A 72,089-nucleotide genomic window follows, 5' to 3' on the forward strand; every position below is an offset into this window, starting at 1 on the left:
GCAGGCCAAGCAGCATCTCAGGAGCACAAAAGATGACACTTCGGGCCTAGGCCCTTCATCAGAAAAAAAATCCCTTTTGATGAAGGGTCTAGGCCTGAAACGTCAGCTTTTGTGCTCCTAACATGTTTTGATCTGCCTGTTCTGTGTACTTGCAGTTTTTGGGCATTACATGTACACAAATGTTCACATCAATGGTGTCCAGCATGACAAAAATGAGCCAGAAAGCTGCTTACTGCATTTTGAACACCAAAGGGCACTAGCAGTGATCAATAGGGCCAGCCAATCGTTATATTTGCACTGGCACTGTCTACCAGTCCAATATTGAGAACTGGCTGCTTCATCAATAATTATAAGTTGGCCCATTAAGTTGATAAGTGACAGAAAAGGTATAACCTGTCCTCTTATATAATAAAATGTGAGGCTGGATGAACACAGCAGGCCAAGCAGCATCTCAGGAGCACAAAAGCTGACGTTTCGGGCCTAGACCCTTCATCAGAGAGGGGGATGGGGAGAGGGAACTGGAATAAATAGGGAGAGAGGGGGAGGCGGACCGAAGATGGAGAGTAAAGAAGATAGGTGGAGAGAGTGTAGGTGGGGAGGTAGGGAGGGGATAGGTCAGTCCAGGGAAGACGGACAGGTCAAGGAGGTGGGATGAGGTTAGTAGGTAGCTGGGGGTGCGGCTTGGGGTGGGAGGAAGGGATGGGTGAGAGGAAGAACCGGTTAGGGAGGCAGAGACAGGTTGGACTGGTTTTGGGATGCAGTGGGTGGGGGGGAAGAGCTGGGCTGGTTGTGTGGTGCAGTGGGGGGAGGGGACGAACTGGGCTGGTTTAGGGATGCAGTAGGGGAAGGGGAGATTTTGAAACTGGTGAAGTCCACATTAATACCATATGGCTGCAGGGTTCCCAGGCGGAATATGAGTTGCTGTTCCTGCAACCTTCGGGTGGCATCATTGTGGCAGTGCAGGAGGCCCATGATGGACATGTCATCTAGAGAATGGGAGGGGGGAGTGGAAATGGTTTGCGACTGGGAGGTGCAGTTGTTTGTTGCGAACTGAGCGGAGGTGTTCTGCAAAGCAGTCCCCAAGCCTCCGCTTGTTTTCCCCAATGTAGAGGAAGCCGCACCGGGTACAGTGGATGCAGTATACCACATTGGCAGATGTGCAGGTGAACCTCTGCTTAATGTGGAATGTCATCTTGGGACCTGGGATGGGGGTGAGGGAGGAGGTGTGGGGACAAGTGTAGCATTTTTTTTGCGGTTGCAGGGGAAGGTGCCGGGTGTGGTGGGGTTGGAGGGCAGTGTGGAGCGAACGAGGGAGTCATGGAGAGAGTGGCCTCTCCGGAAAGCTGGCAGGGGAGGGGATGGAAAAATGTCTTGGGTGGTGGGGTCGGATTGTAAATGGCGGAAGTGTCGGAGGATAATGCGTTGTATCCGGAGGTTGGTAGGGTGGTGTGTGAGAACGAGGGGGATCCTCTTCGGGCGGTTGTGGTGGGGGCGGGGTGTGAGGGATGTGTTGCGTGAAATACGGGTGACGCGGTCAAGGGCGTTCTCGATCACTGTGGGGGGAAAGTTGCGGTCCTTAAACCTCCGGATACAACGCATTATCCTCCGACACTTCCGCCATTTACAATCCGACCCCACCACCCAAGACATTTTTCCATCCCCTCCCCTGTCTGCTTTCCGGAGAGACCACTCTCTCCGTGACTCCCTTGTTCGCTCCACACTGCCCTCCAACCCCACCACACCCGGCATCTTCCCCTGCAACCGCAGGAAATGCTACACTTGTCCCCACACCTCCTCCCTCACCCCCATCCCAGGCCCCAAGATGACATTCCACATTAAGCAGAGGTTCACCTGCACATCTGCCAATGTGGTATACTGCATCCAATGTACCCGGTGTGGCTTCCTCTACATTGGGGAAACCAAGCGGAGGCTTGGGGACCGCTTTGCAGAACACCTCCGCTCAGTTCGCAACAAACAACTGCACCTCCCAGTCGCAAACCATTTCCACTCCCCCTCCCATTCTCTAGATGACATGTCCATCATGGGCCTCCTGCACTGCCACAATGATGCCACCCGAAGGTTGCAGGAACAGCAACTCATATTCCGCCTGGGAATGGCCTGCAGCCATATGGTATCAATGTGGACTTCACCAGTTTCATAATCTCCCCTTCCCCTACTGCATCCCTAAACCAGCCCAGTTCGTCCCCTCCCCCCACTGCACCACACAACCAGCCCAGCTCTTCCCCCCCACCCACTGCATCCCAAAACCAGTCCAACCTGTCTCTGCCTCCCTAACCGCTTCTTTCTCTCACCCATCCCTTCCTCCCACCCCAAGCCGCACCCCCAGCTACCTACTAACCTCATCCCACCTCCTTGACCTGTCCGTCTTCCCTGGACTGACCTATCCCCTCCCTACCTCCCCACCTACACTCTCTCCACCTATCTTCTTTACTCTCCATCTTCGGTCCACCTCCCCCTCTCTCCCTATTTATTCCAGTTCCCTCTCCCCATCCCCATCTCTGATGAAGGGTCTAGGCCCGAAACGTCAGCTTTTGTGCTCCTGAGATGCTGCTTGGCCTGCTGTGTTCATCCAGCCTCATATTTTACTATCTTGGAATTCTCCAGCATCTGCAGTTCCCATTATCTCTGATACTATTATAACCTGTCCTCTTCATCACTGTATTTCAACAAACATATGCAATGATTCTGTGTCTAATATTTGTTTCCTTTTAATAAAGATGTGGTAATGCAACTCAGTTAGATGGTATCATCACATTATTACCTTCAATTTTGTATCATATATAAATGGACTGCAGGGTTCAAAATGTTAAAACTGGGGTCTTTAATGGTTCAATACTTATCATCCTTAAGTAATTGAGCCATATTGGCCAAGACCAGCTCAGATTTAAACTCTAGCCTGTGCTGAGATAGCTGAACTATGAGACTAGATCTGCTTTTGGCGTCAGCAACTTTGGATTAACAATAACAAAATTACACAGGGGCTGCGCTGCTGATCACTATTTAGCAATTCATGTTGCAGATATATGTCTGAACTTTTGACTAGGACGGAAAAACTTTCAATCATGATAGCCCTCCATGCCCATGAGGGATGGTGAATCAGCACTTACCCTCAAAGCTTAAATAAGAAATATGACCTCATAGGTAAGACAGAATAGAAATTCAAATATTCATGGAATTTAAATGGTCCTTGTCACTGTGCATCTTGTTCTTTATCACCCAAGTTCTGCGATGGTGATAATTTTGTTGACATAAGAGAAAATCTAGATAGAGAAAAGTTAGAAGTAAAGTTTGTATTTGACCTTTAAATTTGACATGAGTCAGAAGTGTGATTTACATCACTTGTGGTTTTCTTTCTCATTCATATCAAGGAAACTGGAGATAACTAGGCGTGGAGCTGGATGAACACAGCAAGCCAAGCAACATCTTAGGAGCACAAAAGCTGATGTTTTGGGCCTAGGTCCTTCACACTTTGTTATCTCGGACTCTCCAGCATCTGCAGTTCCCATTACCTTTCTCAAGGAAACTGGAGATTGCTTTTATCAACATTGGGCAAAACTTTACACTAGGCAGGCTCATTTATAGCCAATACTGAATTGACGACCCATAAACATCCTACCCACTTTCTTGTCATGGGGCTACATATGAACATAATGTGTAGATAGATTAAGACCAACCTTCAACTAGTTCATGTTCAACCCACCTGATAGCTCCATGATAACAACAATGGATTAATTAACTAATAATCAAATGAAAAATCCTGGAGAGTAATAAATAGAGCTGGGGTAGTTGTGGGGTATAAGAGGAAAGAGTCAATTGTAGAATGGGGAGAAATTTATGATAATAACTGCTTGCATTATTTTTATGGAGGAGGCAAGGCACTGCTGATCCTGTTGAGCTCACAGGGACTATTATTGAGATGTATTTTTGGGGCTTCCTCTTTAATGTCCAGCTGAACTTCAGAGTATGAACAGTATATTCTTCACCCAACATGTTCCTTTAAATTGCATTCCATTCTTTTTGTGTGATAATATATTCTGATTCGGACTCCACCTGGATCCTGGTAAATATGGTGGCAGAACAGAAGTGGGGCAATAAATTATTTGTGATGTTTTTCTCTGCTTCCACCCTGTTTCTACCTATTGGGCTGAGTTAGGACCATCCTTCAAGGCAGAGATTGACAAATTCTTGATCTCACAAGGAATCAAGGGCTATGGGGAGAGTGCAGGGAAGTGGAGTTGAAATGCCCATCAGCCATGATTTAAATGGCGGAGTGGACTTGATGGGCTGAATGGCCTTACTTCCACACCTATGTCTTATGGTCTTATGGTCTTATGGTCTTTTCAGTCTTTTACCTATTATTCACATTGCTACAAATATGTTGATGATCAAGACAAATCTTTTGTGGTGTCTTCATCTGACTCACTGGGCCAACAAATATGTCCATATGGTACCAATTCAATTGCAGGCATGTATCAATTTGTAAGGACAGGTAGCGGCATTAGCCCGCATTATTCACAAGTGTTTGCTTATTAATATAGTCAAAGCAACCAGCATAGGCCACTCAGATAATACCCTGCCTGGCTGTCTAACATTAGAAATTAATGCACTTTCCTCAAACTGTCATTATGTGAACAAATCTTACCCCAGTTTATTCAGAATCTCCAGATCTACTCAGTTCTTTTCATTTCACAGACAAGATAATCATTCAGCACATCAGACAGTCACTTTGAGTTCCTCTGCAAATTTTTAGCAAGGTTCACATCTTCAGAAGTGATGACGTATAGAAGGAAGTATCAAGAGGCTTTGGAAATATCTGTCACTGAAAACAGTCAGAGCTAGCCCATTGAAATCAAATCTTAAAACTACAAAGCAGGCAGTAACCACCAGTCAGTGATGAATCAATGAGGAATGAATCAAAATAACAGCTAATGACCTTGTGTGACAAGACAATATCTCCTCTAAAAGGAAGAAATGTAGGAAAACATTTCTGAATACAGCTAATCTATCAAAACCATAACAAAAGAAGCCTGTACACAGTGAGTGCTGGAGGTTGGAAGGGAATGACTGCTAGCACTGATCATCAGATTTAAGTGCAATTAGAAATGGGAAATAAATTCTGGCGTTACAACTGACACACATATTCCAAAAACAAGTGAAAAAGGAATTGCAGTAAAACAGATTTTTTTTTACCTTCTCAAGAAGCTAAAATTACTATCCAGGCCAGTCTGCTGTCATCTCCTTCTCTCACTTCTCTGAATATCTGTGGGCCATTTCCAAGATGGCAGCTAGTTTATATTGGAGCTAAGGGGAATAGGCAAGATTTTACTGGAAACCTGACAGGCTCAGCAGATTGTCCAAACGTTTGTGAGGCATGAGCCCAATTCTTTGCCTGAACGCAGGTTAAAAGTAATATCTAGGTCAATGTCCTGAAGCTGCCTGAGAAGAATGGAACTGGATTTTCCCCACATGGTCAGGAAACAAGAGCCAAGGCTCTTCTATTTCCTGAAAGCCTTGCTTCCATGTTCTCCTTGTCTAATTAGGTGCCCCCTTCATTGCTATTGGAGATAGATTCCCTACGTAATTCAGGGTGTAGATGATGGCCAAGTGATATTACCACTGAACTCTTAATCAAGACAATCAGGTGATGTTCTGCAGACACAGGGTCAAAGCCAACCATGACAGATTATGGAATTTGAATTCAATAAAAATCTAGAATTAAGAGTACAATGATGACCGTAAATCCCATATTGATTGTCAGCAAAAACCCATCTGGCTCCCCTATATATTCCAGGAAGGGAGGCTGCCATCTTCACTTGGTGTAGACTACATATGACTCCAGAACCACAGCAATGTAGTTGACTCTTAATTGTCACCGGGGCAGTAAGGGATGGGTAATAAATGCTAGCCTAGCTGTGATGCCCTCATGCTGTGAATGAATGAAAAATACAAGCAAGAGTAATTGGACGCAGGAAGCAGGAGCTGCATGCTTTTAAAGCTATGGCCTTCCAGTTTGAGAAGGCAGAAGGCTACTGTGGCAGGTAAGGAAAAAAGAACATGAATCAATATAGAACCATCCACTTGTTAACCTTTTAGGTATTTATTTTAATCAGCTAGGTCACTATTTTGGGGGAGGGGATTCTCTTGATATGGTGGCATTTGACTGCTTTTATACATGGGCAGAGAAAGAGGCCTCAGGCCTGTCACTAGGAGGTTAATTCAAGGCAACTAAACTGGCCGGGCAGTAAATTCCAACTGACCCCTTTTAATTGCAGTTCACAAGTCAGTGAGTCTAATCAGCCATGTGATCACTAGAAAACTGTCACATTATCTATGCCAGCGGTTTGGGATCCTGGCAATTTGGGTTCCCATTAACAGTTTAAAACAGTTTCCAGTATCTTAATTTGAATTTTGGAGATATATCAGTCTGCAATGAAAATTGACAATCTCAATAATTGATGGCAGTCATACGCATGGGTGAGGAAATTGTTATTGACCTATTTTCTTTCACAGCATACTCTGGAAGCCTTATGAATTAAATACGTTCAAACTGTAAAAGAAAAGTCAGGTCATGCATTCACTCTTCAGTTACTCTGATCTACACATGAAAGAACAAATGACAGGCAAAAGCAGAAATTACTTCTCAATAGCTGTTAACAATGTGGATTTTGATGTAATCTACAGACTCCGTAACATGTCCCCGGAAATATATTAATTTAAACAGGATGGCTTTTAAATCCATGTTACTACTTATAGCAGCCATACCACACTGAACCTACTAACTTTTAAACTGTCAAATTAATAGGAACTTGATTGAAGTGTTACATCACTATGATGAAACCATTTGCAAAAAGACATGCTGGCTGTACAATGGAGGAGTCCTGATTCACTCTTTACACTGGATATTCATATCAAATTTCATGGGAATTTGAAAAATAAAACTGAAAGCAGTCTCCCAACACTTTTAAAATGTCAAGAAAACTTCATAAATAATTACTAAGGTTTTGACCTGTCCACTTCAGGCATATCAAAAACAGGTCACATATATGCTGCCATTTGACATTATAAATATACATGACTATGTTTCACAGGATGTGCACTGTGTCACAAACCTTAACATATGTCTTCACCACCAATGCCTCTTTCAGAGAGTCAAATGTCCTTTGGTTCTGTGTGACAATAGAGTGTGGGAATGTGGCTGACAAAAATGAAACCAAAAAGCAAGAAAGCAGCTCTGAACTATGAAAAGATTTGGGGCTGCCATGTGCTGTTAATGAAAGGCATACCATAATGGGCCCTATCATTAATATCATGGACCTGAGCCCTTTTCTCCACATTCATCAGAATAGTCATGCTAGATATAAACCCCAAGTTAGAACTGGAATGTTTACAAGCTTATTGTCAGACTGTAAATCTTCCAAACACTTCATAATTTATATTAACCATTGGTAGTATGAGTCCTCAGAATAGGTATTAATTTCTCTGCAGCAAGATAATGGTCCAAGATAATGTATTCCAGATAGTTATCCATTCTATCCTGTCCTAATACCTAGATGTTTGTGGCTGCTGATCATACACATGAAGGCTAAGGTCCAGGTTACGCCAATCTCTAAACTGGGTTTACTGGAATCAGATTGGAAGCCTTCTTGTGGTACAGTAGTAGTGTCCCTAACCCTGGACTAGGAGCCCCATTCAAGTCCCACCTGCTCCTGAAGTATCTAATTATATCTCTGAACAGGTTGATTAGAAAAATGGGCAAATAAAAATAAATTATTAATAGACTGTATGGTTTCCTTGAACGAAGAAGACTGGGTTAAAGTCCTACCTACTCCAGAACTGCATATGAACATCGCTGAACTGGTTCATTGTTGATTAGAAAAAGAGATTAAATTAAGGGAAAAAAGGAATCAGATTGGAAGCCCTATTGTGGTACAGTAGTAATGTCTCTACCCTAGACCAGGAGGCCTGGGTTCAAGTCCCACCTACTCCAGAAACGTGTATTAATATCTCTGAATAGGTTGATTAGGAAAACTAGGTTTAATAAAACATTTACTAGAAATAGAGACCTCAGTGAGGTTAGGCTCCTCCTCCCGAAGAGAAGCGATTGATGCTGGATGTGCAACAAGGAAGGTAATTAGAATGCAGAGCTAAAAAAAAGGTTGCTGAAAGCTAATTTTTCATGCACAGTGTTCAGGGTGCAATAGAAGCAAGGAGCAAGAACAGGATAGGAATGTGAAGAAATGCAGCCGGGTGCACCACGCTCTGCATTATTACTTACTCGCTTACTTATTGTCACTCAGGATAGGCAGAACTTGCCCCTGCCATGATGCCAAGACATTTTCTTCAACTGAGAAGGAAGTATAGAAGAGATTGATCCCATCCAGTGGTAGCCTGCTGCCTCAAGTTATATGTGATCCTCCCCTTTGTTGTAGCATTAATTTGGTTAACTTATTGACTGTGAGTTGCTAGAATACACCACCAACTCCTTAAGAATTGATAGTTGTCTTTAAACATCACCAGACACTCAAATTTCCCATTCTTTCAAGTAAGTGTGCTGTCAATGAAGAGTGCTGATAATGTTGGTGGAATTATTACAATGATTATAACAATATCACAAAAACTGCAGTTGCCTATCTCCCAAGATGTTAATATGGATCTGATAGCTACCTGTCATAGCTGCGTTAATATCATCAAGAAAGATGATTTCAATTTGACATGTTGCCATCAAATAAATTGCCAAATTCATCTTATCATGACGTATCAGGTTTAAAACGAAATACTGTGGATGTTGGAAATCAGAAACAAACACAGAAAATGCTGGAGAAACTCAGCAGATCTGGCAGCATCTGCAGAGAGAGAAACACAGTTAATTGTTTTAAGTCCAGTATGACTCTTCTTCAGAACTGTTCAATTGATAGAAATGATGCCTTTACAACCAAAGCAAAAAACAAAACTGATTGTGGCTTTAGCAGACTTGGGTTAGAGGAATCTAATTGAACACTGCAGATCTATATCTAAAGGTAATGAGTAAAGCCACACTTTATAATGTCGCGCATCTGACGTCAGACCATGCATTTCTGACAACCCTTTGTAAACACAGGTTTCACAATGGCTTAGGAAATCTTTGATATCTTTGGAGGTCCCAGGCCACCACTCCATCCATCGATCAAGCTTTGGCCATGTGGCAGGCAATTCCTAAGCATCCCTTTTGTGTCATTTCCAGTAATATCTTCCCACAATGAAAATGAAGTAATCAGTCTTAAATTATACACCAATAAGTTGTCTAAGATTGTGAATAATGTCAGTGCTCAAACCATATGTTTTTTGCAAACCCAATGGACCTTTGTTCTGGCCATTCTTCTGATAAATACTGATGAGTAATGATAAGTTCTTAGTCATTATTTGAATTCTGCGCCTTTGATCATGCTGATTGTGATTTGTTGACCACTGTCTGCTGACACCATGAAACAAGACTTCATATTTCAATATAGCTGCTCTCAATGGATGCTGTGTTCTGTTTGAGTTCTGATGTAAGTCTAAGGAGCTTTATGAAATCTATTGATTATCCCTTCATCAAAATTTCTTTGATCTGATCTTCCACAACTGGTCCCACCTTGATCAATTGTTTCTTGAATTTACCTTAATCCCTTATGCTATCTGAAGAATGTTGAGGTCAAGACATGCATTCATGCTCAAGAGTGAGACTTCTTCATTATGAAGTAGGCATATGTTCTCTACTGTTTGTACTCCTTGTGTTGTGGAATTGATTGTAACTTTAATTTGCTAATTTGCTCCTCTGATTTGGCGAGCTATTCCAGCTAGATCATGTAATTGTGTTGCCGTAGATCGTAAACAGCGTTATTTCAATAATGGTATACTATCTGACAATGTAACGACACTTACAAATGTATCAAGATTAAAATTAGTGCAATATCCATTGACATCAAGACATTTGGCCTAGATCACCTGCTTCCCTTAGGAATATCTTTTTTGGCTTTTCTTGTATTAAAGTCTGTTTTACCTCATGAACTTCTTTGTGCAAGTAGTTATTTAACTTTTTGCTGCCCTTGTGCCCATCTACACACATCTTCTGGAGATGACCTATTGCTTTACAGATTTAATAGATGGCCTAATAGATAGTTTCCATTCTCTTTAATAACAACTTTAAACCTAGTTGCCTTCCATTTTCAAAGATAACATCATTTAGTTAACATTTTTCCAGATGTGTCTTGTTGTCTTAGCTGAACAAAACTTTCTGTCTTTAATGTGGTTTAAACGCTATATCTCCAAATTTCTTCTGCTATTATACTTTGGTTTCCAAATTGACCCTTTATTGCTTTAATTCTGTCTTCACAATGTTCTTAGGTCTGCAGTCTGATTTTAAATTGCTTCTGTGACCTTTGATTTCACTTGCTGTGGAGGTTACATTTGATCTGATGTGTAAATACTTCACACATTTCTAACTTTTACAACCAGTAACTTTTTAAAAGTTTTTAAAAAAGTTTTTCTCTTCTCCACCAAGGTTTTTAAATTTTAACCGGAGAGCCCACCACATCTACTGTAACCTGTGACTGTCCAAGAGACACTAACCCTGTAACACCTTCATGGAATTTCTACCTTATACTTACTGCTACATAATTCTTACCTGGCCCAAATGATTTTACCAATAATTATACAATTTGTACAATCTTGCCATGAGTTTTCTCTCTGTAGGATTCTTAAATGCTCTGCCTTTTCATCTGCTGACTGCTCAAACAACCTTGTTAAAACTATCTTGGAATATTTATCCCACGCTACTTTTCACCATGCTGCATTATGGATCCTCACCAAAGTAAGAGATTGCATGGTGACTCAATGGATAATACTGCACCCTCAAGCACCAGGGACCTGTGTTTTATTCTAGCCTTGGGTAACTGTCTGTGTGGAGTCTGCATGTTTTCCCTGTATCAGTGTAGATTTCCCCCAGGCACTTAGATTTCTTTCCATAGCCCAAAGATGTATAAGTGGGGTGGATTGGCCATACTAAGTTTCCCATAGTGTCCAGGGATGTGTAGGCTAGATAGATTAGCCATGGGAAATGCAGTATTATAGAGTAGGAGGGTGGGTATGTGTGTGATGCTGTCTTTGGAGGGTTGATGTGGACTCGATGGACTGAATGACCTGCTTCCACACTGTAGGGATTCTAAGTACCAGGAAAATTAGCATTTAGTTTAGAGTCTGAACTGTCCTGTATGGTAGAGGAAAACCTAAATAAGAAGAGGGTTTTATCTTAAGTAACATGGACATTATAGCAATCAGGTACAAGTTACATTGGTACAATAGATATGGTAGCTAAAAAGATCTTGATGTTAGGTCACAATCCTTTGTGGATCTAGAGCTGTTCGTTGGTACTTAATGTACTTATCAGCAATAACCCTTCAAACCTTTACATCCTATGTAAGATATGAATTTAAAAATAAATTTCATACTTGTACTTTTGATAGTTCTGAGTTGAAAGGTCTTTATTAGAAATACATGCTAAAAGTTTGAATGACTTCATTTCTTTTTCTCTCTTGACCTTTCCTTAGTAGTTATCTTTGAAGAAAATCTCCGCACTTAAAGATGGAAAAAAAAATTGAAAATGCTGGGGCAAAAGAGAGCTAACATTTTCAGATGGCATGGTGGCTCAGTGGTTAGTGCTGCTGCCTCACAGTCACCAGGGACCCCTAGATTCAATTCCAGCCTTGGCTGACTGTCTTTGTGGAGTTTGTACATTTGGCTTGGTTTTGGTCTGGGTTTCTGCTGGGTGTTCTGGTTTCCTCCCACAATCCAAAGATGTGCAGATTAGGTGGATTGCGCATTCTAAATTTCCCATCGTGTGCAGGTTAGGTAGAATGGTCATGCTAAATTGTCTTGTTAGTGTCCAAGGATGTGCAGGCTCGGTGGAATAGCCATGGTAAATATGGGAATAGGGTGGGATTCTCTTAGGAAGGTCAGCGTATACTTGATATGCTGAATGGCCTCTTTCTGCTCTGTAGAATTTCTATGATTTTTCAAGAAAATTTCAGGAGAGGTTATTTAATCTGAAAAGTTAACTGTTTCTTTTTCTAAGTATTCCTTGCATTTTCTGTTTTTTTTTGATATTCTGCATCTATGGTATTTTGGCTTTGAGTTCATATTAGAAAAACTGAGATCTGATATAGGATTTAAATTCAAGAGTAGTGGTTTCAGTTATGAATCCCAAAAATCTGGAAGCCCCCTCTGAAATATATGCAAGCATCAATAGATTGTAAACATCAAGTTATTTTCTCCATTGTTTTTGATTTAATTAATACTGACAATGTTTGAAAACTACCCAATCTTGTTAGACTTTTAAGGTAATGCAGTAAGAGATTGGAAATATTCTTGCCTAGGGAAATTGTGCGAGATTCATCTGATGCATGTATCATTGAAGACTCATAAAAGCAGTCACAGTGCTTATTGTCTTCCACAAGTGAAACAGGTAAAATTTCCTAGCATGTTCAAAATATTTCATTAACTGTCCAAACAGGATAGTTTAATTTTTCTAAGATCAAGAGCAACAACATATCATTAATATTCATCTCTTCTCCATTGCCTACTCTGTATCTTCAGTCTGTATGCTTTTGAAGTTGGATGAATATTCTGTATAAAATTCCTTTATTAAAATATAAAACTTATGCTTCCTAAATGTTGCTCACTGATGTGTTTATTGCAGTCTTTCTTTAAGTGAAAAACAGTTCTGACTAATTAATAAAGGTCAAGTACTTGAATTGTTGTTAAGATATTAATTTCTACAGCTCTAAATAGCTTACTGTTAGCAGCAAATCTTCACATTTGTAAAACAGATGAAATGATACCTTGTTGTCTTCAGTGCTAAGAAGCAACTTCTTAAAAAGAAGATTCTTAAAATCAACGAAGTAAAACTATGAGTACACTTTATATGGAGACAGTTATCAGTGACAGTAGTTATTTCCCTTAAGTTGCCTTTTCTCTTAAAAGTGCAATAACAAAATAATATACATTCAAACTTGTCAAACCTGTGATCTTTTAGAGAGACTTACAGCAGCAATTTATAGCTGTTTCTCATCTCGGAAAAAAGTAGGCATTGAATTGTAAAGAAGCCTTATTTTCTTCTTCATCCTTGCTTGGAAGATGACTCAACATATTAATAAATATCATTGAAAAGGATGTTCACTGCAAGTTCTTCATTCAGTGTAGTGGACGTAGACAATCTATATTATCGCCCTTAATATGATTACTGAAAACTGCAGCATAAGGAGAGCTGGTTGGTTTATTCAGTGACTATTCAGAGCCTGAAGAAGGAATGCTCCTTTGCTACTCGAGTAAAAAAAATCTAATATCCAAACCTTCCTGTAAAATTATATTTCCTCCCCCAGGATTCCTCAACCTCAGTGAACTGGCTTAGCATCTGATTACTTTCATTAGATGGGAATTAAACCTTCTTCACCCACTTCTCACCCACTAAAAAGTGGAACAGTAAAATTGCCAACCAGAATGTCACTGTTAGAGGGATGGCATGGGGGCTCAGTGGTTAGCACTGCAGCCTCACAATGCCAGGGACCTGGGTTCGATGCCGGCCTCAGGCAACTATCTGTGCAGAGTGTGCACATTCCCCCTATGTCTACATGGGTTTCCTCCCACAGTCCAAAGATGTGCAGACTAGGTGGATCAGCCATGCTAAATTGCCTGTAGTGTTCAGGGGTGTGTGGGTTATAGGGGGATGGGTCTGGATGGGATGCCCCAAGGGGCAGCATGGACTTGTTGGGCCAAAGGGCCTGTCTCCACACTGTAGGGAATCTAATCATTGCAACATAGGGAAAAGACCATTTGACCATGTCTATGCTGACCTTTCTGAGGAGTAATTTACATGTTGTCACCTCCCACCTTTTCTCCACATTCCTCTTCTTCAGATATGTCAGGGGAGAAGATAATTCGGGTGAGAATATTGTAGCCTTTTTTCTACTGTTGACTTCTTTTCCCACTTCATGATTTCACATCCTCAACACCATGTTTAACTATTGAACTAGCTCAATAGTTTACTTAACACTTAATGTAAATTGTACTTTAATAGCACGTTTCACATACAAAAGTCATCTCAAGGTACTTATGGTGGTGACCTTAAACAACAGCAACTGTGAAAGTCTTGAGATGATTAGATTGTTTCGTGCAAACAGTAAGCAAATATTATTATAAATTACTGTTCATAATTACCTAGTAGGCTTCCAGGATCACATTAAGTGGAATAAAATGTCATTAATATGGCAGATTTTTTTGGAAGGAAAGTTTAGTTTTGGATAGTCCCATATGCCAGAAAATAATTAAATTTTAACGAAAATTGGAAATTGTTATGCAAGAATGATTTGAAATTCATTTATAAAATTATCATATAGGTATTGCATGCAATGAAATCTTAATAGTTTTGCAGAGAACTAGCACTACTAGATCTGGTGCATCACAGGCATTGATCTAATGGTAAGTTTAAGTTGCCATTTGATTAAAATTAATGTTCTGCATCTCCTCATTTATCTGAAAACTCTGAAATTACAAGCTGCCAGTGAAGATATAAAATTAGTATTACAGACTGAGTTAGCACATAAATGTACAAGGGCATGTAAAATAAACAACATTGAAGATTGGCAGCACCTTCGAACCTCCCTTTGGTAAGGTTTTATTACTTTCACTTGAATTAAATATAAATCATTGAAGACATAAAGATGAATTCAAGGTCTAATGACCACAAAAGATCTACAGGGAACTGATCAACATTATGTGAGGGTCGATCACTCATACAAATCAAGCCAACCAGATGAAAAGAGGGGCAAGGGCCTAAATCTGTACTCAGTGATTTTATTTTATTAAATTTTCCCTGCATGACATCATGTAACGATTTGAATGTGATCTACAGAATAGTCCTAAGATTTAAGCATAGAATTAGTCAGCTTTACCTAGCAGCAATCAAACCCACAGTCTTTGTGAGTGGCTGCCTGAATGTCACTTCAATACCAAAGTTACTTTTGCTTAATATAGCCTTTGGGTTAACAACCGCTTAAAAAAAAACTTTCATCTCTTTCTCTATTTCCCTGAATGCCAAGTCAATTTCACATCTCATCCTTCAATCAAAGAGTAGATCTTCTTCCAACTGCCACAGATGCTGTTTCTTGTTTGGCTGATGACATGTAGGGACAACAGGTCAGCTGAGTTACATTAAAAGGGCCATTTTTGACTTGGTTGAGTATATTTTTATCAAATGATTTGTAGGCTATTTTGACATTGACATAGCTGTCCTTTAATCCTTAGATAACACCAGAGGCTAGCACTCTAATCCTAAACAAAATTACAATACCTGTATTAAAGTATTGGAATGCCATTACTTATATTACACCAGTGTAAAACTCATGCATTGATAAAAAAAAATTTAGATGCTACCTAGCTTTCCTGCCTGCCATTCCATTTTTGTCTTTATAGAGACTCAGTTACTTGTGTATTAATTTTGTTCACATTTTCACTTTTTCTCTTTAAAGCAAGATCCCAAAGCTGACATTCATTTGCAGTTAAGTCAAATTGTCTGCTGTTTTAACAAAAAGGCACAATGCTTTGGATGCTGGAAGTCTGGATACAGTGAGAAAATTCTAGAAATATTCAGATTAGGCCACAAATTGCAGGGGAAGAGTTTTAACATGGAAGGCATGTCAGTTTGGAAGTAGTAGGATGAGGGGGCAGTTTTAAACCCAGTATGGGAAACCACTTTGGGAAACCAATTTCCTCATTTAACTGGACTGCTTTAAGCATGCGATTGGAAGAATTAAGTTGTGATTCCATTTGCAACTTGGTCAATATTTACACAGAATATGGATTTTGCTTGAAAGGTAGGGCAGAAAGCTAATCAGATAACATGTTTATGAGCAATTGGACCCAGTGTAACATTTTACAAGCATCGGCCAATTAGCAATCAATCACTGTCCAATTGGTCCAATTGAGGGTGGTACCCCTTTTTCCAGAGCTACCAGCCAATCAAAGGGCTGGCAGTGCAGCAACCTCTATTTTAAGGCATCTTGGAAGAGAATGGAAGTGTTTTTTAAGCATTATGAACGACTGGGTAGACAGGCCCATGTGATTGGGAGGAATACACCTTATGTTGCACTTTACACATGGATAGCCACTATTGCTGGCATATCCCCTTGCTGTGGCCCAGAGGAACCGCAAAGGAGGCTTCCAACCTTGATAGCTCCTAGGAACCACTTGGAAAGCTCTAGGTTGTACCTAATGGTCTCACCACATGGCATTAGGCCCTCCTGAAGGTGGAAAAATGGACGGGGACGGGGACTGGGGCGGGGGAGGTTGGACAATTAATTGTTATTCAATGAACAGCCATAACACCGAGATGCCTGCTACAGAAAATATATTGTGACAGAGGAAAGACATTAGGCTTCCCTCCATGTACCTTTCACAGCCAGTTAACCAGACCTTCTGCTTCTCAGGCCCTTTCCTGAGGGCTGGTGAAATCCAGCCCACTATTTCCAGTTTATTTATCAGGTCCATGGATACCCAAGGATTCCTCAAGCACAGTGACATTTGAGGAGATGAACTTCAGGTAAATTTGTCAGTAAAGAATCAGCGCGCGCAGCTGCTTTCTTTGCTGTGAGAGGGAAAGGGTTTATTCATTGGACATTTGCTAAGACATTTCTGATTACAATTTAGAGGTTACCTCCTATGATTTGGAGCTTTGGTCTATCAAATCAGGTGGGTTTCCTTTATGCTTCTTGAGATGGGGTCTCAGATGAGGCTTTATTGTGTATGAAGAGCTGCTCATAGCCTATAGTTTTACAGAGACGGGATTAGCAGGTGTAGCTCTCAGAGCACGTTACCTTTTTTTTGAATGCAAGAGTAATCTAGATTGCATCAGTGCACCAATGTCATCAGAAAATGAAATAGCCACAATGCTCTTGAACAGTTGTAATCCACATAGTGGAGGTACACGCACAGTTCTGTTAATAGGGAATTGCCAGGATTTTGATCCAATGAATGTAGATGAAAATAGAAAATTAAAGAGATTGTGACTGTGTTCACCATTCTTGCAATGTTTATGTCACTAAAGTGTATCTTGCAGTGGATTCATGAAAATTGAGCTTGTCACTAACTTCTGTTTCTTCTATCATGTTATGAGATGAAGAAGACTGAAGAGGATGGTGTCTGAGGGGCATTTACAGTGGCAAAGGCAGCTGAGGGTTAACTTTGCCTTTCAGGATGATTGCATATTGTTCCCTACCATTTGTCATTACTTGGCCACTGAAGAATTCTTTGCCTGCATGCAGCCGGTTACTTGGTTTTTCTGGTGCAATGTTTATTCTTCTGTGTTTGTGTGACAAGTACCATTTGTGCCACATAAATTTCAAACAATGGCCATACCCAAAAAGAGAAAGTCTAATCATCTTCCCTTGATATTCAGTAGTGTTGTCCACAAAAAGCCTGAAGGTTACCATAGGCCAGAGCTGAACTAGACCAGCTCAGATCAAGCTGTGATGACATGAGCATGATTCGACATTAGAACTTTACCTCCTGAATGCCATTCCAACATATGTGTGCCACAAGTCAGGAACAATTAAATTCTCCCACTTACTTGGATGTACAGTTCCAACAACACTGAGGAAGCTGACAAAGCAACTCGCTTGATCAACATCCCATCTACCATCTTAAATGTTCATTTCCTCCACCACTAACAACAACACCTTTCACACACAGTATTTCCACCACAGAAATAAAGAAAGATAATAGTAACAGAGGGACACCACAACCTGCAAATTTGAAATTGCACACCACCCCAACTTGGAAATACATTCCCTTGTCATTTTTGGATTAAAATCCTAGAACTCCTCCTCTAACAGCAGTGGAGAAGCTACTCCACAGAGAGTGCAGCACTTCAAGAAGGCAGTTTATGATCACCTTCTCAAGGGCATTTAGGGATGAGCACTAAATTCTGACTTTGAAATTGATGCCCACATCCCATGAATGAATTTTTAAAAATGTTAAATTTTATTATTTCCCCAGGAGACCACTCTGCATAAAGCTGCTTTACATGCACAGCCCTGCTTCAAGGACAAGCAAGTTCAAAAGTTACTTTTATACCAGTGCTTTGCTTTTGAATTCGTTCAGTAATGATAATCACGCAGATTAGTGCAGGCTGCTGATTACCATATATGTCAATTTTCTGGTAGCAGTAAATTGTGTTTGGGAGGCAGTAATCATCTTATATTATAGTATGATTTGTTTAGACAGTAGATACAATTCGAAATCTCCATTAATCAGATCTGAGTAATGTGCGACTATGTGTCCATCACATATGTAAATCTGTAAATGTTATTAAAGCATTTCTGAACTGATTATCTCCCTTCTGGAAATAACTCTTCACATATTTTCTCTTTTTTTTCTCTTGGAGGTTTAAATTATGATAACATACAGTTGTTGATCATCAGCAGCCCTTTAGTATAATTTGAAACTAAGTGTCTACAAACTATTTGACAAAGAAGACATTAAATTCGGACACAATTATTCCTTTATGTGGGTGATAAAAGGGAAGGTGTGCGTGATCTGGAGTTTAAGGATTTTTTGAAAAAAATCAGAAAATTGGGACCCCAACAGGAATCCTCCAAAGTCCTCAATTAACTTGTGATCTTTAGGCTGATTTTGAAATCCACATCCATGGAATATTCAGAACAACAATTTAATATGTAAAATGGCAACACAAGTAAAATAGCAAAAGTTAGTCCATCCTTCTTGCAATGACTGCCAGAACATTGGTTTGTTGAGCAATGTGAAGTTTGCCAGGCCCAGTTAACAAGGCTATTGCACTGTGGGGAATGAGAGGGTCGTGAATTTCTCAGACTGGAAAGCTGCTTCTTTGCCTGAATGAAAAGTTTCTGCTTTCACTTCTTTTCAGGCTCACAGAATCATTAGTGCCACCTTTATCCATTACACAGATTTGCATTTCCCATTTGTCTACTTTTCAGTTACTTGAGAAATGCAGCAGCTCTGTCTTAGACCTCTGATGAATATTAACAGCTGCTTATTTGGTCTAAAGGTTCTGTCCTAGATATCAATGGCACACAGCAACTTGGACACTGTTCCACTTTATGAAACTACTAAGCAATATTACGTACTCACAACTACCCTACTTGCTTGGAAGTCCCGTGAATTGGGTTCTGTCCAAGATGATCAACCTGTCAGCAAGGCTTCAAGTGCATCTCTGAATTTACTGAATAAACTGCTCAGTCACACACTACATCAACAAAATATTCTTTGTAGTTCCTCCTGCCTATGACTGTATACTACATAAGGTAATTCTTTTAATGGTCCCACATTTAAGCAAACGTGGGCAGTTGTCTGAACTTGCAAAATATGATCTGATTCCCTGTAAGTGAAATAGCATTGTTCCATTTAGCTCCATCATCACAACATTACGTTGCAAGCATACACTTGAGTCAAAAATTTATGCATCTAAACATGGAAGATCAATTTCTTTTCCTCCTGTAGTTGTTGACTTGAATTGTGCATAATCAACTGACTGGGATTATCTAAAACTGTAGTATCAGTTACACTTAACACTATATTGTGACTATTTTCCCTTTGATATCATTGGGCTACATTGTACATTTTCAATATTTACTTTTGGAATTCTTTTTAATTTGATGAAAGCATGGGAACAAGAGTAAGCCATTCAGCCCATTGAATCTGTTCCATCATTTAATTACACCATAGCCAATCCGTTCAAACACAAAAAAATGTTTGAAGCACTTCCAGGGAATGAGATCTTATTTTGCAAGATCTGGCAATTTTTTTTTGTATGCATTGTTACCCTAGCCATATATAAGAAGCAGAGATAGTCCTGAAAGTAGATTTTGGGGAGTTAAGGAAGAAATTAAAAAGCAAGATCGTTAATTGCAGGATTATACTGAGCTCCACATGCTCTTGAGCATTAGGAATTGGAGGATTAATCAATTCAACACGTGTCTGAAGAATTGGAGTAGGAGAGAGGGCACCAGATTTCAGAAACATTGGGATCAGTTCTGATGCATTTGTACAAGTTGGATGCCTTGAACCTTAACAGGACTCTGTTAAATATCCTCACAGGAAAATTTGGTTGTGCCACTGGGAATGTGTTTAAAATAACTTGTCAGGACAAAGACAACTTGAGGGGTAGCTCCAATTGGAAGGAACTACAGCTGAGAACAGGAAGAAGAAATGTGGCAAGACTAGAACAGAATTACAATGAAACAAGGTGGTGAACTCAAATGGCAAGAAATCAGAAGTTCAGGGTTATACTTTCAGATTGGTTCTGCAAAGTCGTCCCACAGTCTTCATTTTATTTCCGAGGAGACTGTATCAATAGCAGTAAAATTCATACTAACTACTGCAGCCTCTGCGTCCAAACAGGAGTGGGGAGGGGTGGGGTGTTGGAGAGAAAAGCATTCTGTGTCAGGCTATATTCCTAATATGATTACAAACCAATGAAAATAATTACTATAGCTAGCAGATCTGAGAAATCCTTCCAAGTGGCAGATTTATTGGAGCATTCTGCTATAACCACAATCAACAAAACCAGGGGTCATTTAGCTCATTTCAATTTCCACACATGAGGGAATTAGGTATCCTGAAATTATTAATGCAGTTTAACTGTACAGAACATGTCAAGCTGTCATATCAATAGATTAATAAACTCCAAGTTGTCGGATTGGTTTGTCCTTAGTTCTAGCCAATTTCAAAAAAATAATTTGAATTTACATAGTGTTTTGAATGTAATAAAATATCCCAATACATTTTGCAGGAGCAAAATAAATTCAAACATGACACCAGTTCATGTAAGAATCGGCTCAAAGAGATTGGTTTTAAGGGCCATTTAAAAAGAGGAAAGTGATGGTGAGGTCGAGATGTTGTGACAAATTTCCAAAAAGGAATCCATACAATTGATGATATGGCCAGCAATGGTGAAGCAATCAAAATCAGGGATTCACAAGAGGCTGAAATTAGTGGAACATAATTATCTCAGAAGATCATGTGGCGGGAGGGAATACACAAAAAAAATCAGAGGTCTGATATTGTTGATACTTTCCTTAATCCCAATAACGGTTACATACAGCACCCACTAATAACCTCACCCTAGTTTAAAAATGGCTGAGCAATGAGTTGGTTTAGTTTCTCTTTTCCGTCAACATAAACAGAACATTATAACAGAAGTGTTAGTGCAAATTGCTACCACCACTTCAGAATTAGAACAAGGAGTGACTATTCTAGTGATTTTCTGACTAAAGAGTACCATTTTTGTCTTCGGATTTCTCAAAGTACATGATACATTTTAATTTTCTCAGAATTGCTGGGAATATGACCAAGTACCCCTTTAAGTTCAAACTTGCTTAAATTGCTTACATTCACAAGATGCGTTCGCATTTTTCAAATTTATTAAACTATGTACAGCTACATGCCTCTACAGATATATTTGATAGTTTTAATTTTATAAGCTGTACGCACATTGCTTTTTCCAATACAATATTCAACAATAAAAAGGCCAGGTTACATAATCCATAATCAGCCTTGTTTCATTGCCGTGGTAAATTTGTTCACTTTTCAATAGTTCATTTTTCTTCCGGATCAATCTATTACTTTTGAAATAGTTTTGCAAGCTTTTAGTGTAAATTTTCACAAGCAAGCCTTCATTCTAGTCCCACGAATTAGACAGATTTCATAAAGAAGAGGCTATTTAAATGCCTATATGCCTGCGAACTAGATTGTAGTGGTATCTTCCAGGTGCACCTGATACTGCCTGTGTTAGAGTTTACATGATCAGTGACAGGCTCCTTTATTTATATGGGACAGAAATGAAGAAGCCTAAAAATTGGGTCAAACTGTTTGTAAAGAGACACCATTAAAAAAAAATTCCAAAAAGGTTACCATCCTTCTTCAGGGGTTCAATAAACTTTGCATGATTCTTGTATATTTTGACTCTTGTTGCTTAAAGTGTTATTTCTTGAATCTTCTAGTCCCTCTTAAATTTAATACTTGGGCTTGATATTTTATTCAAAGTTGTGGCTTTAGATTTAAAAGTGAATTTTAACCAATTTCCCTAGATATTACTTTAGCCACTACACTGACGAAACAGCTTATTTTGGCCATTATAAGTTTTTACACAAAATTTGTAAAGGAGAAAATATTCATTAGCATAAAGCTTATGTTGAGTGTTTTATTGAAATGAAAACTGTGCGTGTGAGAGCTGAAAATTTTTTGTAAACACGTCATTGCAATAGATCTTTTTAGAATTTTAGATTCAAATTTGTTGTTGTCAATAGTTTATGTAATAGTCCTTGATAAACCTCTGCCGGAAGACATTATTTATTGTGCTTGTTTTATGTTTATGGAACCAAAGTAGGAAAACTGTTGTTTGATTGTTTATGCCTCTTTAGGAGTGTGCTAGCATAGTTATGTGTTGTTTGGCTAGGGAAGCATTGAAACTGATTGGCATACATGTACAAAAACAGACTCAAGCTATTCATGTAATGAGTGATTGAAGTATAAAATGTAGTTTAAAACATAGGGCTGAATATTATCATTTCTTGCCTAGAGGCTAAGCAAATTTTTACACTATATTTTACCAGATTCATTTTCATTTCAGCTTCACCGCGAGAATCACATTTTTTTCTTTGCCCCATCTTATCTTGTGACCCTTGACTTGGTGCCTCCATCCTCAAAAGGAGACAGGGCAGTGTCATGAGGCACCCAGCCAGAGGAGGACTCACTTGCAGGCCCAGCCTCCTCTACAATAACTACTTGCCTCTTTCCGATTTTTGGAAATTGCAGCCTGGGATGATCAACTTGCCCCTGGCAGTAAAGACATTGGGCATGACAGTCCCACTCAATGAAATCTCCAGGAGTCAGCAGGCTTCACTAAAATGCAAGCTCCTTCCATTCCATCTGTAGATCGGGGTAGCTTAGTGCAATGCAATGGAGGGACAGAGTAAAATAATGTATTAGAGTCATGTATGGGCAATGGTTCGAAAAGTTGTACATAGTTTATTGATCATCATACCTGATACAACTGGACTCTGGTATGTCCACAGTTTATAATACTTTCATGTTTAGGGTTTCCTTCACAACCAATGGTATGTAAATAGTTGTAACATTTCATAAATTCTTGTGTTTCACCTTTCATGTGGTTCTCCCTCCCTCTCTCTCTCTCTCTCTACCTGTCTTTCTCTCTCTCTCTCTCTGTTGTGACTGTACAGGGTTCATGGAGCTCTGTGGCATCATTCATTCTCCAGTAATGAGACAGTGGTTGGGAAGTAGGAGCGATGTGTTGGCATGGCATTGGCTCATTGTGGCACCTTGGCTACCCTCCCCCATTATTACTAATTGTTCATCTGGCTGTATGTGCAGTAAAATATATCACAGGGAGTTCCCCAGCAGTGACAGTCACACAACGAAGGCAGCCAATGCTACAAGATGACTGGAGGAGAAGCACACAGCAAGCCTGTGAGATCAATATATCAGAAGTAGTGACCATAACGTGGTGGAATTTACCGTTCAGTTTGGGAGAGAGAAGCTTGAGTTGGAAACAACTGTGTTAAGCTTAATAAGAGTAATGGCAAAATAACGAGGGCAGAACTGGCTGGAGTGAATTACAAAAGGAAATTAGCAGCAAAGATGTTTGAGGAACAATGGCAAGACATTTAAGATCTATAAGACATTTAAGACCTATAAGCCCTGAGGACCTGATTGGATGCATCCTCGGGTATGAAAGAAAACAGGTACAAAGGTAATGGATGTTTGCTAGTCATCTTCCAAGGACAATGGCAAGACATATTCTGGTGAGTAAGAAGGATTCTAGGAAGGGAATAAGCCAACTATGGTTATCGAGGAGAGTTAAGAACAGCATCAAATTTGAAGAAAAAAAAACTTAAAATTTGGCAAAGATTGGTGGTAAGGGGAAGCGTTGGGATAATTTTAAGAGAAAAACAACAAAAGATGGCCAAAAAAATGATAAGGATGAACCAGATAAGCTATGAGGGTAAACTTACAAGTAATATCAAGAGACTGGGGAAGTAATAATGAGGAACAAGGAAATTGCAGGGGAGTTGAATAGGTAGATTAGATTTGATTCCCTACAGTGTGGAAACAGGCCCTTCAGCCCAACAAGTCCACGCTGCCCCTTGAAGCATCCCACCCAGACCCATCCCCCAAAACCCACACACCCCTGAACACTATGGGCAACTTAGCATGTCCAATCCACCTAGCCTGCACATCTTTGGACTGTGGGAGGAAACTGGAGCACCCGGAGGAAACCCACGCAGACATGGGGAGAATGTGCAAACTCCACACTGACAGTCGCCTGAGACTGGAAACAAACCTGGTCCCTGGTGCTGTGAAGCTGTAGTGCTAACCACTGAGCCACCGTGCTGCCCCTTATATCAGCCTTGACAGTTGAAGGCAGCAATAGCATTCCAAACTTACTAAATGACCAATGGTCTAGTGGTAATATCTCTTGATTATTAATCCAGAGACCCAGGTTCAAATAAAGCTATGGTGGAATTTGAATTAAATAGGAATCTGAAATTAAGAGCCTAATGATGACATGAAACCATTGCCAGAAAAAAAAGACAATCAACTCTTTTACGAAAGAAAATCTTTACCTGGTTTGGTTTACATGTGATTCCAGACCCACAGCAATGTGGTTGACTTTTAACTGCTCTCTGGGGAATAAGTGCTGGCTTAGCCAGCAATTCCAGCATTTTATGAATGGACTTAAAAAAAGGACACAAAGTAAGTACAATAACAATAACTAGAAAACTAGTCAAAGTAAAGGAGAAAAAGACCTATAGGTCCTGAGGACCTGATTGGATGCATCCTAGGGTATGAAAGAAAACAGGTACAAAGGTAATGGATAATAAAATGTGAGGCTGGACGAACACAGCAGGCCAAGCAGCATCTCAGGAGCACAAAAGCTGACGTTTTGGGCCTAGACCCTTCATCAGAAATGGGGGAGAGGGTTCTGAAATAAGTAGGGACAGAGGGGGAAGCGGATTGAAGATGGATAGAGGAGAGGATAGGTGGAGAGGAGACAGACAAGTTAAAGAGGCAGGGATTGACCCAGTAGAGGTGAGTGTAGGTAGGGAGTTCGGGAGGGGATAGGTCATTCCGGAGAGGACGGACAGATCAAGGGGGCGGGGTGAGGTTCGTAGGTAGGAAATGGGGGTGCGGCTTGACGTGGGAGGAGGGGATAGGTGAAAGGAAGAACAGGTTAGGGAGGCGGGGACGAGTTGGGCTGGTTTTGGGATGCCGTAGGAGGAGGGGAGATTTTGAAGCTTGTGAAATTCACATTGATACCATTGGGCTGCAGGGTTCCCAAGCGGAATATGAGTTGCTGTTCCTGCAACCTTCATGTGGCATCGTTGAGGCACTGCAGGAGGCCCAGGATGGACACGTCATCTAAGGAGTGGGAGGAGGAGTTGAAATAGTTCATAACTGGGAGGTGCAGTTGTTTATTGCGAACCGAGCATAAGTGATCCACAAAGCAGCCCTCAAGCCTCCGCTTGGTTTCCCCGACTTAGAGGAGGCCACAACAGGTACGGTGGATGCAGTATACCACATCGGTAAATGTGCAGGTGAACATCTGCTTGATGTGGAAAATCTTCTTGGGGTCTGGGATGGTGGTGAGGGAGGAGGTGTGGTTGCAGGTGTAGCAGTTCCTGCAGTTGCAGGGGAAAATGCCCAGTGTGGTGGAGCTGGAGAGGAGTGTGGAATGGACAAGGGAGTCACGGACAGAGTGGTCTGTCCGGAAAGCAGACAAGGGTTGGGAGATGGGGGGAGATGTCTTTCCACCAAAGGCATTTTCCACTCCCCACCCTTGTCTGCTTTCCGGAGGGCTCACTCTGTTCGTGACTCCCTTGTCTGCTCCACACTCGCCTCCAACCCCACCGCACCTGGCACTTTCCCCTACAACCACAGGAAGTGCTGCACCTGCACCCACACCTCCTCCCTCACCAACATCCCAGGCCCCAAGAAGACATTCCACATCAAGCAGATGTTCACTAACACATCTGCTGATATGGTATACTGCATCTGCTGTACCTGTTGTGGCTTCCTCTACATCGGGGAAACCAAGTGGAGGCTTGGGGATCACTTTGCAGAACACCTATGCTCAGTTCGCAATAAACAACTGCACCTCCCAGTTGCAAACCATTTCAACTCCCCCTCACATTCCTTCGACGATGTGTCCATCCTGGACCTCCTGCAGTGCCTCAAAGATGCCACCTGAAAGTTGCAGGAACAGCAACTCATATTCGGCTTTGGAACCCTGCAGCCCAATGGTATCAATGTGGATTTCACAAGCTTCAAAATCTTCCCTCCTCCTACTGCATCCCAAAACTAGCCCAGCTCGTCCCCGCCTCCCCAACCTTTCTTCCTCTCACCTATCCCCTCCTCCCACCTCAAGCCGCACACCCATTTCCTACCTACTAACCTCATCCCGCGCCCTTAACCTGTCCGTCCTCCCCGGACTGTCATATCCCCTCCCTACCTCCCCACCTACACTCACCTTTACTGGCTTTATCCCCGCCTCTTTAACTTGTCTGTCTCCTCTCCACCTTTCTTCTCCTCTATCCATCTTTGATTTGCCTCCTTCTTTCTTCCTATTTATTTCGGAACCCTCTCACCCTTCCCTATTTCTGATGAAAGGCCTAGACCTGAAACGTCAGCTAGTTAGCTTAATGTCTGTTACTGGGAAATATTCGATTGTATGAGAAAGGATGTAGAGCAGAACATTTGGAAATGATCAAGTAGAGTCATCTTGCCTTAATGAAGTGGAAATCATGCCCAGAAAATTTATTACAATTCTTTGAGGAGGCAATAATTAGAATAAATAAGTAGATGTCAGTTTCAGATGTAAGATTGTGAATTTGGAGTTCTGAGGAAGGGTCACTGGTCCTGAAATATTAACTTTGCTTTCTCTCCACAGATGCTGCCAGACCTGCTCAGTTTCTCCAGCAACTTCTGCTTTTGTTTCAGACTTCCAGCACTCACATTTCTTTGTTTTATGCGTGCATGGCTGCTGCTGGTGAATTGTGCCACAATTTCCAGTTTGTTCATGCCCAACATGGATCTCCTGGAGCAAGAAGCAAATTGAATCCACCAAGAACTATCTTTGGCTTCATGTTAAGGCTTCCTGACAGCTAGTTTGTACAGTGGGTTTGGTAAGATGCAACCCATGGTGAATTGAACTATTAACAAGTGACAATCAAACAATGAAGAGCATCAATTGGGAACTCAGCATTAACTTGTGGAAATCTCACCATGTTGCTTAAGAAAAAAAATGCCACAAGGTGACCCCAACATCAAAAGCATTTTGAACATCTTGTTAAATTCTATAATTCTACGAGATTGATAAGACCCCTGGGCCAGACCAGGTTTATCCTAGGTTGCTCTGGAAGCGAGAAAGGAGGTTGCTAAGCCACTGGCGAAGATCTTTGCTTCCTCACTCTCCATGGGAGTCGTACCAGAAGATTGGAGGGAGGTAAATGTTGTTCCTCTTTTCAAGAAAGGGAATAGGGAAATCCCTGGAAATTACAGACCAGTCAGTCTTACGTGTGTGTCAGCAAGGTTTTGGAAAGAACTCTGAGGGATAGGATTTATGACTATTTGGAAAAGCATACCATGATTAAAGGGAGTCAGCATGGCTTTGTGAGGGACAGGTCATGCCTCACAAATCTTATTGAGTTCTTTGAGGAGGTCACGAGACAGGTTGACGAGGGTCGAGCAGTGGATGTGATGTACATGGACTTCAGCAAGGCATTTGATAAGGTTCCCCGCGGCAGACTCATTCATAAAGTCAGGAGGTATGGGATACAGGGTGATTTGGCTGTCTGGATTCAGAATTGGTTGGCTGACAGGGTGCAGAGAGTGGTTGTAGATGGTAAGTATTCTGCCTGGAGATCAGTGCTGAGTGGTGTCCCGCAGGGCTCTGTTCTTGGGCCTCTGCTCTTTGTAGTTTTTATAAATGACTTGGATGAGGAGGTTGAGAGGTGGGTTAGTATGTTTGTTGATGACACAAAGGTTGGATGTGCCTTTGATAGTATCAAGGGCTATTGCAGGCTTCAGCGAGACATTGACAGTATGTAGAGCTGGGCTGAGAAATAGGTGTACAAGGTAATGAGAGGCATGGATAGAGTCGATAGCCAGAGACTTTTCCCCAGAGCAGGATTAACTGCCATGAGAGGTGATAGCTTTAAGGTGTTAGGAGGAAGGTATAGCGGAGACATCAGAGGGAGGTTCTTCACCGAGAGAGTTGTGAGCACATGGAATACTTTGCCAGTGGTGGTTGTGGAAGCAGAGTCATTAGTGACATTTAAGCGACTGCTGACAATGCACATGGACAGCAGTGAATTGAGGGGAATGTAGGTTAGGTTATTTTATTTTTGGATTAGGATTAATTCACGGCACAACATTGTGGGCCGAAGGGCCTGTACTGAGCTGAACTTTTCTATGGTCTATGTTCTAACGCATCTTTCCACAGCCCACTCCGTGCAGAGCCTGGTACAATTCTGCCAATATAGCATTGGAATGTTTCTAAAAGCAGGTTTTCACAGTGACTGCAAGGAAAGCTCAAGTGTATTACTTAGCACCAGTCTAACAAGTTATATCGCAATATTTTACATAGAATGTTTCAACCTTAATATTTGTATTTCAACATTTTACCTTCTTACATTATATATTTTTTTAAAATTAGTAAGCATATGTACTTTGAAATAATACTTAAGTTTATGAATATCCAAAGCCAGATTGAAGATACTCACATGGAAAATGGGAGGTGGAAAGGGAGGGAAGAAACAAAAAGTGATCAAGGAAATTAATGAGCCCTCAGGCTGAGAAAAATCAGGAAACATTCAAACTTGCACATTTATCATGCATTTTGAAAGCAAACAACGTATTCTTAAGGAAAGCAGACATAAATGGAGGAAAAGGCAAGAGGAAATTTAGGACAAAGGGACAACTAATATTTCAACTTGCCCCTCCTCTCTTGTGGAGAGTGAATGGGAGTGGGTGAAAGCATATGGAGTGTTAATTGTGATTTGAGCAAGAGTGACACAGGAGGAAAAGGGTGACAATGGGAATGTATAATTAGTTAGAAGACACAGAGGTAGTAGCAAGGAAAGAGATTGGGATGGAAAACCTAGCAAGAGCAAGGAAATAGGGAGAAGCCAATTCAAACTGTAACTATTCATAAGACAAACAATTTCTTCCCTTTCTTTTAGCTGTTACATTCTGTTATCATATCCCCTCTTCCCTCCCTTTATCCCAGTGGGAGTATCTGTCCTTTCAAGTCTGGCAGTTAGACACAGCATTGTTCTGCTGTTCTCACATTCCAATTACTTATTTTGAACTGTCAACATCCTTTCTCCACCAGCACCCTACATCCACTGCCCAACATCACAGCCCACCACACTGTAGCATAAATGCTGTCCCTCCACACTTCACTTCAGTTCCATTGAAATCATTTAGACTCGAAACATTAGCTTGTTCTCTCCCCATGCACGCTGTCTGACCCACTGTGATCTCCAGCACTGGTTATTTTCAACATCCGTTATCACATTTGCTCCCCACACCATGCCATCCAGTCACCTCTCAAATGAAAGGAAAAAATGAAGTGGAGAGGCACAAAATAGGAAGCACAAAGGATATACAGTACTGTACTGCTTGATTTCCTGGTGCAATAACAGAGGTAATACAAAACATGCACCTCTACATCATTATAATCACATGCTCCTAGTGTTGTTTTGTCCAAAAAATTCTTTCCCAGTGCTGTAAAGAAATTCCAAAGTTCTGACCATCTCTATTTCTCCATTTTCTAAATTGGTGTTTTAAAATTTATTAATGTATAACATCAATTCCAATTATTATGTAAAGCAAAGACACAAAAATAAGTCTTTTAAAAGACAACTGAAGTAAGTCCACTTTATGCTCTCTAAGTATCTTTATTGGGATATTTTCCATGGTAACAGAATAAAGTAGAAATTTGGAAATGAAAATGAATTATAATGGATTAGTTGTTGCATGGAAGCTGCCCATATAGAAGAATTACTAATTCTAATCTCCATTTACGTTAGTGTTCTTGATGTTAGGATATATAGGAAATACCTATGTGCTTGAACAAGCAAGCATTCTACCATCAAATGTTACCATTGTCCCAAGGTATCAATTGGCATCAGCTGTGGGTAAACATTTACTGCAAAGCAATGGTCAGAAACAGAAAATAAAAGAACAAGAAGTACTATGACCATGACGCTGCCTTTTAAATTATTAGCAAATGCTGATCTGGACTCTAACTGTCTGGTACATCATTGAAACTGCACATAGGAGACTGTATAAATTGGTGCCTAGTGATATGTTGTGAAGAAAGTGCATTTTGATTTACATCATTCCACTCAACTGCATCTTTCTCAATTACTGTGGTGACAGATGAGCACGTACACTTCAGTGATCTGCGACACAACACAAAATCATACTCCTACAGTGTCATCAATCACTTTCAGCACAATATAATCGTAATGAAATTAAGGCAATCTCAGGGAAGATGTTTATACTATTCTGATATTTATTGCAAAGGCAAAAATGAGAAATTATTGCTTGGAGTCCAGGGTTGCACAAATAGTAATCGATATAAATGTCATTAGGAGCAAAGAGATACAATGGATTCTTCATTGAAAATTTTCACCACAGTAGGATTCCTTTATATTGCTACTACTCTGAATAAATAGAGATTACAACTGTTGGTAATGTAGAAATATACACAATTTATTTTATAAAACTTGTTTATTTTAAAGTGAATGAATCCATTTGCTTCAAAAATAGAAGTTGCTGGAAGCTCAACAGGTCTGGCAGTATCTGTGAAGAAAAATTCAGAGTAAAAATTTCAGGTCCAGCGACCCTTCCTCAGAACTGATGGTAGCTAGGAAAAGTGTGGGTTTATATGCAGAAAATAGGGAGGAGGATGGAGTAGAGTGTAAATGATAGGATTGAGCCCACAGAGAGAGAAGAGCAGTTGGATAGATAAAGGAGTTGAAAACAATATGTTCGGGACCGTGATAACAAAGTATGTAGCTGGATGAACACAGCAGGCCAAGCAGCATCTCAGGAGCACAAAAGCTGACGTTTCGGGCCTAGACCCTTCATCAGTGAAGGGTCTAGACCCGAAAAGTCAGCTTTTGTGCTCCTGAGATGCTGCTTGGCCTGCTGTGTTCATCCAGCTACACACTTTGTTATCTTGGATTCTCCAGCATCTGCAGTTCCCATTATCTCTGTTTGGGACCGTGCGTAGTTATTGTTGAGGAATGTTTGTGACTAACAGTAGGTAGTGTGAAATGGCAGGCTATGTGATAACAAAGCCTGGTGTGTCAGGTAGGGGGCTGGAACATGGGAGAGATTAGGCTCTAAAATTATTGAACTCAATATTGAGTTCCGGGGCTGCAGGGTCCCCAAGTGGAAAATGAGATGTGGCACTTTCAGCTTGCCTTGAGCTTTGCGGGAACACTGCCGCAAGCCAGAGACAAAGGTGTCGGCCAGGAAACAGGGTTGTGTGTTAAAGTGGCAGGCAACAGGTAGGTCAAGGTCTTTTCTCATAAGCTGAACGTAGATGTTCTGCGAAGCGGTCACCCAGTTTATTCTTCATTTCCCCAATGTGGAGGAGACCACATTGTGTGCAGCGAATGCAATAGACGAGATTCTGGGAAGTGCAGGTGAAGTATTGCTTTGGGCCTTTGGATAGTGGAGAGGCAGGAGGTCAATGGGCAAGTGTTGCACCTTTGCGAGTTGCAGGGGAAGGAACCATGGGGCTGTGGGGGGGGGGGGGTGGGGGGGATGGCGGGGGGAGGTGGCAGGGTCTGTTAGGAATGAAGGAAAAGTAGATCAGGGTGTCGCAGAGGGAACAGTCACTGGAGAAGATGAACAAGATCGGTGGGGGTGGAATATGTGTCTGGTGGCGACATCTCGCTGGAGGTGGCAGAAATGGCATGTGATGATCTTCTGGATGTGCATGCTGGTGGGATGGTGGGTGAGGATAAGGGGAACCCTATCGCTGTAGTAGGAGGGAAGAGAAGGGGTGAAGCTACAGGAGATGGGTTGGACGTGGTTGATGATTCTGTTGACAACAGTGCTGTGGAATCTTCCGTTGAGGAAGAAGGAGGACATTTTGGAAGCTCCATCGTTGAAGTTTGCCTCATTTGAACATATGCGATGGAGACAAAGGAACTGAGAGAATGGGATAAAGTCTTTACAGGTAGCAGGGTGTGAAGATGTATAGTCCTGGGAGCTGTGGAAGCCATTAGATTTGTAGTGGATATTAGCAGCCAGTCTATCTCCAGAAATGGAAACAGAGATATCAAGGAAAGGAAGGGAGAATTCAGAGATAGACTCTGATGAAAGAGAGGGCAAGGTGGAAATTGAAAGTGTAATTGATGAACATTTCCATTTCTGGTTGAGACAGGGAAGCAACACCGCTGATATCATTGATATATTGGAGAAAGAGTTGTGGGTGGGACCTGGAATAGGTCTCAAACAAGGAACATTTCATGTATCCCACGAAGACAGCCATAACTGGGGCCCATGCAGGTGCCTATGGTCAACACTCTGACCTGAAGAAAATGAGAGAATTTATTGAGGGTGAGGAAAAGCTCAGCCAAGTGGACGAGGGTGGTGTTGTATGTGTACGGTCCAGGTCTTTGCTCCAGGAAGAAGCGGAAAGCTCTAAGACGTTCCGGATGGGAAATGGTCATGTAAAGGGATTGTATGTCCGTGGTAAAGAGGAGGTGACTAGAATCGGTAAACTGGAAGTTTTGAAACCGGTGTAAATTTCCAGAGGAATCACAGATGTACGTGAGCAGGGATTGGACCAGGGAGAATAGACTGAGTCAAGGTAGAGGTGAGTTCTGTGGGGCAGGAGCAGGCTGAAACAATAAGTCTGCCCAGGCAGTCCTCTTTTTGGATTTTTGGAAGGAGGTTGAAGCAAACTGCACGGGACTAGGGGACTATCAGCTTGGAGGCGGGGTGGGGGAGAGAGATCACCAGATGAAATGAGAGCAGTTTCCTTTGTTGATACAATGACCTGATCTGTCATGGTGGAGTCATGGTCCGGGGAAGATTGAAGGAGCTATATGAGAGCTGGTGCTCAGCCTCTGCAAGGTAGAAGTCGGTATGCCAGATTTCAACAGCACCACCCCTTATTGGCAGGCTTAATAACAAAGTCATGGTTACATCTGAGTGCATTGAATGCATTAAGTTCAGAGAGGGTTAGGTCAGATTTGAGAGAGGAACTGAAAAATTGAGGTCACCAATATCATGTCGACAGTTCTCAATGAACAGATTGAGTGCAGGTAAAAGGTCAAATGGCAAGTCCAGGTGGAGGGAGAGTGTTGGAACTGGCCAAAGGGCTCTGTAGGATGGGAGGAGGATTCATCTAAAGAAATGGCTATGGAGGTGAAGACAACGGAAGAAGAGTTCGACATCATGTCATGCCGGAAATATGTTAAGGTGGGAAGGCAGAGGAATAAAACTGAGGCCTTTGCTGAATACAAAATGTTCAGTATCAGAGAGCTGAAGGTTAGATGGGATGGTGAATACCTGACAGGAGGTGAGGTTGCGGGAGGATATGGAATCAGAGGGAAGAGGCGGAAATGGAAGTTCCAGAGGGCCATGGGTATCTTTGAGTTGTTGCATCTCATGGGCCTTGATGCCTGGAAGAAAAAGAATAAAGTTTCTTGTAAACATGATGAATGAGCCAGAGGATGAAGTGGAATTGCAGGGTGGTGCAACTCCTAGACAGCATGTTGCAATGCTGTTGGAGAGAAAGGTCAAGATTGTGCATATAATGCAGCATGGCACTGAGTGTGGATTACAGGATGCGGTGAGAGCTGCAGTCCATGGAATGTTGAACATCACGGAGATAGCTGTGACCCTGGGAGGATTCAAAACATGAGGGATGAAACTTCAGTTGGAATCCATGTGGGGTGAGTCTGAGCCAGAGGCAGTCACTGAGGAATTGATTTGGCGATGGAGTCAACTTCTAGCAAATACCTGGTCTAGTACCAGGACTCACGGTGAAATTAATGTTCGTGGAAAAGAAGAAAAATTGGAATAGAAATCCTGGCAGAGAGAGGCAGCAGAACTTCTTCAAGGTAGACATGCCTAGAAGAGACGCGGCAGTGAGTTAAATACTAAATAAAAACTAAAAGAATGGCAGATGCTTTAAATCAGGAACAAAAACAGAAGTTGCTGAAAAAGCTCACTAAGTCTGGCAGCATCTGAAAAAAAAATCAAAGTTGTCAGATTGTTATCATCTCCTTTGTCTATCCATCTGCTCTTCTCACTCTTTGGGCTCTATCTTATTTTTATTCCCTACCCCGACCCCTCCCTATTTTCTGCATGAAAACTGACATTATCCCAGCTACCATCATCTCTGAGGAAGGGTCACTGTCCTCAAAATATTACCTCTGATTTTTCCTTCAAAGATGCTGCCAGACCTGCTGAGCTTTTCCAGCAACTTCTGTTTCTGTTCCTGATTTACAACATCTACAGTTCTTTCAGTTTTTATTTACATAATTGCTGAGGTAGATCAGGGAAGAGAAATTGATCCTGGGAAGGCACGTGACCAGGTTTGATTTGATTTATGGAGGCACAGTAAATCAGCACATCCTGAGTACATTAAAAGGCTTTGTTTTGTGAGCAGTACAGGCAGATCATAGCAAACAAAGATATACAGATCACAGAGGCTTAGACAGAGCTTAGACAGAGGTTACACTGCACAGGAGGGGCACAAAGCAAAATCAACATTACCAAGTGCAACATTATTTGAAGTTAGAGAGATTCTTCCTTTATTCTGACTCACTCTTAGTTGATGCCTGTCCTAACATGGTGGTGTTGTCAGCAAACTTGTAGACACCAATCATTTGGAATTTGGTTGCATTGTCATGGGAGTAGAGTAAGGGTCTAAGAACGCATCCTTGCAGGGCGCTAGTATTGAGGATTATCATGGAGGAGGTGTTGTTGTCTATCTTCACTGATTGAGGTCTGTGGGTCAGGAACTGAGGATCCAGTGCACTGGGTGGAGCCGAGTCTCAGAGTTTTGAGGTTAGTCTGCAAAGGATTATCATGTTGAAGGTGGAGCTGTACTTGATGAGTAGGAGCCTGACACAGATGTCTTTATTATCTAGATGTTCCAGGGATGAGTGAAGGGCTAGGAAAATGGCATCCGCTTTGGGCTTGATTCATCTTTAGGCAAATTACAGGGGATCGAAGCAGGCTGGGAGGCTAGAGTTGATGTAGACCATGACCAGCATCTTGGAGCACTTCATAATTATGGAGATCAGAGCCATGGGGCAGTAGTCATTAAGGCATATCGCATGTGTTTTCTTTGGTACTGTATTGAGAAGTTCTCACTTATATGTAAGCTCTGATGGTAATCTCTGAAATGTACAGGAACTAATACAGTGCTTCCTAAACCTTTCCCTGATGTGACCCCATTTTGAGGCTTGAAAATTGTTGCAATACTGCAGAGAAACCTGGAAAATTTTGAGACCATTGATGAGGTAGAGGAACAGGGACAACAGGGATAGGACAGAAAGATCAACATTAACATTTGAGAGGTGTGCTCAGAAGTATCATAACTGTTTGTACATGTATTCAAAATTGTATATCTTCTGCCCAACAGAAGAATGTGGAAGAGATGAATATTTGTGGTGGAAAGGGTCTTTAATTATGTTGGTTGCTTTCCCGAGGAAGCAGGATGGGGTCAGCGAAAGGGAGGCTGTTTGCATGATAGACTGGTCTATGTTCATACCTCTCCATAGTTTCTTCCAGTCTTGGGAAGAGCAGTTGCCATACCATACTGTGATGCATCCAGATAGGATGCTTTCTATGATACATCTGTAAAAATTAAGAGTCTTTGTGGATGTGTCAAATTTCCTTAGCCTCCTGAGGAATTGGAGATATAGTTGTGTTTTCTTGACCATTGCATCAACATGAATGGACGAGGACAGATTGTTGGGGCTCATTACTCCCAGGAACTTGACACCGTCAACTACCTCCACTTCAGCACCATTGATGCAGACAGGGGCATGCCCTCTACTCCGCTTTCTGAAGTAAACGACCAGCTCCATTTTTTTGCTGATGTTGATGAAGAGATTATTGTCTTTACGCCATGCTGCTAAGCACTCAATCTCTGTCCTGTGCTCTGTCTCGTCATCTGAGATCTGATGTACAATGGTGTTGTTGTCAAGAAAATTATAAATGGAGTTGGGGCAGAATTTGGCCACGCAGTAGTTAGTGTCTAAGGGACACAGTAGAGGTTTGAGTATGCAGCCTTGTGTGGCACTGGTATTGAGGATTATTGTGGAGGAGGTATTGTTGCCTATTTATACCTATTGTGTCTCTGCGTCAGAAAGTTGAGGATTAAGTCACAGTGGGGAGAGCCAAAATTGAGGTTACATTTTCACAGGTACTATCAATTCTATAGAAGAGTAACTGGACTCAACATTTAATCTGCGTTCATTTCACAGATTCTGCCAGGAGTGGTGATTTTCTCCAGCAATTTCTGTTCTTGTTTCACAACAACTTCCAGACCATAGTGCATGCCATGTAACTGCTCTGTCTCTTCAGTGATTTGAGGATTTGATATCTATCATTTGGCTAAGCATTACAAAGATCTATGCACATTTAATTCTTGGGCTCAGCAAAAGAGCACAAGTTAGTGTTTGAAATTGCTGCCCAGAGCAACTCTTCACTGGCATGTAAGAGGTGACACTGAGCTGCTCAGCATAGCTCAGTGATGCAACCACCAGCCGTTGCATGACAGGGGAAAGCAGAAAAAGGAATTTTAGTTAGGCCAGACTTGGAATATTGTAAACAGTTCTGGTCATTGCACTACCAGAAAGATGTAAATGCTTTGGAGAGAGTAAACAAAATGTTTACCAGGAGGTGGCCTGGTATGGGGAATTCTAGCGAGAAAAAAAAGGTTGGATATATTAGACTTGTTTTCAGTAGAACACATGAGGTTGAGGGGGCGACCTGCTCGAAGTTTATAAGATTGTGAATAGTATAGATAGAGTGGAAAGTGTAAGGGTTTTTCCCAGGGTGCAAGGGTCAATTACTAGGGGACACCAAGTTCAAGGTGCAAGGGGGAAAGTTTAAAAGAGATGTGTGAGGCATGTTTTTCAAACAAAGGGTGGTGAGTGCCTGGAATATGCTCCCAGAGGGGTGGTGGAAGCAGACACAATAGCGGCATTAAAGAAGGACCGAAAAGAATACATTCATAGGAAGGGAAAAGAGGAATACAGATGTAAGTGAAGACAGTTTCAGTTTAGAAGGGCAAAATTTGTTGGCACAGGGTAGGAGGGCCAAAGGGCCTGTTCCTGTGCTGAATTGTTCATTGTTCTTTGTTCTTTGACCATCTTTACTCAGAGATTTTGACACCAGGTTTGCTCTTCAACTGAATTTCACAGGAAAGCCACATTTAATCCAAACACAGTCTAGGAATTCAATGTGCTCTGTCTCGTCATCTGAGATCTGACCTACAATGACATTGTTGCCAAGAAAATTATAAATGGAGTTGGGGCAGAATTTGGCCGCACAGTAGTTAGTGTCTAAGGGACACAGTAGAGGTTTGGAGACAGTTTTAGGGTTCAGGCTATAGGATTGAGGTATGAATTATTCACACTGGGGTCACAGAGTATGATATACTCCTTTAACTTATTGACAACATAGATGAGGACACCTGGGTCCCTGTTCATCTCAAAACTCTGCAATCATGCCAATCAGATAGTAAAATAAAGCCACTTTTTTACTTCCTGATAAAATGGACAATTTTACTTCCACACATTATTATCCATTTTGCCGGATCTTTGTCAACTCACTTTTTCTTTCTTGTTTTTAGCCTTCTACATCCTTTTCACAACTTGTTGTCCTATCTAACTTTGTAACATCATTAAATTTCCAAGCATATCTTCCAATTGTTTATTCAAGTTATTCATATAAATTATAAACAGTTTATGTCTTGCACTTATACCTATGAGACACAACTTAACACATCTTGCTAAACCGAGAAGGTCTATTTGTACCTACATTCTGTTTCCTGTTAGCTAGTCACTCTTCTTGACATTTCAAATCATTTACATAGATACTACCATCACACCCGGGAACACCACACACTATATACATGGCAGTTACTTACATAACTTGGCCAATGTTATCTATCTCACATACTGTAGGCAATGATTTCCCGAGGCATAGTATATTGGTGATACCATGCAGATGCTCTAACAACGGATTAATGGAAACAGCAACAATTGCCAGACAGGAATTATCCCTGCCAGTAGGGGAACACTTCAGCGGTCAAGGGCATTCAGCCTCCGATCTTCGGGTAAGTATCCGTTATTGCGAACTTCAAGATGCACGATTATGCAGAATCACCGAAGAGAGACTGATAGCCAAGTTCTGTACCATGAAGATGGCCTCAACCGTGATATTGGGCTCATATCACACTGCATGTGACCCCACCACACTGTTCTGTATCTGTAAAATCTTCCTTACTGTCTGGTTTTGACACTATTACCTTGATAAATTATAATGGTTAATTCGTTTGTATAGTTTTGAATTACTTATTACTCTGCTTAAACCCTGGGCACGTACTCTTATACTCATCATGTTATTCCAGTCATTTGGTTTGTCTCCAGCACCTCGTTATTTTTGATTTTTAGTAGTTATCTCTCTGCCTCATTTAAACAGATTATAGGTCATCCCTCCACTGATAATTCAGCTGTTGACAGTTTACTTACCATCTAATACTCTTGGTCACCTGCAGAGACCTGTTATCTGACACTCAACTCACACCTGTTGTCTGATCTTTTGATCTCTCAGCCTTTGATCTATCTGCCTGTAAACTCTGTTTCTGTGTGCTCTACCCTCTCACTGCACCTGGCGAAGGGGCTGAACTCCAAAAGCTTGTGATTTCAAATAAACTTGCTGGACTATAACCTGGTGTGATGTGACTTCTGGCTTTGCCCACCCAGACCAATGCTGGCACTTCTATAATGTCGAAAACTAAGCACAGTACATCCACTCATATACCTTTTCTCACAGCATGTATTATTTCCTCAAAGCTCTCTTATTGACTGGTCAAGCATGTTACCCTGTTCATGGAATTGTGTTGGCCTTTGCCTGACTGAACTTATCTAAGTGCCCTGCTACAATTTATTTAATAAAAGCTTCTAACATTTTTCTTCTGAGAACTAAATTAACTGGCCTGTGGTTTCCTGCTCACTGTACCTCTTCATTTTGAATAAAGGAGTTATATTCAGCATCTCCATTTCAACATGAATCAAAAGAGTTTAAGAACATTAAAACCAAAACATCAACGATCTCACTAACGGTTTCTTTTAATATCCTGCAGTGAAACCTATCAGGACCCAGGCACTTGTGAGTTTACATAGTATCAAATCTCTGTTGATTGTGTTTTCCCTGAGTTCCTCTCTCCTTTTCATTTCCTGACTCATCACTGCATCTGGGATTCTGCTTGTTTTCTCTGTAGTGAAGACTAATTCCAAATACTTGTTCAATTCATCCGTTATCTACTTATTTTCCAATATTAATTCTCCAGTCTTACTTCTAATAGGACAAGCACTCAGCTTGTTAATGCTTTTTTTAATTATTCACAAAGACTCATTTTTATATTTGTGGCTAACTTTATTTTGAACGTTAAGTTTTCTATACTTATTATTATTTTTTATTTTTTAAAATATGTTTTGTCTAATTTTCTCATCTGCCCCTTGTCTTTGTACAACTGTATGTTTTGCCCTTAAGGCTGATTCTATTATTACCTTTCTAGTTAATCACAGATCATGAGTTTGTTTCTTGAAATTTTTCATACGTTTTGGAATACATCAATTTTGTGCATTCTGAAATATCTCCTTAAATGTCTGCCATACATATTTACTGACCTATATTTTATACCCAATTTGCCAGCTAACTTTCACCAGTACTGGTTTTAAGCTCTTGTGTTTGCTCTTATTTAAGTTTTTTAAACAAAATATTCTGGCCTTCTTGTCTCTCCCTCAAACTGAATGTAAAATTTAATGATATTATAGTTGCTGTTACATAGGTTCACGTTCACTGTGGGATGACTAATTAATCCTATCTCAGTGGACAATATCAGGTCTATAGCCTGTTCTCTGGTAAGCTCCAGAAACTGCTACTCTGAGAAACCATCCCGAAAAATTTCTATCAGCTCCTCATCAAGTCTGCTTTCTCTGGCTTTTCGACTAGATATATAAAGTAAAATCTCCCGTGATTATCACTATGCCTTTCTGACAAGCTCTATTTATTTCTTTCTTTATGTTCCGCCTACTGTTTGGCTATTTTGAAGGTTCCTGTACACCGCATCTTGTCTTTATCATTTTTCATTTCCACCCAAAATGTTTGCACACGCGGTTTCATTAACTTAGGCTATTCCTGTCCATTATGCTATTATCATAATACCTTTCCACTTATATTCATAGCGTCCTGTCCATTATAAATTTTCTGCACCATCAAGATTTGGGTTGCATTCCATGTCATCGTGTAGCCATATCTCTATAATAGCTATCAGATTGTTCTGATTTATTTATAATTATCCTTTCAGTAAATGATCTATCTATTTTTCTTTGACATACCCCTGACATATTTTTTGTTAGAGATCGGCTTCCCTTCAAGACATTGATATATGGAGGTATATTAATAGGGAATGTTATTTTCTTCAAACTGAGGACACCTCCACAATAATTTGATGATAATTTTAAGCTATGTTGTGTTCATCCCAATTATTATTACCTTTTTGTAATAACCGGATTGCAAATCTCAAATTAGATGTAGCTTCACAGCTGTATCTTAATTGCTACACTGTATCAGAATGATTAATAGCTAACACTATACAAGGATGATGGGACAAAGTGAGATAACAGGTGTAGACTGGATGAACACAGCAGGCCAAGCAGCATCAGAGGAGCAAAAAAGCTGATGTTTAGGCTCTGGACCCTTCTTCAGAAATAGGGGAAGGGAAGGGGTTTCTGAAATAAATAGAGAGGAGGAAGGTGATGGTGGAAGATGGATAAAGGAGCAGATAGGTGGACAGGAGACAGACAGGTCAAAGGGGCAGGAATGGAGCCAGTAAAGATGAGTGTAGGTGGGGAATTAGGGTGGGGGTTGGTCAGCCCAGGGAAGACAGACAGGTCAAGGAGGCGGGGGTGACGCTAGGAGTTACAAGGCAGGGGCGGGGTTCGGGGTGGGAGGAGTGGATAGGTGGGTAAAAGGACAGATAGATTAGGGAGGTGGGGATGAGCTGGGCTGGTTTTGAGATGCGGTCAGGGGTGGGGAGATTTTGAAGTTTGTGAAGTCCACATCAATACCATTGGGCTGCAGGGTTCCCAAGCAAAATATGAGGTGCTGTTCCTGCAACCTTCGGGTAGCATTGTTGTGGCACTGGAGGAGGCCCAGTATGGACATGTCATCGAAAGAGTGGGCGGGGGAGTTGAAGTGGTTCACGACTGGCAGGTGCAGACGTTTGTCATGAACCGAGCATAGGTGTTCCACAAAGCAATGCCCAAAACTCCGCTTGGTTTCCCTGATGTAGAGGAGGCCACATTGGGAACAGTGGATAAAGTGTACCACATTAGCAGATGCGCAGGTGAACATCTATTTGATGTGGAAGGTTTTCTTAGTCCCTGACCACCAAAACATCATCTCCCAGGCCATCCACAACCTCATCACTTCAGGTGACCTCCCCACCCAAGCCTCCAACCTCATCGTTCCCCAACCCCGCACTGCCCGTTTCTATCTCCTTCCCAAAATCCACAAACCCAACTGCCCTGGTCGACCCATTGTCTCCTCCTGCTCCTGCCCCACCGAACCTATCTCCACTTATCTCAAATCCATTTTCTCCCCCTTGGTCCAGGAATTCCCCACCCAAGTCCATTACACAACCCACACCCTCCACCTCCTCCAAAACTTCCAATTCCCTAGTCCCCAACACCTCATCTTTACCATGGGCATCTAGTCCCTACACACTTGCATTCCCTAATGGAATTGGGCCTAAAGGCCCTCTGCTTCTTCCTGTCCTGCAGGCCCGACCAATCCCCTTTCACTGACACTCTTATCTGCTCAGTTGAACTTGTCCTCACCCTTAACAACGTCTCTTTCAATCCCTCCCACTTCCTACAAACAAAGGAGGTGGCCATGGGTACCCACATAGGCATAAGCTATGCTGCCACTTTGTAGGATTCGTGGAACAATCCATCTTCCAAAACTGCACTAGCCCTATCCCCCACCTCTTCCTCTGTTACATCGATGTCTGTATTGGTGCTGCCTCGTGCTCCCACGAGGAGCTCAAACAGTTCATCCACTTCACTAACACCTTCCACCCCAACCTGAAGTTCACCTGGGCCATTTCTGATACGTCTCTCTCCTTCCTGGACCTCTCTGTTTGCATCTCTGGCAACCACCTGGAAACCAATATCCATTTCAAGCCAACTGACTCCCAGAGCTACCTAGAATACACCTCTTCTCAACCACCTTCCTGCAAAAGTGACATCCCCTATTCCCAATTCCTTTGTCTCCACCGCATCTGTTCCTGAGATGAGGCATTCCACTCCTGGACATCCCAGATGTCCTCGTTTTTCAAGGACCACAACTTCCCCTCCACGGTGGTCAAAAATGCCCTTGACCATGTCTTTTGCGTTTCCTGCAACTCATCCCTCACACACCCTCCCTGCAATAACAACAAAAACAGAATCGCCCCATACTTGTGTACCACCTCACCAACCTCTGGATCCAACTGAGCATCCTCCAGCACTTCTGCCACCTGTAATCTGATCCCACCAGCAAAGACAATTTTCCTGCACCACCCTTATCTGCCTTCCAGAAGGACCACTCTCTCCGTGACTCCATTTCCACTCCACACACCCCTCCAGCCCGACACATTTGCCTGCAACAGCAGGAAGTGCTACACCTGCACCTATACCTCCCCCTCACCCCCATCTCAGGCCCCAACAAAACCTTCCACATCAAATAGATGTTCACCTGCACATCTGCTAATGTGGTACACTGTATCTGCTGTTCCCGATGTGGCTTTCTTTACATCAGGGAAACCAAGTGGAGGTTTGGGGACCACTTTGTAGAACACCTACGCTTGGTTCACACTAAACAACTGCTCCACCCAATTGCGAACCACTTCAACTCCCCCTTCCACTCCTTTGATGACATGTCCATGCTGGGGCTCCTCCAGTGCTGCAACGATGCCACCCAAATGTTGCAGGAACAGCACCTCATATTTCGCTCTAAAACCCTGCAGCCCAATAGTATTAATGTGGACTTCACAAACTTCAAAATCTCCCCACCCCCGACCGCATCCCAAAACCAGCCCAGTTCGACCCGTCTCCCTAATCTGTCTGTCCTTTCTCCCACCTATCCACTCCTCCCACCCCAACCCTGACCCCCACCTCGTACCTCCCAGCGTCATCCCCGCTTCCTTGATCTGTCCCTCTTCCCTGGACTGACCAACCCCCATTCTAATTCCCCACCTACACTGACCTTCACTGACTTCATCCCCGCCTCCTTGATCTGTCCGTCTCCTCTCCACCTATCTGCTCCTTTAGCCATCTTCCCTCTGCCTCCGCCACCTCTCTATTTATTTCAGAATCCTCTTCCCTTCCCACATTTCTGAAGAAGGGTCCAGACCCAAAACATCAGCTTTTGTGCTCCTCTGATGCTGCTTGGCCTGCTGTGTTCATCCAGCTCTACACCTTGTTATCTCAGATTCCCCAGCATCGGCAGTTCTCTGATTCGAGAAAGTGGTCACTTTCACAGAAACAAAATCTCACTGTGCAAGGCAGAACCAGGCACTGTTCTTTAAGTTGGAAGCTGGTGATAAAAGTCTGCTTCATATCTATGTTTATCAAGGCTGCTAAATTCATGTCGGAAGGGCGGACAATAAAACAGATATATCCTGTCTATACGACCCTTAGATAAATGATCTTAGAGTCGCAAGTGTCCTGGGTAGGAGTCAAATTTTCTGAAACTTTCAAGAAAAAACAAATACATATAAATATTTTGAAGTAATCAGCAACATGACCTCAGAAAATTCATCGCAGAAACAGGACCGTGAGGTTGGAGTTCAGAGAAGGACAGACCCAGTTGAGTGACTGAAGTGTGATCAGCTATCTGTCACTGGTGCAGGTAATACCTAAGTCTCAGGAATGAGTCTGAGGCAGCTTTGTTTGTGATATAATATGATTATATGATGTACTTCTTTCAATAAAAAAAGATTGGATTAACAGTACAGGCTGTTCTCATAGTGTTCACTGACATTGATCCAGAGAGGGCAATGGACAACATACACTTTACTTAACATTCTGGATCAATTTCATCACTGCATACATTGAGCTCATCACAGAGAACAGCAAGGTCTGAAAATTACCAGTAACATCAGTAATGCAGTTTTTATTTCAATAAGACACCTTGGTCTGTCACAATTTCCATATTCATGACCCTTCATTTAGAAACTCTCTCAAGAGACTGGTATCAATGAGAAGCTAGGTGTGCATTCATGGAAGTCAAACATTTTTGTTCACCTTGAATATTTGAATGACTAAATAGCTTTTTCCTTAATTTCAGCAGCTGTTTTTGTAGATAAACTGATGTCTACAAAACAAATATGTTTCACAGATGTAAAAAGCCTGTGGGAGGACTTGTCCAGTCAAATTTTAAAATCTGATTGTATTAAAAATGACATCAACACATTAGCCCTAACTGTCCTGATGGATAAAACTGAACAAACTGCAAAAACAATTATTAAGAATAATAAAGGATACATGGAGAAAGAAGAGCAAAATTATTATAATAAATATTGTGAGTGGTCATAAATTATTATTTTTAATAATTGTCTGGTATTCAGTAAGAAAACCGCTGAATTTTGCCCTTGTTCTAGACTTCTTTTCCCTTGTAACTTCAAACAGCTTTCTGCTTTGGTTGGATTTCTGGGTAATGTCTCTCCTTGCTCTCTCCTTTTCTTCCTTCCGTCATTAACAAACATTAAAAAAAACTTTATATAGCAGGCTAACCCATCCTCAACACTTCACAGCAATTACTTTCTTTGAAATATCATCATTAGTGTAGACTGACACAGAGCGGGTTGATTTGCTATGTCAAATCACTGGAGTATTGTGTTAATTGAAGAAAACTATTTTTTTGGGAATTTATTTAGGAATTAATGTTGACACAAAAAATCAGTAGAGTAGATAGAAATCCCAAGTAAAGTCATGGATGAAAATTAGATTTGCCATTCTAAACTGAGCTAAACTCTTGAATGGGCATTTTCTTTGACAAGACCCAACATTTAAGATCAATTAAGGCCTATTTACAATGTTACTGGTTCCACTATCATTGTCACTGGGCTCTACATAATTTATACTTAAATACTCCACATAAATACTTGTGATCGTCACTACTTAGGACTGAATTTATAATAAAAAGAGCATGGCAAATTCTCCACAGATTACTTAAGAAGCATCATTGTCTATGGTTCCAATTAATATTTAGGCAGGAAGGTCAAAGGGAAATGTGGCAAGGAGGCCCAGGCCAAAACCTTACTTCTCAATGTGTCATGAAAATGTAAAATGGTAATTTCAATGTGTGACTCAATCAGGAGCAAGTGATTGTAATTGCGTGTTATGTAGAGTTATGATCATCATGCAGAGTCAGGCATTACACGAGTGAGCAGCAATCTTTAGCAGATCAGGATGAAAATGCAACAAGATTGTAGGTAACATGAATGATTCCTTACTGCATTTCTGAGACATCCAAAAGTGGAAGTAGATGATTGTCACAATCTAATTATTCATCACTGCAGGCAGTATTTAACAGTAAAACCAGGTGACACCTGTCAGGGAGGTTTAAGCTACTACCGTAGGGGCACAGGAACCAGACCAGTAAGTCAGTAAGTGAAATAACCAAGGAGGAGTGAGAGACAAAGGCCAGTAAGGCCAAGAGGAAGAACATACAGGGGAGGTTACTGAATATGGTGGGGCTGGCAATCTGAGTGTACTTGTTTTAGTATGAGGAGTGTGAAAGGTAAGGCAGATGAACTGAGAGCGTGGATTAATACATTTAATCATGATATTGTAGCTGTTACAGAGACTTGGCTGAGAGAGAGGGACAAGGCCAGGCAGAGGGGGTAATTGAGAGGACTTATCGGGAGTTGGTCACTCCTAAGGCTCAGGACAAGGATAGATGGGTTACAGTTAGGGGGAGGAAAGGGGACAGACAGACAGTGCAGAGATCCCCTGTGGGCATTCCCCTCAGCAATAAGTATACCGTTTTGGATACTGCTAGGGGGGATGACCTACCAGAGGAAAGCCATAGTAGTCAGTTCTCTGGCACTGAGCCTGACACTGTGGCAAAGAAGGGAAGGGGGCAGAATAGAAAAGTACTCGTGGTAGGGGACTCGATAGTTAGGGGAATCGACAGGAGATTTTGTGGTCAAGATCGGGATTCCCGGAAGGTATGTTGCCTCCCTGGTGCCAGGGTCCGGGACGTCTCCGATCGGGTGTATAAGGTTCTAAAAGGGGAGGGCGAACAGCCAGAAATCGTGTTACATATTGGCACAAATGATATAGCCAGAAATAGGATTGAGGATATAAAAAGTGATTTCAGGGAGTTAGGATGGAAGCTGCAGAGCAGGACGAACAGAGTAGTGTTCTCTGGTTTACTACCGGTGCCACGAGATAGCGAGGTGAGGAACAGGGAGCGGGCGCAGCTTAACACGTGGCTACGCAGCTGGTGTAGGAGGGAGGGCTTCAGATATGTAGATAATTGGGATGCCTTAGGGGGAAGGTGGGACCTGTACAAGAAGAACGGGTTGCATCTGAACTGGAAGGGGACCAATGTCCTGGGTGGAAGGTTTGCTCGAGTAGTTCGAGAGGGTTTAAACTAGTATGGCAGGGGGGTGGGAACCTGAGCTGTATACCAGAGGTGAGCGTTGATGCAGGTGAGGCAGTAGCAAGAGGTAGACCAGCTAGTGGGAAGGATTTTCCTGGGAAGGAACCAAGGGATCGGTTAAAGTGTGTTTGCTTTAATGCAAGGAGTATCAGGAATAAAAGTGATGAACTTAAGAGCATGGATCAGTACCTGGTGCTATGATGTTGTGGCCATAACAGAGACATGGGTTTCTCATGGGCAGGAATGGTTGCTGGATGTTCCAGGGTTTAGAATATTTAAAAAGAATAGGGAGGGGGGAAAAAGAGGAGGGGGTGTAGCACTACTAATCAGAGACGGTATCACAGCTACAGAAGCTTCCATTGTCGAGGAAGATCTGCCTACTGAGTCAGTATGGGTGGAAATTAGAAACAGCAAGGGAGTAGTCACCTCGTTAGGGGTTTACTACAGGCCCCCCAATAGCAGTAGGGAGATTGAAGAAAGCATAGGTCGACAGATTTTGGAAAAGTGTGCATGCAGTAGGGTTGTTGTAATGGGTGACTTTAACTTTCCTAATATTGATTGGAACCTCCTTCGAGCAGAAGATTTGAATGGAGCTGTTTTTGTAAGGTGTGTTCAGGAGGGTTTCCTAACGCAGTACGTTGACAGGCCGACGACGGGAGAGGCCATTCTAGACTTGGTGCTCGGAAACGAGCCGGGGCAGGTATCAGATCTTGTGGTGGGAGAGCATTTTGGTGATAGTGACCATAACTGCCTCACATTCTACATAGCTATGGAGAAGGAGAGGATTAGGCAAAATGGGAGGATATTTAATTGGGGAAGAGGAAACTATGATGCAATTAGACATGAGTTAGGAAGCATGGACTGGGAGCAGTTGTTCCATGGTAAGGGAACTATAGACATGTGGAGACTGTTTAAGGAACAGTTGTTGGGAGTGATGAGTAAATATGTCCCTCTGAGACAGGCAAGAAGGGGTAAGATAAAGGAACCTTGGATGACGAGAGCGGTGGAGCTTCTTGTGAAAAGGAAGAAGGTAGCTTACATAAGGTGGAGGAAGCTAGGGTCAAGTTCAGCTAGAGAGGATTACATGCAGGCAAGGAAGGAGCTCAAAAATGGTCTGAGGAGAGCCAGGAGGGGGCACGAGAAAGGCTTGGCAGAAGGAATCCGGGAAAACACAAAGGCATTTTACACTTACGTGAGGAATAAGAGAATGATCAAAGAAAGAGTAGGGCCGATCAGGGATAGCATAGGGAACTTGGGTGTGGAGCCTGAAGAGGTAGGGGAAGCCCTAAATGAGTTTTTTGCTTCTGTCTTTACGAAAGAAACCAACTTTGTAGTGAATGAAACCTTTGAAGAGCAGGTGTGCATGCTGGAATGGATAGAGATAGACGAAGCTGATGTGCTGAAAATTTTGTCAAACATTAAGATTGACAAGTCGCCAGGCCCGGACCAGATTTGTCCTCGGCTGCTTTGGGAAGCGAGAAATGCAATTGCTTCGCCACTTGCGAAGATCTTTGCATCCTCGCTCTCCACTGGAGTCGTACCTGAGGACTGGAGAGAGGCAAATGTAATTCCTCTCTTCAAGAAAGGAAATAGGGAAATCCCCGGCAATTATAGACCGGTAAGTCTCACGTCTGTCGTCTGCAAGGTGTTAGAAAGGATTCTGAGGGATAAGATTTATGACCATCTGGAAGAGCATGGCTTGATCAAATACAGTCAACACGGCTTTGTGAGGGGTAGGTCATGCCTTACAAACCTTATCGAGTTTTTTGAGGATGTGACTAGAAAAGTTGATGAGGGTCAAGCTGTGGATGTGGTGTATATGGACTTCAGTAAGGCATTTGATAAGGTTCCCCATGGTAGGCTCATTCAGAAGGTCAGGAGGAATGGGATACAGGGAAACTTAGCTGCTTGGATACAGAATTGGCTGACCAACAGAAGACCGCGAGTGGTAGTAGAAGGAAAATATTCTACCTGGAAGTCAGTGGTGAGTGGAGTTCCACAGGGCTCTGTCCTTGGGCCTCTACTGTTTGTAATTTTTATTAATGACTTGGACGAGGGGATTGAAGGATGGGTCAGCAAGTTTGCAGACGACACAAAGGTCGGAGGTGTCGTTGACAGTGTAGAGGGCTGTTGTAGGCTGCAGCGGGACATTGACAGGATGCAGAGATGGGCTGAGAGGTGGCAGATGGAGTTCGACCTGGATAAATGCGAGGTGATGCATTTTGGAAGGTCAAATTTGAAAGCTGAGTACAGGATTAAGGATAGGATTCTTGGCAGCGTGGAGGAACAGAGGGATCTTGGTGTGCAGATACATAGATCCCTTAAAATGGCCACCCAAGTGGACAGGGTTGTTAAGAAAGCATATGGTGTTTTGGCTTTCATTAACAGGGGGATTGAGTTTAAGAGTCGTGAGATCTTGTTGCAGCTCTATAAAACTTTGGTTAGACCGCACTTGGAATACTGCGTCCAGTTCTGGGCGCCCTATTATAGGAAAGATGTGGGTGCTTTGGAGAAGGTTCAGAGGAGGTTTACCAGGATGCTGCCTGGACTGGAGGGCTTATCTTATGAAGAGAGGTTGACTGAGCTCGGTCTCTTTTCATTGGAGAAAAGGAGGAGGAGAGGGGACCTAATTGAGGTATACAAGATAATGAGAGGCATAGATAGAGTTGATAGCCAGAGACTATTTCCCAGGGCAGAAATGGCTAGCACGAGGGGTCATAGTTTTAAGCTGGTTGGTGGAAAGTATCGAGGGGATGTCAGAGGCAGGTTCTTTACGCAGAGAGTTGTGAGAGCATGGAATGCGTTGCCAGCAGCAGTTGTGGAAGCAAGGCCATTGGGGTCATTTAAGAGACTGCTGGACATGTATATGGTTACAGAAATTTGAGGGTGCATACATGAGGATCAATGGTCGGCACAACATTGTGGGCTGAAGGGCCTGTTCTGTGCTGTACTGTTCTATGTTCTATGTTCTAAGACCAGCACCTTAACATTCCGAGCTTTAAATGCTTCAGTCAAGGTAGAAAAGGATGTAAAAGAGGTGCATTATTGATAAGGGAGAATATCACAGCTGTACAGAAGGAGGGCACCTTGGAGGGCTCATCCATTAAGAGCATTTGAGTAGAACTGAGGAATAGGAAAGGTACAATCACTTTGATGGAACTATACCCGAGGCTTTGCAACAGCCAGCAGTGAAACAGGAACAGATATGTGGACAGATTATGGTAAAATGTAAAAACCAAGTGTTGCTGTGGTGAGTGATTTTAAATTCACCTATATGACTGGGACTCCCTTTGTGCTAGAAGCTTGGACGGGGGTAGAATTTGTTGGGAGTGTGCAGGAGGGTATCTTGAAGCACCATCACCATGTTATTAAGTGCTGTTTTATGCCCTTACAAAATGATACTTCATTTGAGACATCTGTTTCCAGGTCTTGCTGACAATGAACATTCTATCTGCCTGCCACTTTTGCACCACAGCATCAGTATCAGTTCATAAAAAGAAGGCCCATCGACTTCGTCATTGGGAAGGAATATGATCAGCTTCATTTTACGCCATTTCCCATAAGCTCAGCTTTGTGTTTCATATATTTGCTTTTGCCCTGCATTTTAAATAGGGATTATTATCAATGAATTCAGTGGATTTTTTTTACTCTCAAATGGTTGTGCCAATTTAAATCATTTCAGAAGAAAGCTTTTGTGAGATTAAACATAATACAACATTATTTATTGGCCCAAGCACATGCAAAGGTTTAAAGTGCAACCTTTCACTCCCTCAACTCCTATACTCTCACACACACAAAAATTATACAATGTACAATTGTTTCAATCTCTCTTTTGTAGTAGACTTGCAGTTTGTTAAATGAGTTGATTATTTTAGTTGAGATAAGATAATGTAATGATGTTGGTTCTCAAGTCAATTTGAAGTTAGAATATGTTAGTAAAAGGTATTCTCCTACTTTCAAGGTATTTACTTTCGGGAATTGTGGTTTAGTAACGAAGAACAAAGACAAAGAACAAAGAACCAAGAAAATTACTGCACAGGAACAGCGCTCTTCGGCCGTCCAAGCGTGAGCCGATCGACATCCTCCGTCTAACCTGTCATCTATTTTCTAAGAGTCTGTGTCCATTTGCTCCCCGCCCATCCATGTACCTGTCCAGATATATCTTAAAAATTGCTAACGTGTCTGTGTCAACCACCTCCACTGGCAACGCGTTCCAGGCACCCACCACCCTCTGCGTAAAGAACTTTCCACACATATCTCCCTTAAACTTTCCTCCTCTCACTTTGAACTCATGACCCCAAGTAATTGAGTCCCCCACTCTGGGAAAAAGCTTCTTTCTATCCACCCTGTCTATACCCCTCATGATTTTGTAGACCTCAATCCGGTCCCCCCTCAATCTCCGGCTTTCTAATGAAAAGAATCCTAATCTACTCAACCTCTCTTCATAGCTAGCACCCTCCATACCAGGCAACATCCTGGTGAACCTCCTCTGCACCCTGTCCAAAGCGTCCACATCTATGGCGACCACAGTACTCTAAACCGTTTGGTTGGAGTTGTCAGATCTGGGTCTGAAAAGCTCTGAAGGGGCTTGAACTTGATTAAGTACTTTAAGTACCACCACCATGACAATGTTACACTGACTTGTGCTGAATAAAGATGAGCTTAACATTCAGATCTAGCATTAATGTACTCGAAACAGCATCTCCAGCAATACAGGTTATAAAAATCTAACCTGTAAATATTTGCGTTAATAAAATAAACTTCATGTTGTCTGCTCGACACAACCCTTCTAGTTTTACAGGAAAAGTACATATCCAAATATTCACGAGATCACTTCAGCCTTTGGCCTTACTTCATTCTTGTCGTGACAAGTTCCATCTTTGAACCACCTGAACTCATTTTTCCTGAAATCCTAATTAGATATTTTATTCACTGTCTTACTTATCACCCTGTTTATAGGATAATGATTCTGGAGGAGTCATTGTTGGAGAATGCAGTAAACTCTACCTAATCTGATGCATTAGATTATTTGTGTGGGGATAAAGTAAGATTACCATATGGTTCGTCAAGCCTTCATTTTTAATTAGTTTGATTCTTACTGGATACTGTTCCCTGATGGGATCACTCATCAAAAAATTTACATGTAGAAAACAATCCTTGGCTGCCCAAATCTATTTCATCTGTAAGATAATGAAATATGTTGTCACTGCTGCAATCTTTTCCTGCCCTCTGTCATGGATTATCCAGAATCCTCATTGCAGAAGTTAATCAGCAAATCAAATGGTAAGTGAGCCTGAGGTCCTAGGTGCTGGTAAGTTCTTCTAGGGTCGAAGGTTCTGAGGGGAGTCCTTTCAGAATCAACTTCCAGTATTAGAGAAAGATCAATGAGGTAAAAATAAAAAAAAACTGCAGATATTGTAAAGCAGGAACAAAAACAAAGTTGCTGGAAAAACTCAGCAGGTGTGGCAGCATCAGTGAAGGAGAAAACAGAATTAACATTTTGGGTCCGGTGACCCTTCCTCAGTTCTGAGGACCCGAAACGTCAACTCTGTTTTCTCCCTCACAGATGCTGCAAGATCAAGGAGGTAACTGGGAAAAATGATCCACTTCTTCATTAGTAACTTGATAGATGCAAATCTTTACAGCAATAACATTTTGAGTATATTCGTCAGAAGCTATGAGATGTAAAACCTCATGTATGTTGAGGCAGTGACAACATATTTTGTTAAATTACAGATGAAATGGATTTGGGCAGCCAAAGATTATTTTCTACATGTACGTTTTTTTTTGATGAGTAAAACAGTTAGGGATCAGTATTAAGCTGTAATCAAGCTAATTAAAAATTAAGACTTGACTAACTGTATGGTGATCTTGCTCACAGGGGATAGTTGGTAGCACATACATAATTACAGTGCATTCCATAATTCCAGGGTCTTACTTGTGGAGGCCATCACATAGTTAGCTACTGTTGGAAATTTCACTGCTCTCTCAACCTGTCCTGCCAGCTTTAACAACTTTGGCACAAACCAGAAGGACCCAGGGCTTTCTGCTCCTGCATCTCCCTCAGAATTGTGCTCTTTATTTTATTTTGCCACTGTTATTTCTATCAAAATATATGACCTCACACTTTTCCATTCTGAACTTCTCTTCTACCTATCCACCCACTCCAATAAATCGTCTTTATCATTGTAACGTTCTATCATGCTCTCAATACATTTATAGTTTTTCCCAGTTATGCATCATGCATATGATGCATAACTGAAATTATGCTCTGAACACCAGGATCTTTGTATATCAGAAAAAGCAAGGTTACTCTTGTTAACACATGAGAAAGGTTAGATTAGATTAGATTCCCTACAGCGTGGAAACAGGCCCTTCGGCCCAACAAGTCCACACCGCCCCTTGAAGCATCCCACCCAGACCCATCCCCCTATAAACCACACACCCCTGAACACTATGGGCAATTTAGCATGCCCAATCCACCGAGTCTGCACATCTTTGGATTGTGGGAGGAAACCGGAGCACCCAGAGGAAACCCACGCAGACACGGGGAGAATGTGCAAACTACACACAGACAGTTACCCGAGGCTGGAATCGAACCCGGGTCCCTGGCACTGCGAGGCTGCAGTGCTAAAAACTGAGCCACCATGCCACCCAAACTTCAATACAAGTCTTTCTCCAACCCAAAAAACTCTCATGAACCGTTACTCTCCGTTGCCTGTCAGTTAGCCAATTTTGTACTGATGTTGCTACTGGCCCTTTTATTCTATGAGCTATGATTTTGCACATGGGTCTATTGCATGGCACTTCGCTACATGTCTTCTGGACTTGTACATCATATACAGTGCATCATCTCTAGCAAGTTAGCTAGGCCATGGTCATCCCTTGAGAAATCCACATTGGTTCTTCTTACTTAGGTTCATATTTGCCAATGTGACTTATAATTTAGTCCCAAGTAACTGTTTGTTGAAATTTCCTCACCGTCTAAATTAAACTGACTGATCTGTAGTTGCTTGTCTTATCCTTAAATCCTTATTAATTTTTCAAACAAGAGAATAACGTTTGCAATTCTACAGTTCTGTGGCACCACCCTAAGTCTAAAGGAAACTGGATAATTATTACTAGCCCCAGGGAGGAACACAGTTCTCCTTGACAGGGTGACACCCATTTTTAAAACTCTGCCTCCTAGTCCTGGACTGATCCACAAAGATAACTTCCTTTCTACAACCACCATTCAGAATCTCATACACTTCCATGAAGCCATGGCTCACAGTATTCAACATGCAGTCTCACCAACACCCTGTATAACTGAAACATAACATCTTGACTTTTATGTTCAATCTTTCTTATAATAAAGGATAGTATGCCATGAACCTTCTTGATTATTTGCTGTACTAAAACACTAACCATTTGTAACTCATGCAGCAGTACAACTAAGTTACTCCATGCCTCAGAATTTTGCAATTATTTTCTGTTTCAATAACACTTTTTTAATATTCTTGCTGCCAACATGAACAACTTCACATTTTCCCACAATATGCTCCATCTGCTGGATCTTTACCCAGTCACCCAACCTATTTCTATCCAACTGCAACTTCCTCATGTCTTCTTCACAACATACTTTTCAACTTGCCTTGGATTGCTCCATCTGTGAATAATGAATATTGCCAGTTAAACTGATGGCATCTTGATAGTCACATAGGTGTGGTCTACGACTCCCTAGAATAGAGGGAATGTAGCCAGGGCAAGAAATCTGAGGACCCTCTTCTTAAGTCACCTCATCAATAAAAATCTGAATACGAGTGACACACTGGCAAACTTGACATCCATCACCTGGGAGACATGTTCTTGCTTAGAAGGTTGTCAGATTCTACATGTTTTCACACCATGATCAGCCTGGTGATTTCCTGGAACTCTGAGCACCAGGAGTTAAAGCTAGAATCTGTTGTTAAGGATGCTACCATTTGGATGTTAATAGCAAATCCACCTGTTCCAAAGGGGATTTCTGTGTGATCACAAACATGATCAATTTGAATGCGGAAATTGGCAAGTTGCTTTTGGCTTTCTAGCACACTAGTGATTCTTGATGTTTTAGTTTCCTGCACACACTAATCACCTGCTCACCCTGGCTGCTTAAAATTTCACCTATCAAGTCAAGCACTGAAAATACTTGAATAAGGATTTAACACAAGAAGTCATAACAGCTTTTATCTCTTCCTTAAAGTCTCAAATGGGCATGAGGATTGACCCTTACTTTAGAAAGAGGAAGCCCGAGGAACACAATAAATTGATCCTTGAGTTGTATCTAAGTATTTAGGTCAAGCTGCTAGTGTCAGTCACACAATAAAAACAGTACCTCACCAACAGGTGGGCTCAATTTTGGGCTGCTGCCTCATTGTTTACAATCTATAGCATCTCTTCTCTTTTAGCTTGTGAACCGAGCTAACCACAGGAGTTTTTGACTGTATTCCTTACCAGGCTGCACCACCTGAGAATTGTTACCTTAGCCCAGTCAGAGAGAAGTTCCTTTGAACCAATCAGTAATCCATCTTTACAATTTTTTAACTGCAAGAGCTTTAAAATGTTAAAGAATGTTCATGCCTCAATGAAAAAAGTGAAGGTAATGAAAGGGAAAGCAGTAAATATCTGGGCCTTTTGTCGGAACATGTACACTGGCACTATGTTGCTAATACAGAGATATTTTCCACGAATGCTCAGTCTTCCATACTGTCAAGGAAATAAAGCCAGGATAAGATTGACCCACATCACTATCACTAAGCAATGAAATAACGCCTGGCAAAACCAAGAACTTGCTACACAATCACCAGATTAAATTAGTAACAGTTTGGCATGGATATGTCTCAGGAAGCTATTCCATAAGACTAGAAGATGTGGGAGCAGAATTAACCATTCTGTCCATCAAGTCTACTCTGCCAATTGGGATCATGGCTGATATGTTTCTGACTCCCATTCTCCTGCCTTCTCCCTGTAATCCTTGTCCTCCTTATCAATCAAGAACCTATTTAACTCTGCCTTAAATACATTCAATGACTTGGCCTCTACAGCCCACTGCAGCAATGAGTTCCACAGATTAACCACCCTCTGGCTGAAGAAATTCCTCCTCATCTAAACAGTGGTCCCTTTACTCAGAGGTGGTGCCTTCAGGTCTTAGTTTCTTCTACTAGTTGAAACATGTTCTCTACATCCACTCTATCCAAGCCTCTCAGTGTTCTGTAAATTTCAATGAGATCCCATCTTCTTTCTGAACTCCATAGAGTGTAGCCAAAGAGTCCTCAACCATATGACAAGTCCATCATCCCTGGGATCATTCTTGTAAACCTGCTTTGGACTCCCTTCAACACCAGCATATCCTTCCTACGGGGTCTCAAAACTGCTTATAGTATTCCAAATGCAGATTGACCTGAGCCTTATACAGCCTCAGTAGTATGTAGTGATTGTAATGAGGTCAACCAGGCGAACATCGTAGAATATGAGATCCTTGATTAGGGATGTTAGCCTGTTCCAATCAAACAGCTGTGGTTGACAGATAAAAACAGGAGAGTCAAACATTGTGTTGCTCTGAGAGTTGAGAGTTGGCTCTGAGGGAGCTGGATCAGCTAAATATAGAGTGACTTGATGATGGCATACCAGCCTGTGTGGAGTTATTTCGGTGACAATGAGAGAAAAGCACATCCCGAGGAAACGCGCTCACAACAGTTGTCCTTGAGCTGAGGTAAATATTGCTTCCATCATCCTGTTATTTGGGAAGCTTGACTCACTCAACTCTGCTGTCAAAGACTGGGCCCGGTATGTGGAAAGAATGTGTCACTTTTTCTGAGCAAATGACTTTGGGGCAGATGAAGAGCAATGGGTAGTTCTCCTGATAGCTTGTGGGCCAATAGCTTTTTCAGTTATAAGGAGCCTAACTTTCCCTGACATTCCAAAACTAACCTTTCAAGAGCTAACAAATTTATTTAAGGAATATTACGAATCCAAGCCTACTCTAATTCTGAGACATTATTAATTTTATTTAGCATATCAAGAACCAAGGGAACCCATGTCATGATTTTTGACAAGGTCAAGATGACGGACAGAGGTATGTGACTTTGGATTATCCTTAATGAGATGCTGAGGGATCGGTTGGTATGTGGGTCTAATAATGTAACCATGCAAAAGCACCTACTAGCTGAAGCCACCTGGACTTCAAACAGGCAATACAATTGTCTTTATCATTGGAAAGTGGCAAATTAAGTATATGAGTTGCAGAGTACTCCGTTGGAAGTGGACATCCTCACCACTCCGACTGAGGTTGGGGATAACAATTTGAATGTAGGCAATTTCACAGCCTCACTCAGGACATATCCTGACCAGAGGAATCCTAGGTCTGCCCACAGCAAAACCCCAAAACAAAACCAAGCCTCAGCTAATTTTCTTCAGCATCCTGTCCAGCAAGTCATTTATAGTTGCTGTCGGTATGTGGACTCAAAACAGCAAAAGAGTCCCACAAGATCTAAACTGAGTCAGAGAACTTATCGGACAGTATTCAGGAGAGTGAACACCCAGAAAAGTCCACTTTTATCTGGTTTGGAACAGTCAAGTTGCTTAGTAACATCCAGACAGAAACAATCAAAATAAATATCTGGATAAATCATCACCCAATTTTAATGGAGTTCGATACCAGCAAGGCCATTTCAGTGATTGCAGAACCAGTCTTTAGCAAAACTTACTCTTGACTCTAATGCGTATGTTTGTGTAAGACCTCAGCTACACTGAGAACCCATACTAGGGAACCTTTACAGATCAAATGTACAACTTTGTTTCCAGTCTCTCATGAGAAGCAGCTGGCTCAGTTACCACTGGTTGCAGTAAAACTCTCAGACCCAAGCTTGAAGGGGTGAAATTGGGTAAGAAAGATTCACCTAGATTGACTCAACATCTTTTGATTAGGAAATGGCTGCGAGAGTGAATTCCTGATTAAATAGACCCTAGACCATTCTGGGTAACAAAAGAGCCAAGGCCACCTTGCATATTGACCAGGAAACAATTCTATGATTCTGCCATGCCCGACCAATGCCATTTATCTTACAGGCAAAAGTAGAGGCAGATTTCAGAAGGTCAGTTAGCAAGGGAATAATCAAGCAGTCCAGTTTGTGGAATGGGCAGCACTGGTTATTCTGATTGTGAAACTGAGCCTTAGTTTGCCTTTGTGTGGATTTTAAACAAAAGGTAAGCCATTTTTCATGACTGGAAAAATACCTAACCCCTTATAAGCAAAGCTGGCAGGAGAGCTGTCTTTCAAAAGTTGGACATGAGTCGTGTGTACTTGCAATTGCAGTTAGATGATGATCCCCTGAACTATTCTAATAATTAGTAGCCATAAGGCAGATATCTATACATGATACTGCATCCTGGGGTATCACCAACCTGTGCCATTTTCCAGCAAACAATGGTAATTATTTTACACATTCTAACCCAGGTCACCATTTATCTTGATAATGTGCTAATAACAGGGAAGATAAATAAATAGCTATTAAAGAACTTAGACATTTTCCCCAAGTGGACGTACATCTCAGAAAGGAAAATTGCATGCTCTAGACACTCCAAATGACCTACATGGGTTACAGAGTCGACAAGACTGGGTTACACCCTTTAGAAGATAAAGTCAGGGTAATGAAAAGGTGCCTTGGCTCCCTAACTGTAGCAGAGGCTAGGTATTTCCTTAGGCTGGTGAATTATTATGGAAAGTTCATACATAATCTAGCCTCCATCCTGGCACCTTTGATTTGGAGGAAGGTGTAGGAGGTCTGATCAGCAAGTTTGCAGATGACACAAGATTGGTGGAGTAGCAGATAGTGAAGGGGACTATCAGAGATTACAGCAGAATATAGACAGACTGGAGAGTTGGGCAGATAATGGCAGATGGAGTTCAATCTGGGCAAATGTGAGGTGATATTTTGAAAGATCTAATTCAAGGGCGAACTATACAGTAAATGGAAAAGTCCTAGGGAAAATTGATGAACAAAGAGATCTGGGTGTTCAGGTCCATTGTTCCCTGAAGGTGGCAACGCAGGTCAATAGGGTGGTCAAGAAGGCATACGATATGCTTTCCTTCATCGGACGGGGTATTGAGTACAAGAGTTGGCAGGTCATGTTACAGTTGTAAAAGACTTTGGTTTGGCCACATTTAGAGTACTGTGTACAGTTCTGGTCACCACATTACCAAAAGGATGTGGACACTTTGGATAGGGTGCAGAGGAGGTTCACCAGGGTGTTGCCTGGTATGGAGGGTGCTGCCTATGAAGAGAGGTTAAGTAGATTTGGATTATTTTCATTAGAAAGACAGAGATTGAGGGGAGCCTGATTGAGGTCTACAAAATCATGAGGGGTATAGACAGGGTGGATAGCAAGAAGCTTTTCCAAGAGTGGGGGATTCAATTACTAGTCATGAATTCAAAGTGAGAGGAGGAAAGTTTAAGGGAGATATGTGTGGAAAGTTCTTTATGCAGAGCGTGGTGGGTGCATGTTGCCAATGGAGGTGGTAGACACAGACTCGTTAGCATCTTTTAAGATATGTTTGGACAGGTACATGGATGGGCGGGGAGTAAATGGACACAGACCCTTAGAAAATAGATGACAGGTTAGACAGAGGATCTCGATCAGCGCAGGCTTGGAGGGCCGAAGAGCCTGATCCTGTGCTGTAATTTTCTTTGTTCTTTGTTCAAAGACTTTTCAGGTGTGAAAGCACGGTGACATGGTGATGGGATACTGGCTTCTGTGGAATTATTTCCCAGTACATTTCTGCTCTTACATTCTAGCCTATTTTAAATGAATGATAATATTGTATTTGCCTTCCTAACTAGCAACTGAACCTGCATGTTAACCTTGAATAGAATCCTTGAACTAGGGCTCCCTTTATGCTTCAAATTTATGAAGATTTTCCCCATTCACAAAATAGTCTATAATCCAATTCTTCCAACCACAGTGCATAACCACACACTTCTCCACGTTGTATTCCATCTACCACTTCTTTGCTCACTCTACTAGCTTTTGCAGGTCCTTCGGCAGCCTACTCACTTCCTCAACACTACCTGTCCCTCTGTCTGTCCTTGTGTCATCTGCAATCAAATGCCCTCAGTTCCTTCGTTCTGATCGTTGATGTCTAACGTGAATAGTTGTGGTCTAACCACTAATCCCTGCAGAACTCTACCTGTCACCAGCTGCCAACCTGAAAAAGACCCTTTTATCGCTACTCTCTGCCTGCTGCCAGTCAGCCAATCCTCTACCTGTGCCAGTACCTCATCCCTAATACCATGGGCTGTCATCTAATAAAGCAGGTTCTTGTTCAGCACCTTGCCAAAGGCCTTCTGGAAATCCAAAAAGATCACATCCACTAGCTTTCCTTGCCTAATTTACTCATTGCCTCCTCAAAGAATTCTAACACATTCACAAGACATGATGCCCCCTTGAAAAAGCTCTGTGACTCTACTCTACGTTACTATGCACTTCTCAGTACTCCACAATCCTTATCCTCTCTTATCCTTAACAATGGACTCTAAAATCTCACCAAAGTCCAAAGACAGATGAACTGGCCTATAACTTCTGCTCCTCTCCCTTCTTAAATAGGGTTGTTACATTAACCATTTTCCACTCCTCTGGGGCCGTCCCTGACCTAGGTGACGACCAAATTATCAAAAGGCGTAGTTACCAAAGGTGAAATGATTAACGCTGTTCAAGAGACCAGAGTCAGAGGAACACAGATATCTCTGAGGATGATATAACTATAACAGATCATAAGAGATAGACATATAGTGGGGTTGGGGGTTGGGTTTAGCTAGGGGCCAGTTCATGGATGTGAAAATTTTAAGAAAAATTTTAAATTTGAGGCATTACTTAACTGAGAGCCATTACTATACATGTTAGTGCGCACAGGGGCGAGCATTGAATATGCAAGACATGACATGGACAATAGTGTTTTGGAAGAGCTTATGTTTAACAGGGTAAAATGTGGGATGCAACCAGAACTGTAGAGAAAGATGAAATCATTTATGAGATGATTGGCAGTACATGAGCTGAAACAGCAGAGTTTGATGTTGTTCTGGCGATAGAAAGGGGTGATCTTGGAGATGCAGATAAATAATTGAAAATTATATGGTCAAGTATGACACAAAGCTTTCAAACTTTTTGATTTAAACTCAAAGTTTGGCAGGGCGGGAATGGAGTTGGCAGCCTGGTGATGGAGTTTGTAGCAAAATACAAAGAAGGCTCGACCTTAAACGTGCAAATCACCCTTTATTTACACGTACATTGAATTTGACACTGGTCTGGCTTCCTCAGAGCCGGCTCTCAGAGTGAACAGAACCTCTGGCACTCCTGTTTATTCCCGTCAGCCAGGGCTCCCAGATTGGGCCAGATTAACAGCCCCAATCAGGGAACTCATATCCTATTATGTGCACCTGGCTGCCCTCTTTACAATCACAACACAAGACAAGAATCCAATGACCAAAAGAATAAGGCTCTGCTGTACAAAAATGCATCATTGCTTTTATAAAATATGCAATCTGATGTACATAGAATCAAGGTCTATTTACTCAAAATAATTTAAGCTTACACAAAATGATGAGATTCTCAAAAGCAAAAACCTTGCGCACAAAACAAACCTCATCTCTACTAGATAAAAGGACCAGCTCACATCTTTAGTCCCTAATGGTTTAGGGAAATTCATGTTAATGCTGAAGGTTCTATAAAAATCAGAAAATGTAACATGTAGAAAAATGTTCGCCCTTGTTATTTTCATACTGTGGTGGCATTGATCCATTACCAAAACTTTTCGGAAACCAAATTGCAATCCATTAATAATTTTGCATAATTTTCACATAGATTATGTGAAACGTGGTCTAGAAATTATTGCCAGTGGTACTGGCTATGGTCCAATATATACTTTGATGATATTTTTGTGTTCCATTTGAAAGAAAAATGACATAATTAACATTGCAGAGAGAGGAAGGTCCCCTGCATTGTTAGAGCTGATCATTTATAGATTTGCATCCATTTTTTTAAAAAAAATTATGCTTAAATCTTTTTAAAACCAGCCTATGGATATAAATGACAATTTTAGTCTCACTAATGCACTGATATTGTTAGTGAGCTTTGAGAAGATTTGTAGCTCAGATTGAGTTTCTGGATGTGAGTTTGCTCACTGAGCTGGAAGGTTAGTTTTCAGACGTTTTGTCACCATTCTAGGTAACATCATCAGTGAGTCTCCGGTGAAGCGCTGGTGTTATGCCCCGCTTTCTATTTATCTGTTTAGGTTTCCCTGGGTTGGTGATGTCATTTCCTGTTCTTTTTCTCAGAGGATATTGTCTTGATATTTGGTACAGAGAATTAAGAGGAACTAGAAGTGATCTAATGACTTCAATGAAACAACTGGCTCCTTCATCAATTCAAAATGTTCAAATACCACAGAGAATGAAAAGCAATCAGCTCACTCTGCAATAAAACCGGAAGTGAAGCATAAATTAACGGCATGTTAATCGATCAGCTGTGTACTAGAGATGTTACTAACATTGTTATTTATTGCCCTCTGTCTTAATCAATAAACACTTTCAAGGAGAGCCTTGTGGAAACTGAAAAAAACACTTTTAAGGGAGTTACTTTAACAACATGAGATTTTCAGTTAATATTGATCATCTGGCAGAATCAGAGTTTGAACTGCAGGGATCAGTTGGATGTTAAAAATGTTGCCAAAGACAAATTGAAAATGAAAGGTAATAAGCAGAAACTAGTCATACTCATCTTTTGGCCCAATGCTAGGTCACTTTCCAAATCAGAAATAAGTTGAACAGGTCATTTCCTTAGTCTGGAGCTTGAAATAAAAACAAAAATCAAGAAATGCACAGCTCTGACACCATATAAAAAGCAGAGAAGTGATTTAAGATGTGATACGCAAGATTTTGTGGAACATCTGCATCCTGGTTATTCCTAGAATCACCAATTGTTGGAACACAGAAACATTTGACTGCTAGCTGATCTTTCCATTTCTGAGTTAATATAGAACAAAGAACAATATAGCACAGTATAGGTCATTCAGCCCACTATGTTGTGCCGACTTATTGTCCTACTAAGATCAATCTACCCTGCATTATTTTAATGCAAGGTGTCTACCTACAATTAAAATTTCACAAGAACATAATTAATCTTTCCTTCCTTTTCCTTTCCTTCTATAAGACACATTTCTACAAAAAATGTGATGTGCATTTGCCTGATAGTCTTTATTTTTATGTCATCTGATGTGGTATGACAATGATCATGTGAAGAATTATGTTCCGAGTTTTCAAACTCAGAATTTAACTCAGCAATTTAATGTATTTCAGTCTTGACAGAAATGATGTTGTATCTAGAAAGTGTGCAGAATAATCAAAATGTATACTTGCATAAATATATTGGCTCTTCAAGAATTGAACAAAAAATAAAAGGACTTAATCTTTGGTGTCACAGATTTTCCTTGTATTGTAAAAGGCATTGTTATATACTGCTTTCAAATAATTTTAAAATATATGATTTCAGCTTTGTAATAAGATGTGATCGTAATTTTTTTCCTATTTTAATTTCTTTACAGATTGTAAATAATATTACAGTTATTCTATATTATTTGTTAATAGCTGGAAACTAATTGTTACATGAGTGTATAACCTATGTTTCTACATTCACAACAGTCATGTGCCACGTAAACTTGCATCAGTCTTTCAGTTCACCAAACATATGGATAGATGCAAGAAATAGACTTGATGATGCTTTAGTACTTCAATTCCGAAGTGCGATTATTTCGAACTTATGGCAATGACAAACATGGCAATTATCAATAAGTGTAACACATTGCTGATGTTATTTGCCAATATAACAGACCATCTCCAAATGCAGAGAAAATAGTTCCTGCACAATAATGCATGAGGTGAAGAACTCCAGTTAGGCAAAAATACTGCATGTATATGGAAGCTTGGTTGAAATTGTATTTTGCAAGTGTGGTCTTAAATTGCTTGCTGTGTTTCCTACACTATAGAAGTGACTATATTTCAAAAGTACTTCCTTGGCTGTAAAGTGTTTTGGGGTATTCTGAAATCCTGAAATAAGCACCTTGAGATGTTCCGCTCTTTTAAAAGTTCTGTACAAATTCAAGATGTTTTAATTGAAGGGTATAATGTAGATGCAAGTCTTTTTTATCCAGAAGTCACATCATTACACATTGCAACTTCAAACGAGAAGGACTAATACAAATGTTGAGACCCATATAGCCAGACATGCTGTCTTTGAAAACTTTCCAAACAGGAACATGATTTGTTTCCTCATTATAGGACCAATGTGTAATCAATGTATTGTGCTTCATAAAATAGGAAATACCAGGCAAAAATTGAACGCCGGTGGGCCTAAATAGGTATAAATCTGGACTCCAGCATGATCTACAGTTGAGGCTGCTGTTAGTTGCAGCCATTTATTTAACAAATTGTAAAGTTTAGCATATTTATATTCAGCATCATGGCTAGGTCAGGAGGGGAAATTCTCTCCCTTTTTAACTCCTTTCGATTGTTATACCAAATTTTAATTTATTTTTAAAAGTAACTTTTATTCTTCAATTAAGTCAAAATTCATTACAAATTAAAGGAAACAAGGTTAATTTGAATGAAAGAAAAAGTAATTTTATTGCCAACTAACCCCAAGAAAAAGTAATGAAGGTATGACATTTAACACAAACATTGGGAATAAGTTTAATTATGAGATAGACTAGTTCTGACTCATACCTAGTCATAAGTTCTAGTTAAAGATCTAGGTAAAATTCATGAACAAAAACAAAGTTGCTGGAAAAGCTCAGCAGGTCTAGCAGTATCTGTGGAGGAGAAAACAGAGTTAACGTTTTGGGTCCAGTGACCCTTCCTCTGTTCTGAGAGAGGGGCCCTCATTCCAATCACTACAGCCCTAATCCAATCCCCAACACTACCTCAAGTCCAAGGGCATAGGCCTCTTCTTTTTCTTGTAGCTTCTCCTGAGACATTTCTGTCACAAATCCAATTCTTCTGATTTTGATTCAGACACAAGCTTTCTGCCTGTTCTGAGGAGCCAGGTATGTTTTGCTCCTGGCTTATTTCCAAGGTAGTGGCTTTCAGGTGGTCAATATGTTTGTTCAGGGCCGCCTCACCTTTGTATGTCATGGGACCTGTCCTCAAATTGACCTTGCCTCATACCCATGCTGGGCAATTTCCATGGTTTCAACATCAAACTTTGTCCCCTGTAGTAAATTGTTTCTATCACATAAAGGTGGGATGAGGTCAGCATTGGCACTCTTGCTGCCATTTCACCCTTCCTCCCGGTCTGGGAACATCAGATTTAACCTGGGTGCAGAGTCTTCACCCCATCAGCAACTCTGCTGGGACTGCCCTTGTAGTTGTGTGAGGGATAGTTTTATAATCAAACAGGAACCAAGACCCTTTGATAACAAGTGAAGCTGTAGACTGTTCCTTTAAGCCTGCCTTCAATGTTTGGACTGCTCTTTGTACCAGCCCATTGGATAATGGATGGTATGGATCTGTCCTAACATATTCAATGCCATTAGATTATAGGAAGTGCTCCAACTCCCTGATGGTAAGTGATATCCCATTGTCTGAGACCAGTATTGCCAGGAATCTGTGTATTGTGAATGATTCTCATAGTTTTTCATTCATCATCCCTGAGTTTGCTGAATGAGTTTGACGTATGTCCAACCACTATTTATGGGCATCCACAATTACCAAGAACCTGGAGGGGGCAAGGGTGAAACAGCAACAGTAATACCAAAGTTGTCCCAGATCCTGAAAAACATCTTAGTCACTCGGCTGATGTTCAGCTTTGTTTCAGTGTTTGGCTGTGTACTGACCTAGGGTCCCTCTGCTCAAGATATGCCCTGCAATAAAGCTCCACAATTGCCAACAATCAAGTGGTGCTCCACAACCTCAGTTGGTCAGGTAAGGCTGTTCACTTCCATGAGGATGTTCAGTAGCTCAAATGCTTCACTTGCTGCATTTTCAAATGACAAAGCCAGCCGCAGTGCTTGTTTGAGATCCAGTTGATCTTCAGCAGTAGGTGCTTTTGTATAGTTACGTCATTAGTTTCATTTACCAACAGTCTCTCAGCATCTCATTCAGGGTTAACCTGAAATCACATGCATCTGCCAACCATCTTAACCTTGTCAAAAATCCTGATATGGATTCCCCTGGTTCTTGAACAGCTGAATAAAACCAATAGCTTCTCAGAATTTGGGGAGGATTGAGTTTGTAATATTCCTTAGCCAAATCCATCAACTCTTGAAAGGTTTTAGTATCTGCCGCCTCAGGGCAAGTGAGGCTCCTAGTAACTGAATATGCTGCTGATCCACACACAGTCAGAAGAATTACTTTTGGCATTTCATCGGCCCCAACGTCGTTTGCCCTGAAAAGATAATGCATTTTTTTCACATACTGGGCCCAGTCTTTAACAGCAGGATCAAATCAGTTAAGCTTCCCAAATAAAGGTATGATGCTAGAAATGCTTACCTCAAGTAAAAGATGAGTGTTGTGAGTGAATTTTCTTCAGGACCATTCTTTCCCACTCTCATCACTGCTGAAATAACACCAAGGAGTCAGACATCCCATCAATAAGTCAATCTTTATTTAAATGTGCACAGTACCTAGGCTCTGACTGGCCAGTTCTGAGCCCTTCCCTAGAATAAGGAGACTCTCCGAATCTCCTGTTTCTATCTGTCCACAAGGGCTCCCTGATTATCCCAGGTTAACAGTCCCAATCACAGATCTCATAGTCAATGAGATTCATTGGCCCTGATGCCAATCACTACAGTGGTAACATTTACAGATATCTTCCAGTTCTTGACGAATGGTTGTTTCCCCATTGTGCTTTCCCACCTGTTGCTGTCTTCTGAGATGATGAGAACACAAGGAAAGAGAGAGAGAATGTTCCTGTCCTCACTTCCAAATCTATTTTCTTTCCTTCTGCCCTGTTGTTCAAAGCAGCTATTGAGATATAGTTCAGTGAGCATCCTTCAGGTTGGCTTCACTGGCTTGCCACAATGGAAAAACTAGCAGGTAAGCATTTACTTCCCAGTATGATAAATGATCATAAAAGTATTCATTAATCCAAATGTTGCAAACTTATTGATGTTAACTCAATCACCTGACTGTAATGTCTTCAGATGAAATGATAATTTCATTGAGAAAATTTTATTTATTCCACATGGATCATATAAATCTCATCTCAATCTGTGGCCATGCAATCACTCTAACTCTTTTAGGTCAACGCTTTTTCTCTTAAAATTATATTAATCCATGAAAGGGTCTCGTAAAATAATCAAATGATGGAAACCGAAATGCATTTGTCTATACTTACCACTATCATAACAACATTTGATGATTTACTGCTAAATAAATGAAATACAATTAATCTGTATTACTGCAATAAACCATCCAACAAAAGTCATATTATTGTTTTAATTGAGAAAATTACCATGATTTATTTTGCCACATATAAAATAAATAATTAAAGTATATGTAATAGTTTGGTTTTCAATACCTCTGCAGCATTTTATTTTTGATTTTGGAGTTCCTAATGAATGAATCATAAAACGTTAGTGTCCAAATTTAGCAGGTAACAGGGAGGACAAATGGAATGTTGACATTTCATGCAAAGGAAATGGATTATAACAATAAGGGAATATTGCTAAAACTATACAAGGCACCAGTCACTGGATTTTAGAAGAGTGAGAATCAACCTTATTGAAATATATGAGTCTGAGGGGGCTTGACAGTATAGATATGGAGAGGATGTTTACTCTTGTGGGAGAGTCTAAGACCAGACGGCATAATTTCAGAATAAGGAATTGTCGAGTTAGTACAGAGATGAGGAGGATTTTTTTTCTCTCAGAGAGTGGTGAATCTGTGGAATTCCTTATTGCAGAAGGCTGTTGAGACTGTGGCAGTCAGTATATTTAAGATGGTAATAGACATGTTTTCCACCTTTAAGATAAGAGTAAGAAGATTAAAGTTAGAATGAAAGAATGCCGACAGTGCAGAAAAGGGCCAAATGGCCCATTGAATCTGCACTGACCCTCTGAACAGCATCCCACCCAGGCCTAATCCCCACCCTATCCTGTAACCCTGTACTTTCTATGGCTAATCCAATAACCTGCACATCCCTGGACACTATGGGGCAATTTAGCATGGCCAATCTACCTAATCTGTGCATTTTTGGACTGTGGAAAGAAGCCTGGGTACCCAGCAGAAACCCATGCGTACATTGAAAAATGTGCAAACCCCACAAAAGCAGTAACTGAATCTGGAATCAAACTGGGGGTATCTGGTGCTGTGATGCTTCAATGCCAACTGCTGGGCCATCATGCCAGGTTTTGAGGATAAAGGAGAAAAGTGGAGTTGAGGATTATCAAATCAGTTATGATTTCATTGGTTTAATGGGCCAATTTGTCTATTTTTATTCTACTTATGTTGTCATTTGGCTTTATTAATATCCAATTTAATCAGTAACATATTCTTCTGTTCCCTATAGAATATGCATCACCGATTGCAAATGACTAGAAATGGTTGCTTGCTGCTACAGAGTACTCTTGCATTTAGTTTCCCCAGATTTGCTGCAGTTGCTTAATTTGCACAACAACTCTCCACTAATTTAGTGTGGACAATATTCAGGCTTGGGCTGATAAATGGCAAGCAATATTTAAGCCAGACAAATGCTAGGTACGGAGTGTCTCCAATAAGAGAGAATATAACACTGTATCCATGACATTCAAAGACATTGTAAGCACCACATCCATAACTACTTACATCCTAGGGGTTACCATTGACCAGAAAATTATCCTGGACAAGCTGTATGAATAATGTGGCTATAAGAATAGGTCAGAAGCTGAGAATTATGTTGTGAGTCACACAGCCCCTACTTCCCCAAGTCTGTTCACCATCTACAAGTCAGGAGTCTGGTGGAATATTTCCCACTCACCTGAATAAGGGCAGCTCTTACAACACTTAAGAAGCTTGGGGCACCATCCTGGACAAAATAGCCCAATTGATTAGTGGTTAATCAACCAACTTCAAAGTTCAATTTCTTCAGAAGTAATACACAGTAACATCAAAGTGTTACATCTGCAAGATGTGCTGTAGAAACTCACCAAATCTCCTTTGACAGCACCTTCCAAATATGTGACTTCTCAGACCGAGCAACTTGGAGCAAGAGTAGTCATTTAGCCCTAATGAGCCTGCAACACCATTCCATATGATCATAGTTTATACTGTACCTCAAAAACATATTGCAAGTTTCTCTTTATACAGTTTTATGCTTTCAATATCAACGAATGTAGTAATTTCTATCTTGAACATACTCAATGACTCGGCGTCAACAGTCTTCTGAAAGACTAGGGCAGCAGATGCAAGAGAACAACAACACCTACAAAAAAAATTACCTCCAATCACTTACCATCCTATTTAGGACAATCTTGCCATTCTTTTTCAATCACCAAATCAACATCCTGCAACTACCTACCCAACAGCATTGTGGGTGCCTCTGTACACCAAAGTCTGCAGCAGTATGGGAAGGCAGCTCACCACAACCTCCTCCAAGACAGTTAGGGCACTAAATGTTAGCCCAGCCAACAACATCTACATCCCTTGAACAAATAAAAAAGGAAATTAAGATCAGTAGTTAATAGTAAAAGTTACTTGTATAACTATGAGAAGTTTGTTAATGATTGTCAATCAATCCCTTTGATCCCCCAGATGACCAGTAGAAAGCAAAGGGTAGGGGTAAATGGGTGTTTTTCTGGTTGGCAGTCAGTGGCTAGTGGTGTGCCTCAGGGATCAGTGTTGGGACCTCAATTGTATACAATTTACATAGATGATTTGGAGTTGGGGACTAAGTGTTGTGTGTCAAAATTTGGAGATGACACTATGGTGAGTGGTAGAGCAAAGTGTGCAGAAGACACTGAAAGTCTGCAGAGAGAAAGTCTGCAGAAAGTCTTAGTGTGTGGGCAAAGGTCTGGCAGATGGAGTACAATGTTGATAAATGGGAGGTCATCCATTTTGGTAAGAATAACAGCAAAATGGACTATGTTTTAAATGGTAAAAAGTTGCAGCACGTTGCTGTGGAGATGGCCTTGGGTGTCCTTGTGCCTGAATCGCTGAAGGTGGGATTGCAGGTACAGCAGGCGATTAAAAAGGCAAATCAAATTTTGTCTGCTATTGCTGGAGGGATGGAGTTTAAAAGGAGGCTATGTGGCAGCCTTATAGGGTCCTGGTGAGGCCACACCTTGCATACTGTGTGCAGTTTTGGTCTCCTTACTTGAGAAGAGATATACTAGCACTGGAGGGGGTGCAGAGGAGATTCACTTGGTTGGATTATGAGGAGAGACTGAGTGGACAGGGATTATACTCATTGGAATCCAGAAGAATGAGGGGAGATCTTATGGAAACATAAGATTATGAAGGTAATAGATAAGGTGGAGACAGGGAGGTTGTTTCCGCTAGCAGGTGAAACTAGGACGAGAGGGCATTGCCCCAAAATAAAGGGAAACAGATGTAGGACTGAAGTCAGGAGGAACTTCTTCACGCAAATCTGTGAATCTGTGGAATTCCCTGCCCAGTGAAATAGTTGAAGCTACCTTACTGAATGTTTTTAAGGCAAAACTAGATAAATGTTTGAACAATAAAGGAATTAGGGATTATGGTGAGTTCATTACCGTCCCAGATAACCTGTTTGCCACAATTACTGTTAACAGCCTGCCCTTCTGACAACTTTAAGTTGATGAATGCATGAGTAGGTCCAATTTAGCATAAAACATAATGAGATTCTTTACTTCAGCAAATTCTTAACCATTATAATTTAGTAATCTTCAAACTCGTTGAAACAACCCTAAACACTGTAACAGCACAGCTCTGGTGGGGTTCTTTATTCACTGCATAATTAGACCAGATGGAAACACAAAGAAAACTGTAAGCCCAGAACCCTGGGGACAAACACAGAAAGCAAATTGTGGAAGCACTCTTTTGTCATCCTATTTACGTTTGCATTCTTCATAAGCATTCATCACCAATACCTTCATTGAGCAATATTAATGAAAGAAAACAAATTCAGTCAGGAATTAATGTGTCTGTTGATTCGCTTCTGAGACGTTTATGACATTATATGAACTGCTCCTCATTGGTTACTTCAGTAACATGATCTAAAATTGCTCACAAGTTTCCGAAATTTTCTATTTGATGTCAAATATTCTTCAACAAAAGCCTATTGTATCAGAAAGGGTTTGTACAGAATTTATATATAGTGGAGTGAGACTTCCACAGAATCCTTATATTTAAGTTCCATTCCCACCAGCTCTCTGATGAAGGGCCTAGGCCCGAAATGTCAGCTTTTGTGTTCCTGAGATGCTGCTTGGCCTGCTGTGTTCATTCAGCTCCACACTTTGTTATCTTGGATTCTCCAGCATCTGCACTTCCCATTATCACATTCTATTTACCTTCTATTTTACCGGCTGAACATATATGTTAACTTTTTTGAGATTTATACACAAAGACTCCTAAATTTCTTTTTGCTGTCTCCTCCTGCAGTCTTTCTCCATGTGAATAACATTCAGGTCCTCCGGGCATTCTTCCTGACATAGTACACAATCTCACATTTTCCCAAATTATATCCCATCTGCCTAGTTTTTGCTCATTTGCTTAACATGTTTATGTCCCCTGTTGACTCTGTGTTATCCTCAGCACTTACGATCTCACCTGTTCTTCTAACATTCGCAACTTGGCTATAGTACATCCACTTTCTAATTTAGGCTCTAAGGTCCTTATGATAGCTTAGGCTAACTACTTGAATACTGAATGATCTATAATTTCCAACATACAATGACTTCTGCTGCATCTATTTGGCAAACACTTCATTGTTCATCGTGCCAGAAGTGATCTGTCATAAACCGCTCACAAGTAAACTTCCATGAC

This window comes from Stegostoma tigrinum, chromosome 4 (assembly GCF_030684315.1).
Source record: "Stegostoma tigrinum isolate sSteTig4 chromosome 4, sSteTig4.hap1, whole genome shotgun sequence".
Taxonomy (NCBI): Eukaryota; Metazoa; Chordata; class Chondrichthyes; order Orectolobiformes; family Stegostomatidae; genus Stegostoma; species Stegostoma tigrinum.